This window comes from Aedes albopictus, chromosome 3, assembly GCF_035046485.1.
Source record: "Aedes albopictus strain Foshan chromosome 3, AalbF5, whole genome shotgun sequence".
Taxonomy (NCBI): domain Eukaryota; kingdom Metazoa; phylum Arthropoda; class Insecta; order Diptera; family Culicidae; genus Aedes; species Aedes albopictus.
Genome location: NC_085138.1, coordinates 126,245,919 through 126,316,551, shown reverse-complemented (window position 1 = coordinate 126,316,551; position 70,633 = coordinate 126,245,919). Strand labels below are relative to the sequence as shown.

The following is a 70,633-nucleotide window of genomic DNA, read 5'->3' as shown; positions in this document are numbered from 1 at the left end:
TGGTAAAAATTCTCAAGCTTTTTTTTTAGGATCTCGATTAGAAGTATCATTGGAAATTTCTGCGGCAAATCTATTGAGAAATTGTTAGGCAATTCCTTTGAAAACTTTTTGAATGAACTCTCGGCAATGCTTCAGCAATGACTTTACGAACTTCAGATTCTTATCTCTACGGAAATTTCTTTAAAAATTTTGTCTGCATCCTTTTGCTGTTTTTTTACTATTCATTTGAAAAATCATCTGAGAGAATCGCGCTACAATATTCGTTGGTCAGTCGGTTTTCTCGGTAGGGCGATGGAAGTGCGAGTGAAAAATCCGGGTTCAGAATCGCGCTACAATAATCGTAGATCAGTCGGTTTCCACGGTAGGGCGATGGAAACGCGAGCACGAAATCCGGGATCAGTGGTCATCGTGATCAAATAAATCATAATCGTGATGAAGACCGCGACGTGTATTTCCATATAACTAGTGGATCATATCACCTAACAGAGGTGGCTCCTAGATCCACACCTTACCCTACCCTACTAACCACCATTCCTTCCCGTGACAACTGTGGGGATGCTGTGGATTCCACGGTTTCTAGTAGCAACGGTTGTCGAACTAACATTCCTTCCCTTTCCTGATGACCGTAAGGACGTGGCCAGCGCCGTTATTGACTTTAAATAGCTGAACTCTCGAATTGTGCACATTGAGAATGGTTAGCTAATCCCAAGCTTTCACATTCATTGGCTCTCTGTGCAACTTCGATTGTTCTGGTCAATCACGGAGTAGCAACTACGATGTGTACGGTTATCTTTGCTTTGCTTTGCTTTGCTTTATTCATTTGAAAAATCATCTGATAATTACCTTGGGAATAACTTCAACACTTTTTTTGAAACTTCTTCACCAATTCATATGGAAATTGATTTGTTAATTTATTTGGCATTTTTTTCGGCAATTCCTTTGGAATTTGTTTTGGTAGCTCTTTCGATAATTTTTCGGCAATAGTATTCGAAATTGGTTTTAGTTATTATTTTTGAAGTTTCGATATTCATTGGGCAATTGCTTTGGAAATTTATCAGGAAACTCCTACAGGATTTCAGCAATTTCATTAAAAGTTTCACCGGCAGTCCCTTTGCTAATATGCCTGAAATTTACGTTTGTTTTTATTTCAATAGTTCCTTTAGAAATTCATTCGACAGGTACTTTGAAAATTCCTTAGTCAATTCGTTTCACTGACTCCGGTAATACCTCAGAAAATTCCTTTGGTAATTCCTCTGGATTTTTTTTCATAATTCTTTACGGAATAACGTCTGTTATGCAGCTAGTTTTTGTCTGGTTTTGCAGTTCTATGAGATACACTCTTGCGAATTGAAAAAAAAAATCCAAGAATTTAAAACGGAACGGCCGAAGAAAATCGCAAAGGAATTACCTAAGGAATTTAGAAAAAAAAAATAACCAGAGAAGTTTACAAACAATTTCCTAAGAAAATCACAAAGCAATTTCTAAAAATGTTTTTTTATTTTATTTCTTGAAAAAAAAATCTATTTTTTTTTAAATTTCTAATGAGGAGTTCTTGAATCCTTGAATAAATTATTGGAGGAATTTCTTTAAAATCTTCCAGAAAATCTTGCTGAATTAATTATATAAATACATGAAGAAATCCTTGCATGAAAGATGAAAGATTTGTTATAAAAAAATTATTTGTGAAATACTTGGGGACATCAGTTTAACCCTTCAGGACGCGCGTCGTTGTAAAAAGTACAACAATGCCAAAAAAAACCTCGCTCGTCGTATACAGCGCAAGCACAGTGTATTTTTAGGCTCGAACAGGCGCGCGTCCTGAAAGTTTAAGTAAGAATGAGTGAAATCAATTGAGGAAATTCTAAGAGAATACTTAAATAAATTTTGAGCGAATCTTTGGAGAAATCGTAAGAGCATTTATTGGATGAACTACTAAAGACATCTTTAGAAAAATTCCCGAAGAAAGTTTGGGAGGGATTTCTAGAGGCCTCTTTGACGGAATTTCTTTAAAATTTTGAATGAAGCCCTTGGAAAAATTCCTAAAGCGAGCCCAGGAAAAGTCCCAAGAGTAATCCTCGGTAGAATTCTTGGAGAAATTATTAAATAAATTAAACAAGGAAAGCTTCATCCGATTGATGAAACCCTTGCAGCAGTTTCTAACAAGATCCTTGAAGGAATTCTGAAAGAATGTTTTGATAATTTTGGAAAGTTTTGTTTTGGAGAAATATTTAAGAAATCCTTGGAAAAATTCCCGTAGGAATTCTAAAAGCGATTCCTGAAGAATTCCCTATGGATATCCTCTATGAAATCTTAATCTTGCAATAATCACTTAAAAGATGCTTCTAAGCATTCTTAAAGAATTTCTTATGAGAGTAGCAAAACAGTCTTAGGAGGAATCCTTGGAGTAACATGAGAATTTTGTTTTTATTTGATAAGATAGGGCATCTGTTCCTTTACTATTTAAGCATATACGCTCCAATTTTCATCCGTCTTAAATCAAAGGAATGAAGCGCTTTTTGTCTTGTTTCTTTTTTTGTATTTTTGTTAAAAGTGAGCACGAATGATAACAAAAATTACGTAATCATCGGTTCCGTAATCGCTTTGTTTTCGAATAGAATTTATTTGCGATTGTAGGATTATTAAGGGCATGTTGACCCTAGCCTAGCAGGAATTCTCAGAGATTTAATCATTAATAGCCATTAATAACCTGTGTAGGGATCAGGGGCACGGGAGTTCCGAGGGATTTCCAAGGGATCGGAATTAAGAGGGCGAATCCGGATATAGTGATACGCTTACACTGAGTTTATTGTCAACCGTTCACCAGTACCGTCAGAACAAAAGTGTCCTGTTTATTGTTGGTTGCTAAGTTCTCTCTTTAATCATAGCTTACTCTAATGTTAGTCTCTACAATCTCCCCTTGTTTTTATTGAAATATTGTTACCTCTAATATTCCTTATATTTAAACATCATAGTATTAATTTCTAACATTTATATGGTACATAATCCTTAAAATGTTGTGGTTCTCTTCGTGATCTTTTGCTTGAATTATTATCAACATCTTCAGAATCAGATTGCAATTCCAATTCATCTCCGTCCTCAATAACAGTCACTATTTTCTTTAGGTGAGCAACATTACGCCTATACTCTCTTCCGGTTTCACAAGATTTCACTGTACAGTCTGCTCCATTTTTACGCGTCACTGTGAATTCCTCGTTGATATAGTCAGCATCCAGCTTGTTGTTCTTCTTCATCCTTTTCATCAGAACTTTGTCGCCAACTTCAATCTGACTTTGATTCGCTCTACGCTTCCTATCGCTATATTCTTTTCCTTTTTCCTTTTGTAATCGATCCATATCTCTCACTTCTTCATCACTCAATTGATATAATGGTACCTGCGGCAGCTTACTTCGAATACGTCTTCCAAACATCAATTCAGATGGTGATTTACCAGTCGTGGGATGATTCGTTGCATGATAAACAAGCAAATATTGACTTAATTCCTGCTTCCAGTTCTTTCCTAGTTCTTGAGCAATCCGAAGCCTTTTGAGAATTGTTCTGTTTTGCCGTTCTACTTCTCCATTTTGTTGAGGCCAATATGGTATTGTGTTAACCAATTGAATCCCGTTTTCCAAGCAAAAACTTTTCAATTCGTTACAGTTTTCACTCAGCTGGGGCCCATTATCAGCTCTCAACGAAACTGGAAGCCCGTACCGACCGAAAATAACGCTCAGTTCTTCAATTACAGCTTGAACATTTATCGTTGTCATTTCCTTAACTTCCACGTACCGACTGTAGTAATCCACTACTACAAGTAAGTATTGCCCGTCAGGTAGCGGGCCAAGGAAATCAACTGCAACATCTTGCCAAGGTGCTGAAGGCAACTCCTTTCTTATCATTGGTTCCGGAGCATCAGGTGCAGATACCAAACAGCAACCCCAACATTCTTTTACAAATTTATCAACATCTTGATCAAGTTTCGGCCACCACACATTTGTTCGAAGATGAGTTTTCATCATTCTGCTCCCTGGATGGCCTTCATGCGCCAATGCTAGAACCCTACTTCGAAGCTTCTGTGGAATGATCAGACGGTCCGTTCTGAGCAAAACATCTCCAACTTGGCACAGTTCTTTAGCGATAACTCTGTATGCAATTGGAAGTTCCGCCTCCCGATTTACTTTGATCAAGTCTTGTATATTTCTAATTTCTTCATCCTCCATCGACGCCTGTTTGATTTCATCCCAGCTTAACGCAATCGAGTTGGCTGCAGATGTTACAATTTCTCGGATCAGCAATTCCTCACTGCTATCGAAAGGCTTTGGATCCAGAACTGCCAGTCTGGACAACGCATCAGCTGCATTAGTTTCTCCAGAAATATGCACCACATTGTACTCGAAAGCTTGTAAACGAAGCACCCACCTCTCAATTCTAGCACATGCTTTGGATCTAGGAGTAAACAGGAATTGCAATGCTTTACAGTCTGTTACTAAATCGAACTGTCTTCCCAACAGATACGTTTGAAATCTTTCAACTGCCCAAACAAGTGCTAGTGCTTCCTTCTCTGTCTGGCAATATCTTGATTCAGTATCAGTTAACGATTTTGAGGCATAACTAACAATACGGACTTGTCCTTGGGTATCATATTGGGCAAGGGTAGCTCCTAGACCTACGGGGCTTGCATCGGCCATTACAGCCGTGCGATCTTTCACGTCATAATACCCAAGTTGCCCAACCTGACTCATGATCTTTTTGATTTCCTCAAACGCCTTGGCGTGTTCCGATCTCCACTCAAAAGGTACTCCTTTTTGCGTTAATTTTCGAAGAGGCTCATCAATAGTCGCCAAGTTAGGAATGAACTTGTTCATGTAATTAGCGAGACCCAGGAAACTACGTACTTCAGCTTCATTCTTCGGCTCACGGAAAGAAAGAACAGCGTCAGTCTTAACTTTTGAAGGAAAAATACCATCAGCGGAGACGGTATGACCTAGGAATTCTAGCTCTTTGACCTTGAACATGCACTTATCCCAATTCAGTTCCACATTTCGTTCCTTTAATCGATTTAGAACCTAAACACAGCAAATTGTTCAATTTAATGATAATTCATTATTCAAAATATCAACAAAAATTAGATCAATAAATTAAACTACCTTATCTACACGACGATCATGTTCTTCCTCGGTAGATCCTTCGATAATGACGTCATCTAGATACCAATGCGTTCCCTCGCAGCCAGTGAGAATCTCGTCCATTGTCCGCTGAAACGCGTCCGGAGCAGTCACTAAACCAAACGGTAATCGCTTGAATCTGAACAGCCCGAGACTTGTTATGAAGGTGGTCACATCTCTCGACTCCGGTTCCAACTCTACTTGCAAGAATGCTTCACGGATGTCTAACTTGCTTCCAATCATATCTTTTCCCAAACGAGCCAAATATTCGTCTACTACCGGCATTGGATGGCGTTCCCTCAAAACCGCTTCATTAACTCGACGTAAATCCAAACACAGTCTTACATCACCATTCGCTTTTCCGACAACCACCAGCGGCGATACCCAACTCGTTGGTCCAGTCTTGACTTCAATTATATCTCTTGAAAGTAGTTGTTCCAGCTTAGACTTGACAGCAGATTCTAGCGGAATAGGAACTCTTCTCAGAGGTTGGAAAACAGGTTTGACTTCAGGATCCGTGTGAATTTTGACTTGCACACCAGAGATTTTGGAAAATGGCTTGACTTCCTCCGTTACTTTATTGACATCCAATCCAACCTTGAGTATTCCCAACAGCTTCGAAGTTTCGTCACCCAACAAGCATTGTTGACTACCAGTCACAACGAAAAATTCAGCCTTTACGCATTTTTGGCCTACACGAATATCAGCAACAAATGATCCGGACACATTAAGCAAATTCTCACTTCCGTATGCCTTGAGCTTTCGATCACATCCTTTCGTTGACGAGTATACCTTAATGCCAGCTTCCTTGAACTTGTTCCATGCTTCCGGTGTAACCAAATTACAATCTGCTCCCGAATCCACCAGCATATCCCAACTCACACCACCGATGCAACACGCAATCATATTCGCTTTGTTTCCAGAGTAAAACGCGTAGTATGTTTTTTCCGCTTCCACATTTTCTGCCTGCATTTCCGAATTCATCTCAGTGGATTCCACTAGCCGTATTTTCTTTGACTCCTTCTGTCCGCTTTGATTGAATGCACCTCGTTTCTTTCCTTTCCGACAAACCGTTTCGAAATGGCCACGCATCTTGCAGTTTCTACATTCTTGATTTCGTGCTGGACAGTGAGGTGAGTTGGAAAAATGACCGTGTCTTCCACAGCTGAAACATGCCACACGATCTCGCACATTTGGATTGTGATTACCCGTTGAACTTCTCACAACGTGGTTTATCTTGCCGCCGGAAGTCTGCACATTTGATCCATCAGCCTTGCGTTCTTCAATACGGTAAATCTTCTCTTCGGATGTTGAAAAACTGGAGAGGCCTCTTACTTGTTCTTCCACACTTTCGATCATACAGGGGATGGCCAAAATGTTTGGGATAGGCAACTTTTTTTTCTCTCACAAAAAAGTTCAACATGCTATAACTTTTCATAGAGCGCATCAAAAAATCTCAAATTTTGACAGTTTGTCAATCTATTATGTGTGCATCATTGGTACAAATTTGGGCTCGATTGATTAATATTTCGCAAAGTTAGAACCGTTCGCGTAAAACACTATTTTTCAGACAACTCATTTTTGAGGTGTCATATCTCGGTAACCAGTGAACCGAATTGAATGAAATTTTGAACGTACACTAACAATATGCAAATGCTTCACAAACTATTAAAACATAGGTATTTTTTAAACGTTGGAAAAAGTTATCATGGATTGACACTTTTTGGATTTTTCTCGAAAAAATGTAATTTTTTTACATCAATATCAATAAATTTTAGTGTTGATATCCAAAGATTTTCCACTTCTGTTCTCAAGTTATCTCTAATCAGATATATTAGAGCCTATTTAGATTGAAGGAAGAACGCATTTAGTAATGTTTGTGTGGTATTGTAAATTTGACTTAGTTTCCTTTATATGGGTAAAAATTTCAATCCGGTATAACTTAATTCGCCGTGAGAAAATATTACATTTTATAACGTCGTATTGAGTATCAATATTATTGAATATGTATAGTAGTCCGCGACTCACCTTAGCCTTAGCAACCAATAATTGTTTATAGCCGTTAAATAAATCATTCCACTGTAATACGTTCAACTGAACAGACCGTTTTTCATTATCAAGACAAAAGGTTATGGGCCCAGTCCGTAACAATCCATAACCGGAAAGAAGTAGAAGAGTCAAGATGAATTCGAATAGAGGACGTTCCGGAATTCAAGACGGCGGCAGTATTGGAAGTCGAACTGAAGCAGGAAGCGTTCGAGTTACGACGGGATCCATTGCCATGCCGGCCATCGAAAAATTGAAGGGGCGTGAAAATTATTCGACCTGGGCCTTCGCGATGCGGATGATACTGATCCGTGAAGGCAGCTGGAGTGCCGTGGAACCTGCTGAAGGAGAATTCGTTGCAGCCGATCTCAAGATGCGAGCGCTGGCAACAATTTGCCTCAGCTTGGAAAGCTATAACTATAGCTTAGTTCAGGATGCGGCCGATGCAGCAGAAGCTTGGAAGAAGCTGGCCGAGGTTTTTCAAGACTCTGGCTTGACCCGGAAGATTGGACTTCTGCGCAAACTTACTTCGATCCGGCTCGTGAACTGTTCAAGCGTTGAAGACTACGTGAACGAGCTGATGAGTACCAGCCACAAGCTATCGACGATTGGATTCAAGGTGGATGACTCCTGGCTGGTGGCGCTGTTACTGATGGGACTGCCGGAATATTACGAGCCCATGATCATGGGGTTGGAGGCTTCTGGAGCGAAACTTACGTCGGATGCGGTCAAAGCGAAGATCCTACAAGATGTCAAGATGGAGAGAGGTCCGAAGACATGTAGCGATGACGGGGCTCTCTACACTCGCGGAACGGAGCGAACCACGGTGCGAAGCGCGTATCCGGGTAAGTCAAAAAGGCCAGAGAAGAAGTCGAAGGCAGAGAAGGCGTGTTTCAACTGCGGAAAGCAAGGGCATTTCGCTGCCAAATTTCCAGAGCGCGCCAAGTCAAAACCGAAAGGGCTGTGCAGCATCTTCGCGATAGGAGATGTTAAAAACGACGCGTGGTATTTCGACTCGGGAGCAACGTGCCACATGGCGCGAGCAAATCAAGGATTCACCGATGAGAAGATTCTGGAGCACAACGTAGGAACAGCCAACAACGGTAGCATGAAAGCTGTGGCAAGAGGTACCGTTGGCCTGCGGAGTGAAGATGGCTTGATCAATGTCCACGACGTGTTGAAGATCCCAGACTTAGCAACGAACCTGTTATCGGTGAGTACTATGTGCAAACGAGGCCACACCGTTGTTTTCTCGGCAGATAAGTGCGCAGTTCTAGACGAGGATGGCCAAGTGGTAGTTTCTGGAGTTGAGGAAGGTGGACTATATCGTCTGGTCCAGCCGGAAAGGACGTTTCTGGCCAACGGAATCGAGCTGTGGCATCGCCGGTTGGGTCACCTGAACGAGGCGAGTTTGAAGCAACTGATGAAGTCTTCCGAAGGTGTCGAGTTCCCAAACGAGCGGTTGTCGGATTGCGTGACGTGTTTGGAAGGCAAGCAAGCCCGTCTACCATTTCAGTCAAGTGAAACCAGGGCATCGGAAGTACTGGAGCTGGTGCACTCCGACCTGTGCGGACCGATAGAGGTGCCGTCATTGGGTGGCAGCTGTTATTTTGCTACATTCGTGGATGAAGCGAGCAAGCGTGTCGTCGTGTATTTCCTGCGGACGAAAAACCAGGTGTTTGAAGCGTTCAAATCTTTTCAAGCGAAGGCGGAGCGTCAAACCGGTAAGAAAATCAAGATTCTTCGAACCGACAATGGATTAGAATACGTCAATGAAGAATTCCGCAAGGCTTTGGAGAAAGATGGAATCCGTCATCAGAAGACATATCCGTATACACCAGAGCAAAATGGTACCGCGGAAAGGATGAATCGGACCCTGGTGGAGAAAGCTCGATGTCTATTGAATGAAGCGCATTTGAAGAAAGACTTTTGGGCAGAAGCGGTGTCGACGGCAGCGTACCTGGTGAACCGTTCTCCAACCAGGTCCATCGGAGGAAAAACCCCAGAAGAAATGTGGACTGGAAGGAAGCCAAACTTGAAGCATTTGAGGATTTTCGGATCGAATGTGATGGTCCATGTCCCGAAGGTCAAGCGTAGGAAGTTCGATTCGAAGGCCGTCAAAGGTATATTTGTTGGATACTGTGAAGATACCAAGGGCTACCGTGTGTATGATCTGGACCGAAAGTGTTTCCTGATAAGCAGAGACGTGATTGTGATCAACGAAGGTGTTGACGATAGCACAGCCGCGTGCGTTCAGGAAACTGCTGAAGTCGAATTCATGGAGCTGTTCACAGAAGAAATTGTAATGCCAAGAGACCAAGCAAGAGACTGTCCTGACGAGATCGTAACCAACTCCAACGATGAAGAAGAAGCCAGAAACAACACATTAGAGACGTCCAGTGATGATTTCGAAGATGCTTGCAGCGACGCGCTCCCACCGCAACTAAGAAGACCAGTTGAAGTAAGTCAACAAGGGTTGAGGCGCAGCGGTCGGGAGCGCACTTGTCCAGGCAAGTATAGCGATTACATTAGTTACGGTTCCTTTTCTGGCGATGTTCTTTCCTCTCAGCAATCTCTTCCATCGATTGTCGGTGGTGCTATGGAGGACAACCCCCAAACCTATGACGAGGTCATGCGGCGACCTGATCGGGACCTGTGGATTCAAGCGATGAAGGAAGAAATCGCTTCGTTGGGCAAGAATCGAACATGGACGTTGACCGATCTTCTCGAAGGACGAAAGGCTATTCGTAACAAGTGGGTATTCACGATCAAGCGAGGTTCCGATGGCAGCATACAGCGGTACAAGGCAAGACTGGTGGTCAAAGGCTGCTTACAGAAACCCGGCGTTGATTACGAAGAGGTGTATTCTCCGGTGGTACGATACGCGACGATTCGATACCTCATGGCGTTGGCGGTGAAGTTTGACCTCGATGTGGACCAGATGGACGTGGTAACTGCCTTCTTGCAGAGCGAACTTGGCGATGAGGAACTGTACATGGTTCAACCGGAAGGATTCGATCAGGTGAATGGAAAGGTGTGCAGGCTCCGTAGAGCGCTGTACGGCCTCAAACAGTCAAGCCGAGTATGGAACGAGAAACTGGACGCCGTGTTACGAGGATTTGGACTGCAACGACCGTTGGTAGACACCTGTTTGTATTGGATCATCGATGGAGACAAGATTCTGTTTGTGACGATTTATGTGGATGACCTACTAATTTTTACGAACAATCGCGCTTTGAAGATGAAGCTGAAGCAATACCTGATGGAGAAGTTCGATATGAAGGATCTTGGAGAAGCCACGCACTGCCTGGGAATCCGGATCGCCAGAGATCGGACAGAAGGACGACTTTCGTTGGATCAAGAAGCCTATATTGAGAAGGTAATTCAGCGCTTTGGGATGACGGACGCTAGACCGGTAGCTACCCCGGCCGATTCAAGCATCAAGCTCGAAAAATCAATGGCTCCCAAAACAGCTGAAGAGGCAATGGAGATGCGAAAAGTTCCATTCAAGGAAGCAGTCGGCTGTTTGTCTTTTGTGGCGCAAACTACACGTCCAGACATTGCGTATGCAGTAAATGCCGTAAGCCAATTTTCTGCCAATCCTGGTAGACAGCACTGGGATGCAGTCAAGCGTATCATCCGATATGTGAAAGGGACATCCAAGAAAAAGCTGGTATACACAAAGGACGAAAACGGAGGATTGCAAGGATACAGCGATGCCGATTGGGGAGGAGACCCTGATGATCGAAGATCCACGTCGGGCTACCTGTTTACCATGCAAGGGGCGGCGATATCCTGGAGCGTTAAGAAGCAGCCAACAGTAGCTCTTTCGTCGTGCGAGGCGGAATACATGTCGCTCTCGCGGGCAATACAAGAGGCTATGTGGTGGAGGAACCTGCGATCGGAGTTCACGGAAGTTGAAGCGATGCCCATCTACTGCGATAACCAGTCCGCAATCAGCATCGCAAGGAATGGATCCTACAACCCTAGGATGAAGCACGTGAGCATTCGTTACCATTTTGTTCATGAGTGCCTTGGAGAGAACAACGTGAAGCTGGAGTATATCCCCACGACGGATCAAGCTGCGGACGGATTTACGAAAGCGATGACCATTCAGAGACAAGCTAAACTACGACAATTTGTAGGAATCACGGACTAGGAAGGAGTATTGAATATGTATAGTAGTCCGCGACTCACCTTAGCCTTAGCAACCAATAATTGTTTATAGCCGTTAAATAAATCATTCCACTGTAATACGTTCAACTGAACAGACCGTTTTTCATTATCAAGACAAAAAATATATTGTTAATAAACGTTAAAAAATTCATTCAATTCGGTTCACTGGTTTCCGAGATATGACATTTCAAAAATTAGTTGTCTAGATAATAGTGTTTTACCCGATCGGTTCTAACTTCGCGAAAAATCAATCAATCGAGCCCAAATTTGTACCAATGATGCACATGTAATTGGTTGACAGTCAAATTTTGAGATTTTTTGATGCACTCCATGAAAAGTTACAGCATGTTGAATTTTTTTGTGAGAGAAAAAAAGTTGCCTATCCCAAACATTTTGGCCATCCCCTGTAGCTCCCAAAGCTTCTATCTGCGGAAGCGTTTGATCCTCCTTCAAAATCCGGCTTCGCAACTCATTAGACGTACAACCTTGAGCGATTACGTCTATCAGTGTGATTTCAGTTAAAACCTTCAACATTTAATAAATTAAAATTCACATATGCGTAAATAAATAGAATATGGTACCTTCGCGATATCTGATGAATACTTCTCAAACCCGCATTCAGCTACCTGTTGGCGTAGACGAAGCACGAACTGCGCAAATCGTTCATCCTTCTTTTGCCTCATTTCGCGTAAACGATGTCTTTCAAGAGTATCTTGCCGAACAGGTTTAAAAAAATCATCCAATCTTTCTACCGCAACATCATACCACTGCTTCTCAATCGATACCAAAGGAAACTTCTCCGTGTCTGGTAAATTGGCAAAAACCCGTTGCAATTGCGGGCCGCCAAGATACAGCATTTTAGCTCTCATAATATTCTGTTCTTGAATATTATGAGCTTCAAAATAACACTCAAGTGTGCCCTTCCATGATTTCCATTCTCTAGCCAACCGAGAGCGCTCGATTTGCTCACAACAAAACGGCGGTATAGCTCGAATATCCGTTTCCATCTGTAACATGTAAACACATCATTTTACTATCATCCTTTTCTGATGATTTTGCTTCATCAAATGAATTCAAATAGTTCGTTTGCCGTTACCATAGTAACCTTCAAAACATTTTTTTCTGCTTTTACAAATTTCGCATCCGTTTATAAATAAATTTCTACTTTCCACAAATCAATCATAAACATAATACTACCAAATGTATTCAAAAATCGATAAATCTGATCACCACCATTGAAATCAAAACTCCATTCGATGGATTGAAAATCCGAACGCTACTGACTCAGTAGAAACTCCATTTTCTGGATCCAAGATCCCGCCGCTACCAAAATGGTAGAAACTCCTTTTATGGATCCAAGATCCTATCGCTACCAAAAATGGTAGTATCTCCAAGCTGTGGATCACTCCAATCGCTATCAAATGATAGAAACTCCATATTAGATCCGAGATCAAAACGCTACCCAAAATGGTAGAAACTCCATTTTTCACCAACGAAATTTTGAATTCATTCAATACTAAAATGATCATAAAATATAATAAAATTACCTTCGGCTTTCACCTCGTCGCCAGATTGTAGGGATCAGGGGCACGGGAGTTCCGAGGGATTTCCAAGGGATCGGAATTAAGAGGGCGAATCCGGATATAGTAATACACTTACACTGAGTTTATTGACAACCGTTCACCAGTACCGTCAGAACAAAAGTGTCCTGTTTATTGTTGGTTGCTAAGTTCTCTCTTTAATCATAGCTTACTCTAATGTTAGTCTCTACAACCTGGTAAAAGAAGGTCTCGAAAGAACTTTGAAAAATCACAATAGATTTTTTTAAATAGTGCCCAGAGAAATGTTAGCAAAAATTCCTGTAGGAATCCTTGGAAAATGTCCTTGAGTTGATGAATACAGTAATGTTCCGATTTTATCACGCCCTCCGCGTGTCAGTCCTTCATTTTTCATTAATTTACTGTAAAATTTGAGAGCAAGTGCTTTCCCTCTTCTTGAAGATGAATGTTGAAGGCACGTTTTGCGTCGTTAACAATATTGAAAATGCGTATAGATTTTGTAGAATATTTAAAAGTAGTTTTGAAAAGGGGCATGATAAAATCGGAACAATACTGTATTAAAGAATTCGTTGGAGGAATTCCAGACGGATTTTTCGAAAGAATTTCTGCAAAACTACTACGAAGTTCCTCTGAGAATATTTTTAGAGGAACTTCTGTAGGAATCCTTGGAGATTAAAAAAAAAATATCCAACGGATTCTTTGGGACTTGAAGAACCCTTGCAGATTTTTATCGAAACAAGCGTTCTTTAAGGAATCATTGGAGGAATATCTGAAGAAATCCTTGGAATCCTTGTGAGCATGACGTGATTTTATTGCGTTTCAATTTCTTTGTGTTCTCGGTTAAATTAACTAAACAGTTTTAATTTTCGTGGGTAGAATGACAATTCAATCGATAAAATGACAGTTCACCCCGAACAAAAAAAAATCCCCATGCAAACTTTAAATGGATTTTAAAAATAGTTCCCGGGCACCAAAAATGATGAATTTTTGGATTTCGACTATTTTTTGGACGGAGATTCCGGTTATGAAATAATCGGGATACCTGCAGGGCTGTTACAACAGTCGCGGATTTCGCGGTTTTCGCGAAAATCGCGATTTTCGCGGATTTGTCGCGGATTTATGTGCAACGTCGCGAATTTCGCGGATCCTTGAAATTTGGTCGCGGTTTTCGCGTATTTGTCTGATTTAAGTCGCGCATTTCACGGATGCCTATCTGTATGGCAGTTGTAATTTACTTCAAAACCATTTTTAATTTCTCGTAAACTTATTTCCATCGAAGCTTCTGTCAAACGTTATCTTTTGCAGCTTCAAAGTAGTTTCTGTTTTAGGAAACTTTTCAAAACTACAAAATATATTGAAAGTCGCAAATTTATGCAAATTTCTCCAACAAGTCAAAAGTTTTTGAAATGGAATGACACCAGATATCACGAACGTTTGCGAAGCAAAGGTCAACCGATCTTATATCTTCGTAAGAAAAACCATATGAAAAGATCAATGGTGTCTCTACAATTTCTCTAGATTCTGATGGTATTTCCCAAATTGGTTGAAATTCTCTGCTGAGCAAGGGGTAGTCACTCTACACAGTGTGCCTTGAGCACACCGGGCACACCAGTGGCACCGGTTGGCACAGGTTCACTATAAATAACAGATTCACTATAAAAGGAGGACTTTTCGTTCGTAGCAATCGTGGATTTTTTTGCTCACTGTCATTTCAACGGAATGTTGAAACCTGGTTGAAACAATACTTCCAGTGGAACTTTTGTTAACTATTACAAAATTCTATTTTAACAAATCGTGTTTGTTTCAGAATGATGCTTAATAGCTGTGTGGTTTTTAATGGAGAGTATGTGAACGTAATATAATGTGGATGTGTTTTTTTGCAAGGAGCAATAAATACATTTTTCCATGAGCCCTACCAAGAATGTCTCAATAAGTATTCATCAACAATTGCCGGTGGCCTTGGAATCTTCAACACCGTTTATTAGAAATCCGAATTTTGCTGCGAACTCTTAAGAACTTTTAGGAACCTGTCCATTCTCAATTCTTTCTATTTTTCCCAGGGAACTCATACCTATGTACCCATTTATAATTTCTTTCAAGATTTATTTGAAAACCCCCAACTTGTTCTTTCCTGTAAGTTTCATCAAAAGCCCCTTCCAAAGTTTATAGGAGCTTCTTCCGAGAACTTCCTCCAGAAAACTACAATATTTTCCCAGCATACCCGTGTCATCAAATTTAATGACAATTCCTCCATCAGGCATAACAACCGAAATTCCTTTTAGAGATAAACCTGCCTCGGGCTGAAAATGTTTCTAATAAAGATACCTAACCTAACCAAAATTCCTCCAGATTTTTCCACTAATTCCACTTATTAATCGTGCTGAAAAAAATATTTTTTGCAACTTGTTACATAAATTACTATTCATTCCGGGATTCAGCATTGAATACAGTAAAACCTCCATGAGTCGATATTGAAGGGACCATCGACTCATGGAAATATCGAGTAGTGGAATAGAAATCCTTTGGAAAGCATTTTGGATGGACCATCATAGTAACCCAGAAATTATTTTTCACTATGGAAAAAAATACCTCCATGAGTCGATATCGAGTCAAGGAACATCGACTCATGGAGGTTCGACTGTATTTGTTTCCAAAACTCGTATTTTTTAATGTTGGATGAATCTAATCAACAAATTATTTCTAAAACTCACCTTTCATTTTTTGTTCACTTCGATAAGCGTACCTAGTAGTTAATAAAATAAGAAAACTCTGATGGTCTGCTTCAAAGGTTATCACAATTTTGAAATTATATTTTCTCCTGTGACTAAAATAGCTTGGCTCATAATACCCTTTTTGTAGAAAATAGTTCTTCTTGTCCAGCATCGTCGTTATTTATATCTCGTTAATCAAGGTTGCCCTTATTCCCAACGTTGCCCTTATTCAAACTATGAAGTTTTTTAAGAATAAGATCACTGGAATACAAAGACGGCCGCCCTGCAGTTTACTTGAATCTGCCTCACAAAATGAAATTAATCTGAAAATGAAACTCGTCGATTGTACATATTATTTTTCTTATAATTTGGACTAATGAAACCAAATCATTGTGCTTCCTGTTTCTAGAGCAAAGTATGATTGTTCCTTGGCCCTGAGCCTTTCGGCGGGATCTTCTTCGATTTTTGCTGCTCTGTAAAATGCAACCGAGTGAATTTATGGTCACTCGAATCACTCCCCCCTAAAAGCCAATTCGGGAAATCTCAATACGTTTCTGTAATAACACAAACAAAGGTTGATGAAAAGTGTGGCCCTAATTTTTGAAAACTTCATAGGATCTACGAAACTATTCTTAAAAACATGTCATTATTCAGTACAAAATCTTGTTCGATATGAAATTTAAATATTTATGTTCCTGTCGCGGATTTGTTTCTCGAGTCGCGGATTTTATTTCCAAAGTCGCGAATTTCGCGGATGATATTTTGGAAATTTTGTAACAGCCCTGTACCTGTTTGGGGCTCCGCAGTGCCTCAAACGGGGAATTTCTTTCCTCAGAAAGAAACACGGGGATTGTACTTTTAACACTAAAAGCACTTTATTCACTTCCAACTTTGCGTTGTTGAAGCCACGCAAACGCTTTTACATTTCTACTTCACGTTGTCGAAGCCACGCGAACGCTTGTACACTTCGATTACACTTCACTACTTCTTGACCGTTTGCCGGGTCAAATCAAACTGTTTCCTCGTTCGGTGGTGGTGCTCTCCTTTTATAGCACTCCGGAAGGCATCCAGAATGTTCCACAATATTCCCGGTATGAAACATTCCGGAACATTCCATCAATCTGGCTACACTGCCAGATGGAAGTCACTCACGGTCACTCACTCGCAGCATGGGCACCGCGTTGACGCGCGCTCGCTCGCAGCTGTCATTATCAATCATCATCGTCATCATCGTTAGTGGTGAGTGGCCCCGCGCTGGACTCGCTGTCGCCGCCGTGTTTACGTTTGTGGGAGCTTGAGTGACACTGTTCTATCTCGTAGGGGAATGTGGGGCACATTTTCCACCGGAGCGCTCGATGGGCGCGAACAATACCCCTACAGAACCCGATTCCGATTTTATTTTTTCGGAAGAATATGTGATTCCAAAAAAATCTTTGGAGAATTTTTTGTAGTATTTTTTTCTGAAATCTTCTAAATGAATCCTCAGAGATATTATTGATAGAAACCCTGGTGGACTTCCTGAACAAATGTTTTGAGAAATATTCGATGAAGCCTTTGCAAGAATCTTTTGAAGTACTTTGAAGTATTTTTGAAAACATCCTCGGAGACAAAACTGTAAGAACTCCTGAAGGAGTGCTTATAGAAATACTGAATGACATCCTTGCATTAACGTTCAAATTGTTCTTCAAGAAAGATTTTTTTTTTTAAGAAAACGGTAAAGCAATCTTTGAAGGAATTTCTTAAAGATTACTTGGTACAATTCCCAAATAATTTGTTTAAAAAATTCGACATTATTCTTAGAAAAAATCTTGCGTTCATTGATGGATTTCATTGGTTTTTTCATCGTTTTGTACAAAATACAACAGTTCGATCAGTAAATTTCATGGGGGTCCACGAATTTTGTTCCGCACTGGGCCCCCAAATTCCTAGCTACGCCACTGGCAGATCGTCCTCCACTTGTTCGGCCCACCTAGCTCGCTGTGCACCACGTCTTCTTGTACCGGTCGGATGACTCTCGAGAACCATTTTAGTCGGGTTGCTATCCGACATCCTGATGACGTGACCCGCCCACCGTAGCCTCCCGATTTTCGCGGTATGGACGATGGTTGGTTCTCTCAGCAGCTGATGCAGCTCGTGGTTCATTCGCCTTCTCCAAGTCCCGTCTTAGATGGTACGCAACACCTTCCGTTCGAAAACTCCAAGGGCGCAGTGCTTGAAATTGAGTGAATATGAATGGTACGATCAGTCATCAGCGCCAACCATCCCTACGAACGAACACGCACAGGGAGCAAAGAGAAACCGAACCAACTGCGACCACTATTCCTCATCGGTCGGTTGGCTGGTGAAGCATATTGACTGGTAACGATTATTTCTCACTTGCTGCGGTGAGGCTGAAGATGCGTAAATGATTCAGTGGATTTATGTTTTGCTCAAAACTTGTAAAAACAATCAATTTGTCCATAAGAGAATGATGGACGTGACTATTATAATCGATTTAATCCGAGTTTATGTCATTTGCACTGTCATAACGAGATAAAAATCAAGTATATTCATTGCCGTATACACCGGCGAAGAGAGAGATTCAGAGAGCCGCACGGCGCTGAATCGTCGTTCCTCACTCTCACTCATATTTTTTTATTGCTCCCGCTCCCACTTGCTTCAGAAGCATGTTAGCCCATGAAGGCATATTGCTACCGCTTTGGGTTGAAAAGCGCCGGTCAAAGAAGAGCAAATTTTGATTCGTCTGAGGTAAAACGCTTCAATTTTCAAGCGCTGCAAGGGCGCGTTGGTCCTATGCACGTAGGGTCCATGTTTCGTGCCCATAGAGGACGACCGGTGTAATCAGCGTTTTGTAGATGGTTAACTTCGTGTTACGGCGAACTTTATTCGATCGTAGAGTTCTGCGGAGTCCAAAGTAAGAACGATTTCCTGCCACAATGTGCCTCTGAATTTCTCTGCTGGTGTCGTTGTCAGCGGTCACCAGTGAGCCCAAGTACACGAATTCTTCAACCGCCTCGATTTCATCACCGTCGATATGAATTCGGGGTGGCGGGCGCGGTGATTCCTCCCTGGAGCCCTTTGCCATCATGTACTTTGTCTTCGACACATTAATGACTAATCCGATTCGCCTGGCTTCACTCTTTAGTCGGATGTACGTTTCCGCCATCGTCTCAAATTTACGAGCAATAATATCAATATCATCGGCGAAACCAAGCAGCTGAACGGACTTCGTGAAAATCGTCCCACTCGTGTTTATTCTCGCTCTTCTTATTACACCCTCCAAAGCAATGTTGAACAGCAAGCACGAAAGACCATCACCTTGCCGTAGCCCTCTGCGAGATTCGATGGGACTCGAGAGTGTCCCTGATACTCGAACTACGCACATCACTCGATCCATCGTCGCCTTAATCAACCGTATCAGTTTATCCGGGAATCCGTATTCGTGCATAATCTGCCATAGCTGTTCTCGATCGATTGTATCATACGCCGATTTGAAATCGATGAACAAGTGATGTGTGGGCACGTTGTATTCGCGGCATTTCTGCAACACCTGGCGGATGGCGAACATCTGGTCCGTTGTAGCGCGTTCACCCATAAATCCAGCCTGATATTGCCCCACGAACTCTCTTGCAGTCGGTGATAGACGGCGGCATAAAATTTGAGAGAGTATCTTGTAGGCAGCGCTCAGTAGTGTGATCGCACGGTAGTTCCCGCAATCCAACTTGTCGCCCTTTTTGTAGATGGGACACACGATACCTTCCATCCATTCCTCCGGTAATACTTCCTCCTCCCAAATCTTGGTAATGACCCAGTGTAGTGCTCTCACCAGTGCTTCTCCACCGTATTTTAGAAGCTCGCTTGGTAGTTGATCTGCTCCAGCGGCTTTGTTGTTTTTAAACCGGCCAACCTCCTCCTCAATCTCTTGAAGGTCAGGGGCCGAAAGTCTTTCGATCTGTTACCACGCCACCTTCGGTATTTGCAACGTCGCCATTGAAGTGCTCATCGTAATGCTGCCGCCACCTCTCGACCACCTCACGCTCGCTCGTGAGAATATTCCCGTGATTATCTCGACACATGTCGGCTTGTGGCACAAAGCCTCTGCGCGAGCGGTTCAGCTTCTCGTAGAACTTTCGTGTGTCCTTAGCGCGGTACAGCTCTTCCATCGCTTCGCGATCTCGTTCTTCCTGCTGGCGCTTCTTCATCCGGAAGACTGAGTTCTGCCTGTTCCGCGCCTGTTTGTAACGTGCCTCATTCGCTCTCGTATGGTGTTGCAGCATTCTCGCCCATGCTGCATTCTTCTCGTTTTTCAACTGTTCACATTCGCCGTCGTACCAGTCGTTTCTGTGATTCGGAGTCGCGAAGCCTTGTGCTGTAGCCGAGGTACTACCTATGGCGGATCGGATGTCCCTCCAGCCATCTTCAAGTGTAGCTGCGCCAAGCTGCTCTTCCGTTGGTAGGGCCACTGCTAACTGCTGCGCGTAGTCTTGAGCCACTTCTACGTTACGAAGTTGCTCGATGTTGAGCCGCGGCGTTCGACTTCGACGCGTGGTGATAACTGTCGAATGTTTTGAGCGCATGCATACAGCGACTAGGTAGTGATCCGAATCTATATTCGCACATCGCACTGCGGTATGTGCGGACGTTGGTTATATCCGAGAAGAATTTACCGTCGATTAGAACGTGGTCGATTTGGTTTTCTGTTTGATGGTCGGGTGATCTCCAGGTGGCTTTGTGGATATCTTTGCGGGGGAAGAAGGTGCTTCGGACTACCATACCACGGAAGGCTGAAAAGTTTACGCATCGCTAGCCGTTATCATTCGATACAGCGTGCAAGCTGTTTCGCCCGATTACCGGTCTGTACATTTCCTCCCTTCCTACCTGCGCGTTCATGTCGCCGACAACGATTTTCACGTCACGCGGTGAGCAACCACCGTATGTTTGCTCTAACTGCGCGAAGAACGCTTCTTTCTCGTCATCAGTTCTCCCTTCGTGTGGGCAGTGGACGTTGATGATGCTGTAGTTGAAGAAACGGCCCTTAACTCTCAACATGCACATCCTTGCGTTGTTCGGCTGCCACCCGATCACACGTTGTCGCATCTTGCCCAACACTATAAATCCTGTTCCCAGTTCATTGGTGGTGCCACAGCTTTGGTAGAATGTAGCCGCTCGATGCCCGCTGTTCCACACTTTCTGTCCAGTCCAACAAAGTTCCTGCAACGCCACGATGTCGAAGTTGCGGGGATGTAGTTCGTCGTAGATTATCCTGTCACATCCTGCGAAAGCTAGTGACTTGCAATTCCATGTTCCAAGTTTCCAATCGTAGTCCTTATTTTGTCACGTGGGTCTTTGCCGATTGTATCGAGTCGTATTTTCGCCTATGTTATTCGCAATGGGGGATTTTTACGGGTGGCTTATTGGGCCTACGCCAACACTCCTGTCTCGCCGGAGGGCCATCGTGCCAGTTCTGTTTAACGTCCCAACCAACACTAGGACGACCACGCTGATGGGGCTACCACCTTGGATCTATCTGGGCGTGGTGCAGCGTTTCTTACTCAGCCGCTGGATGCCAGAACAGACGCTGTTTGAGCCGCACCTCCTTGGTGAACAGACGCTCGGATCGTACCTCCTCAATCTAGCTGAAGTCAGAAGGACTACAGTGCCCAGGCTGCACTACCAGCTAAGCACACAACTCTTAGCTGGCGGTCTTTGTCATCGCTTGACCCGTGGAAGCATGAGGTAGGAACTTGTGAGGACCAGAGCTATATTGGACGCTCTCCTTATCGACTCACCGTTTTGCAGCCCACTAATCAGTAGTCTGTAAGATTGTTTAACTACACTCTCGTAAATAGGTTTTTTTTGTAATTGCGTTGCGTTTTCCTCTACTTTTCACTCGCGGTTGTAACGTTGAAACGGCCTACTTTTCTTCACTAAAACAAAAGTGTCGAAAAGTACTACTTTTCGGCACTTTTAAGAGTGCTGAAAAGTAGCACTTTTCGGCACCTTTGCCAGAACCCACTTTTCGATAACTTTCGAGGCTATTATAGACACAGCTGCTACTTCTAAATCCTCTAATGAGCTCGTATCTGAATCAGGACTATCCAGATTCAGATTAAGACTGCAGATCAGGCGTAGAAGCAGCAGCTGAAGCTACTTTTGCTCTTGCCCATGGTGCGGTTGCGGTACGACGATGACGGGAGTTTGCAAATTTCTGACACCTACCCTATCATAGCGTACCTCCTGATCAAACAAAAGCACCACGCTGACGCGCATGAATGCTGCCACGTGGTTCGTCTTAATACATGTACGTGTAGCAATATTATACCAAGAATTATACTGGATGGGTATTTTTTGTAATTACAAAAAACTTTGTATGCAACTCGTTGCAAAACTCGATTTTTTCAACACTCGTCGTATTTATCCAACTCGGCAAGCCTCGTTGGATAAATGTACGACTCGTGCTGAAAAAATCATCATTTTGCAACTTGTTGCACAAATAACTATTTTGATTTTATTACAAATATTTTACGTAGCATCTGCTTCAAAAAACAGACAAAATTCCTAGCAAAAATTCCAACATGTGCAAATCTGACAATCATCCAACAGAGAATTGCCCAACGGCGTCGACACCTACTCCACGCTGCTGCTCGGCACGTCTTGCCGGGGCGATGGTCCACAGAAGAAAGAGGACGAGTTGATACTCTGCGTTCGTACGTCAGTGGAGCTCGTGTTGGAAATGAACACTCACTGGCTGAATGAACCTTAATCGACAACGAACCGAGGGGTATATATTATTATATACCCTAACGGATAATAGGGTATCCCACATCCCACTCCTTCTCTAAAAAAAAAATCAAGATGCGCATGAAGTTAGCGAAATAGCTGCCACTCAGACATTAGCTTCACATAAGATAAAATGTCTGCACGTATCCTTTGACATAAATCGATCTTGTTACATAAGGCAATCTAGCGTTCATCACCCTTCTCTCTCAAGCAGACACAAAAAGATAGGATTTTTTTTGCTGAATATTTTCATACGGAAACGTTTCCGTATGAAAACCAACCTATCCTCCTCGGGAGCGAAACAGAGAAAGGTGATCAAGCGTCAGATAGCCTTATACCTACATGCCGCATAGATAAAACATCTGTCAAACACCTGAACTCCTCGGAGCATCGAATACCATCGCTCATGCACCGCTCTTAAACCAGCAATTTACTGTGTTTAATCACCGTCAGCTTATGAGCACCTACTTCACAAAATCGGCTCTTTATGCATTCTAATATTAAGAAAAAAACCAGACTAACAAAATTGATAGACTTCCAAAAACAAATTTTCAAAGTGCACTGTTAAAAACTAAGCAAGGCACTGTTCCAAGAAAGACTTCGGCAATGCCACACCTACATGTGTACATGTCAGTAATGTCCACTGGATAATCGGTTATTATTAACCCAATTGAATTTCAATTTCAGCTCTGTGGGTTGTGGGAGTACTCAACAATAGCCAAATATGTATATATTTACTGAACAATTACTCCAATGAAAATCTCAACATAACTCGACTACTTTTGCCGGTTACAAATTTGATATATTGCTTGTTTGTCAAATTCGAGTGGATTAGTTATAAACTTGTGTTTGATGCAAATACAAGTTCCACTATGGCATTATAATTTTTCTAAGAATCTTTTAATGTGAATTATTACCTATTGTGGCATGTAATTAACTCTTTTATATCTTTAAATCTCCTTACTTCAATTTTTAAGGTAAGGCTTATTTTAGTTATCGAACAATATTGATAACGTTAACGTATGGGTGGTCTCGATCTGTAAATTTACAGAATGTTGCAAATGTCATCTATCCCCGAGGACCATGCCAATGCATTGCATTCATTTTCATAACTGCGGTGAGTCTTTCTTCCCAAATCCGAAAATTCTCCGTGTCACACAGATGGTGTTCTAGTTTCGAAATAATAATTCATAAATGAATTATGTCACAAAACTAAACATTACGCTTCTTCAAACTTTTCAAATTCTCTCTCCCAGAGATCGCATAATCACTATCATCGTTATTATTCGTCATACTTCCTCAAACCACAAAAGCCATGTTGAAACAAACTCACTCTTCTCACCCTTCATCGTTAGATTCTCATAAAGAACTGTCCTGATGCTCGCCTTATTTTCGCTCCTATTTGACGCTTATTCACTACCGCAGCAATCTAGTGAGCGCTCGTCTAAACACAGGGCGATCTGCATTGGTCATCTATTGTTCATAACCATGGCACTCAATGTTTGAAGCATTGCGTCTATATATCTATATACAAATCTACAAGATGCTACCTGATTCTTCCGACAAACATGAGTGACCCAGTTGGTACCAAATGCAAACAATCGACGCAAATGCAGGCTGCTCACAATGGAAACAACCTTGCCAAAAAATAACTTTAGTTAATGACTATCGACAAAACATATTGTTTGTGAAATGGGATTCCATATTCCAACTCATTGAAACTTAGCATACCCTCAGAATCATCGAACATCACAAAATCACGTTGATTTTCGAGACAACTACATGCGTACTTTTTTGACTCGATACTGGTTATAAAGCTAGGCGGTTGTCAGCAGCTTGTTGTTCTCAATTGACAACCATTCTCGTCTTCTGCCAAAACTACTGCGTACATCAAGATACGAAACCATAAAAAAATGCTTTCGGCTCCGTATGCTCTCGGGCGCATGAGCCTTTTAAGTAAAGAATAGGGGGAAAAAGATACGAAACTATAACCAATAATGGCAATATTCGTTCCACTATTGATCGTCCAAAACGCCAACATGGGGTAAAATGGTCCAACCTGATATTGTAGGTCCTAAATGTGAATTCATCACTACTGTAGGTTAACGGTGCCAAAATATGTTTGCATAAATGATCCTTCTAGAAAACCAGGCAATCAATGGCTAGTTTCGCACTGCGCCAGTTGTACTGTCAAACTACGTTGAATTTATAGTGTATTTACAACCCTGACTGGAACTATAGCTGAACACGTCACACCTTCATTACTTCTACTTAGAAATCACTAGTGCTTGACATAGCTTATCTCCTTCTCTTCAATTACGAATGCTTACATTAAATTTCTAGATATTAAGAACGTTTGATTTGACCACTTACTGGGGCGGTCCATAAATACACATTGTTTAGGATTATGGCACGTAAAACCATTCCGGTTGGTTGCTTGCAGTTCTACTTTTCTTTACTCCATTGAACGTCCAGAGTCGCAGAATATGGAGAATGCGTTTTCTAAGCGTTCTTCAGAAAGCAAACTCTCCCTGTCTCAGCTCCTGACTCTCAAGTAACACATATCAAAATATCACTCACTCAACCCTAATGCGACGTATGCACTTTAAACGGAATCGCTCAAGTAATTTTCGTTCAGTGCATTATTTTCCCGTGACCGGAATGGTCAAGAAATTTAGCACAGCAAGCCCCATTTGATTTGACGTTTCGTTTCAGCTCCATACTAGGATCCAGAATAAAGCGACACTTTCATATTTTTTTGAGCGATTCTTAGCCTGTATTAAAGAAAAGACACGGACACGCTCAATGCTTCCAGTGAGCTATTCGCTCTTTGGAGGAAGCACGACACTAAACTTTTTCCAGTGGCACAACCGTAAACTTTTCCTGACAGCTGCGGCGGGAATCGAACCCGCGCTCCTTAGCACGATGCGACTAAGTGCTTGGTGCCACTAGCCGCACGACCACGAAGCCACGCATCGAAATATTCCAAGAAATTTCCTGCGATCTGCGTACTACCCATAACCGGTTGGCTAGTTTTTTTTAACAAAGACAATTGCTTCTATCAGCAAACCCTCGCCAGCAACAGACAATGCTCCGAACTCCTCCATCGCAAGCCGTCAGAACGCACCTGTTTGCCTACTACTTCAAATGTCTATACTCCACAGAGCATCCTTCAAATCCTTCCGATGAGATATCGGTCAATCACAAATGCTGAAAAAAAAAACCTACATTATAGGGTCATAACTTGTCAAACCTATGTTCATTCTACAACATTCACATTCCACAACACGTCCCGTGTTGTAAGTACAATGTTTCATACCAGGTTTCTCACTACCTTGGTGTTTCAACGAGCGCTCCATCTCATGGACGCAACCATCACGGAGCGTCCCGATCCGTGACTGGTTACTATGATCCGGGAATTTCACCGAGCGTCCCGCTTCGTGAACAATCCTAAAACCTCCACAGAGAATCCCTCTCCACGGCAGATTCGTATTCTCAGCACTCCACCGAGTGTCCCATCTCGTGGATGAATAAAAGAACTTCCATCGAGCATCCCGACTCATGCCATGTTCCCCTAATCCAACTCTCTTCACTTAAGGCTCAAGCATTCGTCATCATTTTTCGGAAAATAAAAAGCAGTTTTCTCGCTGTAAATCGAAACATCGACCATGTAAACATATTCACTGCATTCTATTCCTCATGTGGAGTACAGTGAATATATTTTCATAGCAAAGACTTTTGTTTTGAACGAAAAAACTGCTTTCGAATGTTTGATGATGACGATGATTTCAATGACGAATTGTTCAACGTTAACGTCCCGTTTCGTGAAAGTTTGTAGCGTTTTTACAGCTTACTCAGCGGCCCAATTTTTCAAAGCGTCAAAGCAGCTATCATGCGTTCCATCACGAAACGAACGAAAAATGAAATCAAGGCACATTCCTGGAACCGCACACTGCCCGTCAAAAGCTTCCCGATTGTCACAGTCGGACGGCACAAATAAACGCTGCAAAGTTGACTATTTCCTCCGCATCAAGAGTGCAATCCATAACTTCTGGGATTATTCCACGTTAACTCGAACCGTGATAGCATAATAAACATCAAATCAGCTGCGGTACGGACAGCATGCACAAAAACACTTTTCCACTGCCATGCAACAGCTCCTTCCCTCACCGTTCTCGCCAAATAACAATCACTCACTCGCGCTTCGTGGAAAAAACGAGAACATTTTGTTTCCATTTCTGTTCCACTTTTTTTCACTACACCCGCGACCCGTTGAGCAATTCTCAAGATGTTTTGATTTTTAGTTCTTTTTTTTTGCTATTTAGATGCTAATTAGCAACCTGGCAGGAACGCCATTGTGCAAATCTGACAATCATCCAACAGAGAATTGCCCAACGGCGTCGACACCTACTCCACGCTGCTGCTCGGCACGTCTTGCCGGGGCGATGGTCCACAGAAGAAAGAGGACGAGTTGATACTCTGCGTTCGTACGTCAGTGGAGCTCGTGTTGGAAATGAACACTCACTGGCTGAATGAACCTTAATCGACAACGAACCGAGGGGTATATATTATTATATACCCTAACGGATAATAGGGTATCCCACACAACAGTCGTCTTATTTCATATACCGTCAGTGTACCAGTAGCCGCTCATGACCCAATAGCCGCTCACTGTTGCAAAAATCAAGTTTTCACGCATAAATACCCCCTTTTCGTCGCTGATATTCTTGGACAATATAAATTAAATGAGAGCAAAGCCGTTTTATGCAATATTTACCAAATAACATAAATTTTAAAAACAAAACAGTAGAATTTTTTGAGCGGCTATTGGATCCAAAAAATCTGTAGGAAATTTTATGTGTTCCAATAACCGCTCACGCAAAAAAATACGTGAAAATTGTAAAAACTGTCGATTTTAGTACACAGTGTATTCAATCACTATTATACACTCCCGCTGAACAGGAAAAAATAATTGTAAAAACAAAAGAGTTGCAAAAATAATTCACTTTTCCGCAAAAGCCTATTTAAAAGATGGCATACATTTGTCCGTGAGCGGAATTAGGACCACTTTGGTCTCACACAAATTGTAATAAAATCATACTTTTATGAAAAGTTATACATAAGTCTTGTTTTGTATCTGATTGTACTTAGATTAAACTAACTTAAAATGCAAAAACATTACAAATTGGCTTACCAGTCATTTAACAGATTATGTTTTTCTGCAAAACTGGCCTTAGATGAGCGGAATCTGGTACCCTGATGGTATTTTTAATAATAATGATTAAGTTAGAATACGGTCGATAAATCAGAATCTGATATAAAAAGTTTGGCTCAAAAAGAAAAGTGTTCTATCCAATACTGCCCCAACTCGCAATATCACTCCGCCACCCGATAGGAACTGACTGTAACTGACTCAAAGCCAATACAAATATCTGTCAAAATTTCTACAGGCTGTTTTCATTACATGGTGGTTAGGCCGTCCCTTATTTTGCAAAAATTGGAAATGTTATAAGTTCGTTAGTGGAAAATGATCGTTTTAGCTAAGAAATGATCGTGTCAAAATTTGAAGTCCGTATCTCAAGGCTAAGTAGTCCCTCAAGGGGCCTAAAGTTGTCAAAAATTGTATGGGACCAAAATAACGTGAAATTTTTTTCGACAAAAAAAATACGCTATTCTACTAAAACCGGTGATTTAAGGACCCTAAAGGGCCAAAAATGTGCTTAGATTTGCTACTCGTTTTTGAGTTATTGAACAAAATAGGATAAGTTTTCTTTCGGAATCTAAAAAAATTGTCAAAAATGCTTATTTTTAAGTTGTTTTTTGTCAATATCTTAGAAACGAGTACAGATATCGCAAATCTATGCACATTTTTGGTTCTTTAGGGTCCTAAAATCACCGGTTTTAAGGAGAATATATGACGAAGCCACACCTCGAATTTTCAAGACCACAAATCTGAAGAACTGAATGTCGGTTGGCGCTGAAAAGTTGATCGATTGGTCACCACCAGCGGGTAATCAATCGATCAACTTCTCAGTTCAAACCGACATTCGGTTCTTCAGATTTGTGCTCTAGAAAATTCGAGATGTGGCTTCGTCATATATTCACCTTAATGGAATAGCGTATTTGTTTTGTCGAAACAAATTTTATGTGTTTTTTGGTCCCATACAATTTTTGACAACTTAGGCTCCTTGAGGGACCACTTAGCCTTGAGATACGGCCTTCAAATTTTGACACGATCATTTTTTAGCTAAAACGATCATTTTCCACTAACGAACTTATAACATTTCTAAATTTTGCAAAATAAGGGACGGCCTAATGGTGGTGCTATTTTTATTTCGCTCATTTTTTCATGATTTTTTCGGCCTAAATGTAAATGATCCACAATAATTTGATCGCTATCAACTGTAAAGTTGCGAAATAGATTATACTATCACTCTAAACCAAAGATAGCATAATTGATATGCACATTCCAAAAATATGGTAAAAAACAGGGTGGTGCTATTCTTGTTTCGCTCAGTGTAGCGGCACGATATAGCATTGATTTCATACTAGAGGTGTGCGCCGCCGCGCCACGCCGGCGCCGCCGCCGATTTTTGGTTCACGCCGCCGCCGCCGATTATTTTTCGGCGCGCCGCCGCTTACGCCGCCGAACTCCAATTTTTCACGCCGATCTCAAAAACGTATAGAAACAATATATTATTTCTTGATTTATTTCATTGCAATATTTCAAGCAATTCATTGGAGTCATCTGCATACATAGCATTTGTAAGGTCGTTTTCAAAGGTAGTCCATTTTTATGGTCCAAATTTATAACAGTTCTAAAGATTTGGAACGCGAAAAATAGATCAAATTTCGCTCAGTTCCACAGGTAGTTGTTTTAAATTCTAAACTTCTCAACGATGTTTTGAAAGTGAAAAGTTTGTCCTTTGAATTAAATCGAGTTCACAAAGATACCGGAGGTTCCTGAAGATAACTGATGGCTGTAGAAAGAATCTACGGATTCCGAAGATTGAAGAAAGTGCTAGTGATTCTTAAAAACATGTTTTTGTTGTGTTCATCTCCAGCTGAAATTTCTTCAGCAACTCTTTTGAGGATTCTTTCAGCAGTTTCGCCAGGAATTCCGCTAGGAGTTCCTCCGGGAACTCTAGAAGGTTCTTCTGGAATTCCTAGAGTTTCCTCCGAGACATCCTCTAGGAGTTTCTCCGGGCATTGCTACAGAAGTTTCACTTTAACTTTTATAGTTCTTCTTCTAGAAATTCCTTTAGAAATTACTCCGGGTATTCTTTTAGGAGATCCTCCGGCAATTCCTCTAAAAGTTCTTCCTGGGAATTCCTTTAGAAGTACGGCACTTCCTCAAGGAGCATCTCCGGGGATTCCTCCTCGAGTTCTTCAACGAGTTCATCCGGGAATTCTATAACGAATTTCTACGGGAATTTCTATAAGAGTTCATAGAAATTGCACTGGAAATACCAGAAGTTTACTCCGGTAATTCCTCTAGAAGTTCTTCCGGGAATTCTTCTGGAAGTTCTTCCGGCAATTTCTGCAGAAATTGCTACATGCTCCATGCTACATGCTACATGTAGCAGTTGCTCCTAGAATTCTTCCAGAAGTTTCTCCGGAATGTTCTAGAATTTCTCTAGGATTCCCACTAAGATTTCTTCCAGAAATTCTTCCAGACGTTTCTCCGGAATGTACCAGAAGTTCCTGTGGGAATTTCCTTCAGGAATTCCTTCGGGGATTCCTTACCGATTTTTTTCCTGGAATTACACTAAGAGTTTCACCGTGACTGTCTCTAAAAGTTCTTCCGGGAATTCATCTGGGAGTACTTCTGGGAATTCGATCATCTTCGGGAACACCTTTACGAGTTTCACCGGGAAGAAGTTCCCCAGGCAAGTTCACTACAAGTTGCTCTATAAGTTTTATCTAGAAGTTGCACTGGGTATGCCGGAGTTTTCTCCGAGAAATCCTCGGAAGTTCCTCTAGAAGTTCTTCCGGAAATTCCTGTAAAGTTCCTTCAGCAATTCCTTTAGGAGTTCCTCCGGGAATTCCTCTTAGGAGTTGCTTTAAGATAGCTTCCGGGAATACATCCAGAAGTTTCCCCAAACGCTCCTCTAGGAGTTCTCCCAGCAGTTTCTCTAAAAATATATCGGGAAATTTCTCTAGAAGTTCTTCCAGGAATCCTTTTATAAGTTCATCCGGGAATTCCTCTACGAGTACTTCCGGAAATTTCTTCATGAATTCCTAGGAATTTATCTAGGAGTTCCATCGAGAATTTCTCTGCAGCTTCTCTCAGAAACCTGCTCTATGAGTTCCTCAGGGAATTTCTCTTTGAATTTCTTCGGGAATTCCTCAAGAACCCCTTCCGGGAATTCTTTTAAGAGTTCGTACGGGAATTCATCTAGGAATACTCCTGGTAGTTTCTCTACGAGTTCTTCCTTGAATTCCTGTCTGAATTTCTTCGGCTATTTCCCTAGGAGTACCTCCGAAAATTCCTTCGAAAGCTCCCACGCAATTTATTTACTAGTTGCTCTAAAAGTATGTCTGGGAGTTGCAAAAGGAATGACCAGAGTTTCCACCGAAAATCCTCTATGAGCTCCTCCGGTAATTCCTCTAAGAATTCCTCCGGCAATTTCTTTAAGAGTTCTTCTAAGGTTTGTTTCCGGAAATCTTCCAGGAGTTCCTCCAAACGTTACTTTAAGATGTTTTTTGGAAATCCGTTTAGAAGGTTTATTCGGGAATTCTTCTAGGTGTACCTACGGGAATGTATGTACGAGTTCCTCCGAGAATTCTTTTAAGAGTTTATTCGGAAAATCCTCTAGAAGTTCCACCGGAAATTTCTTTATGAGGCCATTCTGGATTAATTTTTGCGCAGCTAATAGATGATCCACCATAACAACTACATATTTCAATAAAGTAAAAAAAAACATGTGAAAATAAAAAATATATAACAAAACCGTAACTATATCTTCAACATGATGAGTTACCTAAAAATAAAACACTGATATTCAATAATGGAAATAGCAAAAAAATAAAAAAAAATATGGCCACGCCGTTTCACGCCGCCGCCGCCGCCGCCGAAAATGCATTCGGCGTCACGCCGATCACGCCGCCGCCGCCGGCCAAAAAATTGCAAAACGCCGCCGCCGACCGATTTCAAATCGGCGCACACCTCTATTTCATACTCAGCTGCTGGATGCCAGAACAGCCGCTGTTTGAGTTAGACTCCTTGGTGAACAGACGCTCGAAACGTACCTGAAGTCAGAAGGACAGCAATGCTCAGGCTGCACTACCGTTTATCATCGAAGGATGAGGAAATAGTGAGGTAGAGCTATGTGAGACGCTCCTTACAGGTTGCTTATTTACGTAAAAAGATACATGTGCCGAAATTTCAACACTTTGAAATACACGGAGATAGCTATCTCATAGAAAGAATATGATAAATTAAATGAACAAAACACAGGTTGTAGGCGGTGAATATAATTTATGAATACAACATTTGAAATGCCAGATTGTTTATTCAGAAAAAGATGTAATCTACAATTCTGTGAACCTGTGGAAGCTTCACTCCTGAGCTTGTAAACTTTCCACAGCCATCCGCAAAGCACCTTCTCTCGTTTTGTTGCCACCGATAAATCCCGTTTGATGGCAGAATGAGGCTCCTTCTATTCCTGACACTGTCTCCAGCTCCTTGTCACGCACTCCACGCCACGGAGCAGCCAAGAATTTCCTGCACACGAAGCTGGCAGGTTGCAGTGGTACGCAAATCACGCGCCAGTCATTCTCCTTGTTGAAGTATATCACGTACTTGGGAACCCCGACGACGACGTACTGTTCTTCCAGCTCGTACAAGTGCTCCTTCCACGGACAGAAATGCTCCAATTCCAAAATTTCGCCGGAAGCGTGCACTTCCATTCGTTTCTTAACAGCATTCTCGACTAACTCCCGCGCCGGCCACCATCTCAAGGCGTAGTACAGAACCTTGTCGATGAACTCCTGTCCAACATAGTCCTTGGCCTTTTCGAATCGTTTCATGGCATCCGTCTCGTCTCCAGAATCTTCGTTCCAGGCCGGATTGAAGTGACTCACGCGGGCACTCAGGTGCGTGTTGATGGTGTACTTAGGCTCCCCATCGAACATCGGCACGCCGTTATCGATGGCATCGATTTCCGCTATCAGTGTGTCGTACAGTTTACGGTACACTCCCCGGACCATTTCGTCGTTGGCATTTTCGATTCCGTTCGCCTTCAGGATCTGGCGGATTACATCTTCTCCGAAGTAGGTGTAAATCAAACCAGCTGAACTCAATCTGTAGGGAAAAACAAATTTGAAATACCATTTGATGAGACTCCCCTTCCCAATACTTACCGAATTTCCCGTTTGACTTTGATTTCCGGTCGCAGCGAATTGAGCGTATCGTTGAAACTTGCCTGATGGTGATCGAACCGATTGTTCTCACGATCGAACACCGCTCCAACGTCCACCACGATGTCGCACTGTTCGAGTAGCGTTCCGTTCCTGGTCCTGGTGACGGTGGCATTCGCGTACTTGGGCAGTTGTTGGAGCATAAAACAGGCCAGCACTTCGTCACAGTGAAATATGCCGTCGTGCGTGCCGATCGTCAGCTGACGGGTTCCGTAGTCCTCCTTGAAGCGTTTCGTTTCCTGGGCATCGGTGGACATTCTTGAGATTATCGTGAGATGGCCGTTTAGATTTGGAAGGCTAGATTTGCTTATGGGACGCGTTGTTTGCACTAAACTGCGGGAAACCGGTAATTTTCCGATGCTAACAGGAGGTAGCGGTGCAAGCCCGGGAACTAATTTTGACAGCTGTCGAAGCATTTTGGTCGCGTGCGTGCAAGCGAAAACAAAGCAAACGCAGAACAACACATGGGTACGAGGGGTACTCGAATGCCATCAGTCCTCGTTATTATTTTGTTACAAATTTTGTTAAATAATAATGTTTGTATTATGGCGCCAGCACCAAACCGAATAGCGACGTTTTGACTAGCGACACTTTTCGACTAGCGACACTTTTTTTCAGTACCGGGTGGGGTGCGCTGTGTGCGTTCAATGATGCACTATCATATACGCCACTTCCGACGAGACTTCCGATGTATGTTGTAAACAACTCAAAATTAGCAAAAATATTTTTCTCAAAAAAAGTTTTTGATTTCCAATTGAATTCATAATATATATTTATTTCTGGTGTTCGATTTGATTAAGTCCTATCAACATAGGAATCACAACAAACATACGACCTATAGAGTACTGCATAAAATTCTCTCCTTCTCTTTCACTCTTACAGAAATTTTGTAAACAACAAGGCCACCAAACTTCAAAATCCCAAACAAAATCAAAACAGTGCAGTGCCCTATTCAAATCGAACGCCAGATTTATAGTAGCTATTGTCAGATTTCCTGAAACGTAAACACCGCGCGGTCGTTGAAATGTTTCAAAAAGGGGCTTTGCACAAAAGTTCACGCGGTCTATCGTTTTCGAAAGGAACAGCCGCACCGTAGGAAACGCCGCAATGTTATTTCCCATAAGGATGAAGTAAACAGGGAGTGAAAACCGCGGCTGTACCTTTCGGAAGCGATAGGCCGCGTGCACTTCTGTGCAAATCCCTCAATATTGTCGCGCTTATCTTAGATTCTCAACAAGCTGCGTTCGAAACGCGCAGCATCAGATCGCGCCAGACCGCGCCCGTATGATTTACACACGGTGTGCACCTTGGCTAAAACTGTTTTTGCAGCCGCCGGGTGGGAGCTGTCATGGATAATCAGCCGCCGTATACAAATCAAATGGGACACAATCTTTTCGCGATAAAAGACGGCTGGTTGAGATCGTCAGCATCTGAGTGATTAGGGTGGGATGCACAATACAATGTGCAAAGCTTTTAGCGAACCATTTTATTACAATAATACACTTTATGGTAGCTGGTACACTGTATGGTGCAGGAATCAGGGTGGCCACCGAACCGGGAAAAACGGGAAAACCGGGAAAAAGACGGGAATTCGAAACGACCGGGAAAAAAGCGGGAAAAAGCCGGGAATTTGGAATGATTACCGGGAAAATTGTTGTTAAGAGTAACTTGATGTGCATATTTGAATGTTTAGACCTCATCGAAAATCTGCAAAATCAAAGCCAAGCCAAAATACTCCTGGGATACTTCTACGAAATCCCAAGGAATTCGCCTGTGCAATCACTTATAATTTTCTTAAAACAGAACTTGGGATTCTTCAAGAAGTTTCTTCTAGAATTCCTTTAGGTTTTTGTACCACTTGATTGTCTCTTGGAATTCGATGAGATTTTTACGAGGAAAGAGTTTCTTGCATCTGAGATCCCGAATAAAATGGTATCATACAACAGTTTTACAGTGTATCATTTTCTTATTATTTATGTTATCGTAAACTGGATTATTTATCGATGATACAACATATGATATTAATGATAGTACCTATCATTTTGGGAGTTTTTATGATAGACCGAATGGGTTGTTAAGTATCGTTACCATTCAAAAACGCTATATTTCTCGAACAAAAATTTTGTGGAATTTTAGATGTTATAATCACTTTATCATTAACTTTATGATACGACGAATAATAAAAACAAAACGGAAATATTTCACCACATCTGTTTTACCGACCCGAAAAAATGTACACCCCTGCGGGCATTTGTCGGGCACTGTCAAATTTTCTCACGATTAACTGAATCGTTGTTTACTTTCTTCGTGTTTTTTATTCGTTGGAACGGGAATCGAACAGTATCAGATTGCCGTGGCCAACCAAAGTTGTTTCCGTAAGTTCACCGTGTTTATCCACTACACCATGTGGCACCTGTGCTCGCGGTTCATTGAAATTTGATGGTGTTGTGAAGGTAACTAAGCAGTAAACGAGGAGAACCGAGGGGAAGAATTATAGTCTCTGCTTTGAAGACAGAAGCTCCAGTGGAAAAATCCTCTGAAAAGGGAACCTTTGGAGATTCCGGCTTTGCATATGATCCGGTAAGTTCGCAGTAATTAGCCGAAACTATAGCTGCTGGCATGGAAACAGCAACCGTCAAGGGCAGCAGTTTTTAGTGACAACGCGTTCTCTGGTAGAGCCTAAAATTGTCTGCACTACTGGTGTGTTTATCGTGCTAATAAATGCTGCATTTTGTTCCCCACCTCTCCTGAAGCTCCGCCCGTGGTCGGTTGTGGTCTATGCACAGACGAATTTATCTTCGTTTGTAGTCTAGGTGGTGGTAAACGTGGTAGATGAAAAGTGTTGAACCCATTTTTGTACCAAAAATGCCAAACAACGCCATGGAAAATCGAACAACAGTAGAAACTAGTGTGGTAATCTCTTATTTAAATCATTAATAATACTAAATATAGTGAAAAATGTTAAAAGCATTATTTTTGTCGCTGCACTTTTGGTAAATCCTATTTTTTTAAATGATTTAATTATTATTCAACGTATCAGTATTATACGTACAATGATACTTAAACAATTCTGAATTGTTGAAATTTTTCAACTCCTATTATTATATCATAAAACAATTACTACTTGTATAGTTATTATTGCTCCAATGGACATTGTATAATATGAACGATGCCATGAATAGTATTTTTCTATTCGGGATTTTTTCAAAAGTTTCTTTTTGGATTAACCCCTGTCCTTTCTTAAATTTATTCTAGTTTTTTTTCAGGGAATCTTTCCGAAATTTCATCAGGACTATTAAGATTCCTGATGAAATTTCGGAAAGATTCCCTAAAAAAAACTAGAATAAATTTAAGAAAGGACAGGGGTTAATCCAAAAAGAAACTTTTGAAAAAATCTCAGATGCAAGAAACTCTTTCCTCGTAAAAATCTCATCGAATTCCAAGAGACAATCAAGTGGTACAAGAAAATAAAATAAGAAAATCATAACCACTAAACTGGGTTTTAATCAAGACAACCTATTGCAATTTATTCAAGAGTTCCTTTTAAGATTCATCAAGATTTTCGTTCCGCAATTGTAATGAGTTGCCAAAATCTTCAAAATTTTTTAGCTTTTTTTTAGAAATCAATCGGGAGTTCTTTCTGGGATTCTTTACAGAGTTTCTTCTGGTATTTCTCCAGGATATCATTCTGTTACTCATCCAACTCCACGAGTTCTTGGCACGGTTTCTGCAGGAGTGCCTTCTGAAACTTTGATTTTGAAAACTTCCAAGAGATTTTGCTGAATTTTATCTTTATTTTATATTTGCTTTTGGAATTTCTCCAGTGTTTCTTACTGCGTTTCCTTCAAGAGTTCTTCTTGGGTATCCTCCAGGAGTTTGTTCGAAAAAAACCTCCAGGAGTTGCTTATGAAAGTTGCTTTTACAGTTGCTTTTGGGCATCCTTCAGAAGCTCCCTCTGCATATCACCCAGGAGTTCCTTCTGGATGATCTCCCAAAATTTCTTACAAAAATTTTACGATAGCTATTTCTGGAAATACTCTAGAATCCTGAAAATCAAACTACTGCGGGAGTTTTTTAATCGAGATCTCTTCCAAGAGTTCCTCGGGAAACCTTCTAGACATGTGGGCGATTCTTTTGGGAATCCTTCAGGAGTTCCAGGAGAAATCCCTAGATGGAATTCATGATACCAGACCAAAAGTTCTATTCCCTAATTGCCAACAGACTAAAATCCTAAATTCCCTAAAGGAACCTCTTCCAGAATAGATCCATTAACCCTCGTGCGATCGCTCTGTTGTGTTTTGTACAACACGTTGAAAAAATCTCGCTGAACACAAATTCAGTATTAGCATGGTGCTTGCGGTGGTGGACAACCGCGCTAGTTACGGCCGGTTAAGGAACCTAGAGGAATCCACAAAAGATATACAAGGTGGAATCGCTAACAGAAGTTACTGAAGAAATCCAAGATAGTATTTTTGGAATAATCGAAAGATGAAATCTCGGACAAAACTTTGTAAGAATCTTCAGATGTAAGTTTTTGGGGGAATACTCAGTTGGACATCCTGAAGGAATCCCCGGAAACAACACCAATGATGTTGCGTTAGGGCACCTACGCTAATAAATAAAATAAAAAAAAAATGGTCCGATTGTCCTCCATGTCCCGGATAATCGAGTGCGACCTTTGCTGATTTTATAAGCACATCTTACCTATTATAGATCTGTCATAGTTAGCTACCACTTCTACACTTGTTTTTTTTTTAATTACAAGAAAATAAGTAATATAATGAGTGGGGGAAAACTTGAACTAAGTATGCACTATTTGGAGCTGAATGAAAATATGTTGTAAGTAATTGTGTAGCATATGCCTTTTATGTCATCATTGGTAGTTACTTCCATTTTTTTCATAGATGCATTACGTCAAGAATAATAATAAACTATAAATATCTAGTACATAGTATTCACAAGATTGCAAGTGCATTTTTACATGATACTTATCATCCATATGATACGAAAATTGAGCGATACCTACTAAAGAAATGTGCATTTTAAAAACCGGGAAAATGTCAGAAATTGTACCGGGAAAACCGGGAAAAAGACGGGAATTTCAAAACTGATATTTAGTGGCCACCCCGAGGGCCACCCTGAGGAATGGATTTCACCATACACCGTTTTTATCCGGGTGGGCTTGGGATCGCAACAAAAATGATCGATTATTGCTTTTTTCACTAAAAATTTTCCTTGCTTCGCTGAGCAACATGACGTTTCCTTCCAGCGAAGGCTTACGCGATACAGGAAATCACTGAATTTCACACTAACACCCCTAATAGAAAAATATGATACAACGTGCTTAACAACCCTTTCGGGCTATCATCTTGATCATACAGTGAATGATACAATCATTCACTCTATCAGCAGTGTATCATACATTTTTATTAGGGACAGCAGAAAATCTGTCAACAAGGCCTCAATCGAAGACGGCTAATAACAAGACAGACATCTATCCTCTTGCTCCTAATACTCTGGCAATGACAAGCACACTAGCGCCACGAACGACTTCAGGGAATAACATCATAAATAAGTGTGCGTGCGATGCTACACCAGCCGTGTACGAATATGCATGTACACGCACACAATTATGTTTTAATGTTCCCGTGAATCGTTGAGGGCGTTTCGACCATGTCGCCTGCGACAGAGTGCGAGCTGGCTGTCTTGTTATTAGCCGTCTTCGCCTCAATACACATGCATTTTCAGCGAAAAGCTCTATTTGCGTGTCAACAATCCATTCCCATGACTAACGGGTGATCGCCGTCAAATATCAGGATTGCCAACTGCCCGGCGACTGCTGTCAGCTCTCTTTGTCGCCGAATCTGGCGCTGGGTCTTCGGCGCGGAAACCCAAAGGTGGGAATAAAATTTTGGGGTTTGCGCGCAATATTACTTTGAGGCCAATTACTATTCGCAGACCCCTTGTGCGTTGTACTAAAACTTTTTTGTTTGTCGTTTTGTTTTGCTCCGTTTCATGAACGTGATCGGCTCATGAACGTGCTGTCAAAACAATCGTGTAGCTACTGGCGGATATGAGGCACTGTACCTCAAGCCATAAACGGAAAAACCCAACAACAACAACAACAAAACAATCGTGCCCATCTGCGGCGTGAACCCAAAATCTTTAAAAAATGGCTCTTACGAGTGTCGTAAAATCCGGATTTTTTCGAGTAAACACTCTTCTTTTCAATAATTTGAGAACATTCAGTGTAACACCTGTTAGCCATCTTAAGGAAAGTAAGTAGCTTTAAACTACACAATCGAGATCAGCTTCTTAACAGCCGAATTCCCACAGTCAAGGAAGCCACCCAGAAGGATGCGCTGGTCATCAGTGCGGAATACGTCGCCTCGCCGCGAGCCAATCAGCTGCTGCAGCAGGTGGCGGAAACCAAGTGCGGCAGCGGGCAGCAGTTCTGTCCCCAGTGCACCCTGGGGCTGGACATCAAGCACACGGATGTGCTGATCCTAAGCCAGTATCTGCGAAGCGACGGATGCATTCTGCCACGCCGGATAACCGGGTTATGTAAGCGCCAGCAGCGACGAATTAGTTCGCTGGTGATCATGGCGCAGAAGGCAGGTCTGATGCCGAATATTGGTCCGTCGTGGAGTAAGAAAGATCCCAAGAAGCGCTACCAGTGGAAGAAGTATAACAAATATTTCGATGAAAATACTATTAAATGTTAGAAAGCTGGTTGTTGGAATAAAATAGTATTTTGAGTTGGAAATCGCTTTTCTTGTAATTATCTTGTAAACATTGTAATCTTTGCCATTTCATTAAAGCAAACAATCCCCAAGGCTTTCTCTTCAGATTATTATAAGAATTCTTCCAGGAGCTAATTTATATTATCTCTCGAAGTTTGCTAGATTTCATTTTGGAGTTTTATGTGATTAGGTATTCAAGAATTCTTGAACAAATTATTTTTTTATATCTTTTCTGCCGTTGACAGGTTTATCTCTTTTGTCGTTGTACACAAATTTTTAATTTGTCTGGAGCGTAGACTTTGCCAAGACCGTTCTCCCTCAGACATCGAACATCAATCTACATATTTTAATGTTAGATTATGTATATTGTGCGTTCCATTAATCCTCGAGCAGTCGCGTCTTTGACTACATCCAGCGACGCCGCGCTCACGCTGTGTATCACATGCGTGCATTTTTCATGGTGCGTATACTCAGTACACGACGCGACTGCTCCCGGGTTAATTTGGAAGTGCTCATAGAAAACAGGCCAATTGACCGTCCCATTTAGAACATTATGCCGAGAGAAGAACCCTCTAACTGTAGGATTTACGTATAAACAAAAATAATTGTTCAATTTTATTTCTGGAACGATTTTACAAAATTTCTAACCCGATGAGTTTTGGAATCGATTAGAGCCTGCTCCAGCACCTGTATCAAGTGCACCAAACTAGTCGGATCGGTTTGCAGCAGGACTTCCTTCCGAGTGCTCAGCTGGCTTGTCTCGGCATCGCCCTGATCAGGCTGCAGTTTCTCCTTATGCTCGTTGACCACTTCGCTGTCCAGGTGCAACTTCATGGCTATGATCGGTGTGGCTTGTTTGATCATCGCTCGGGAGGCCACCTTTGCTTCCAGGCGCCACTCTAGGTCTCGGAAGTGCAGCTCACTGTCGGTGGAATGTTTAAGGATGTTTTCCACCAGATTCCGCTTGCTGCTCACAAACTGCCACAGGATGGCTATTTGGCCATCGGTATACTGGAGAGTACGAAGCGTTTGAAACTCCTCCTCGGTGATGTGCAACTTGGTGGAATCGATCAGTAGACAGACCAGTGCTTCGACGCAAGTTTTAATGGTTTCAAAGGTTGTCTCTAGCTTTTCTGCAATGATAGATCCGGGGTTACCAAATGGGGATCAGTGTTTTATATATCGTTTAAATACTTACTAGCTGCGACAGAGCATTTTTTCTCGTTAATGCCATTACTGACATATTCGATGGCCAATTTGCAGAACTCGATAAGGACTGCGGGGAAAGGAAAACTGGACTTGGTGTCATCAATTTTAGAAAACAGAAATATGTGCTTACCCTCTTCTGACTGATCTAAGACAAACTTCAGATGCTTGTCCTGTTCCTGCTTAATTAGATGAGCCATTTATTCCCATTACCGATGAAAATACTTATCAAAAACTAAAACCCGCTGTGATACTACTTTCACAGACAAGCAGACGTAACACTTCGAATATTTTTCGATTCAAATCATAGTCACGGAAACATATTCGCCCAATGCTAAAAGGACTAAGTTTGGCCGACCACCAACTAGGTGGCGGTAGTGAGCAAACGTCAAACTCGAACAAAAACTATGCGAGCGCCACGGTTGGGCAGTTGGCCAACTATCAAATTTTGATAAAGACCGTTAAATCGGTGTACGATGAGAATTATCAGAGTGTTACGTCTGTTTGTCTGTGTTACTTTTTTATGCAATTCTTGGTACGGTACCTACAATAATATTATGATGATTGATAAAAGACAGTAATCAATGATTGTATGGCTTGATAGAAGTAACAATCGTGTTTGGCATAAACCCACTTCGCATAAGCTCGATTTAGTACAATTTCGAAACAGATCGTCGCTCAATGCCCTTTTGAAGGTATGTTTATCTGTAACCCAGAGAAAATAGGTAGAGAAGCGAAGAGTGTGAAGCCAAAAAAAACCTTATCGAACCGTCAAACTGGTATCCTATCGAACAAAATCAACAAACCTTGACGATTGGCGCATAATTCATTATAAGTATTGCGATCATTCGAAACATTTTTTTACCAATATTTTTAAATATCAAGGATATTACTGTAAATAACATTGATTCCTTAAATTGACGAAAATTGATCCTTTTTGGTATACATTTTAGATGATTTCTTGTTAATAAATCAACAGCATAAATCATTTCCTACACGCTAACCCTCAGTTACCCAGATTGGTGTCAAAGCGACCCAGACTGAGCAAAACTGCAGTTACTCTAAACTGAGTAAAGGCACCTTTACTCAAATCTGGGTTACCGATGTTGGTGGCAAAATCTGGGTAAACGATACCCAGCTCCTCCGGGGCCTTGATTTTGTTAATTTATTTCCAATTTAGATTTTGATTAAAAAGCTCTCCGTTGCTACGTGCTGTTCACTTACCTGATGCTGGAAAACAGTTCCCCGGAATAATTCCACTGTTTTCCCGTCATTTATCGGCATATTTTTCGCGAAAACATTCATAGTTTCCAGCGTTCTCCTGACCGCTGCCATATTCTCAAACCGAAAAGTGACAAAGTGCCGATTACCCAGATCTTTACCCAAATTCAGCGAATCTGGGTTTTCGGGTTACCCGGATTCTGACAACTGCTAACAACATGAAAATCCGGGTCGAATCGACCCAGTCGATGGGTAGTTTCAGGTTAGCGTGTAATGCAGTACACGTGTGCCGACAACACCCCTCGGTGCAGCGACGCCGCCTGCAAAGAAGCAGACACTTTTCAGCAGGCCGCACTGGACCAACACGTCAAACGTGACAGCAGGCTACACGCTAACCCTCAGTTACCCAGATTGGTGTCAAAGCGACCCAGACTGAGCAAAACTGCAGTTACTCTAAACTGAGTAAAGGCACCTTTACTCAAATCTGGGTTACCGATGTTGGTGGCAAAATCTGGGTAAACGATACCCAGCTCCTCCGGGGCCTTGATTTTGTTAATTTATTTCCAATTTAGATTTTGATTAAAAAGCTCTCCGTTGCTACGTGCTGTTCACTTACCTGATGCTGGAAAACAGTTCCCCGGAATAATTCCACTGTTTTCCCGTCATTTATCGGCATATTTTTCGCGAAAACATTCATAGTTTCCAGCGTTCTCCTGACCGCTGCCATATTCTCAAACCGAAAAGTGACAAAGTGCCGATTACCCAGATCTTTACCCAAATTCAGCGAATCTGGGTTTTCGGGTTACCCGGATTCTGACAACTGCTAACAACATGAAAATCCGGGTCGAATCGACCCAGTCGATGGGTAGTTTCAGGTTAGCGTGTAGATAAAGTGTCAAAGGACCAATACTAGGGAATGTTAGTCTGCAAGTCATCATAACGCTGTTTTGCTCCCTACGAGACATCGTGAATTTCTAAGAGTTAATGAAAATTTATTTTGCCTATTACTATTACTATAAAACCGTTTACTAAATCTTGAATTCGAGCCTACATCGTGTGCTTCGAATCAATACTAATCGTAAATATGAGGAACTTAAGTCTGTACGCTTAGTAACTTGATTCAAATATGTATTTTTTTAGAAGTAAACATACCCACGAACGCTACCGATACGATTCCTCATAAATCAATAGTACGTTCACTAAAATCGTAAGTTGGCCATATATTTGTAAATTAGTATAGTTCGCATTAATAAAACTGAATTTTTAGCTTGAAGCTTACACCACCACAAAGTGTGTCTGCTGTCCAGAATTAGTGACGTAACCCGTACCAACAAAATCTTCAAGGATTTTAAATCACACGGGGGTTACAATGGAGGAACATCGGAAGCCCGGCGGATACAGCTGTAAGTCCTGTACGAGGCCAGATACTGACGACGAGAAGTGGGTTGCTTGCGACCGCTGTAAGCTCTGGGAGCACTTCGAATGTGCGGGAGTGAGCGAATCCGTGAAGAACCGCCGTTATTTGTGCAAGGAGTGCGAACTAACGGTTGCAGCCCCCACCGCATCGACATCTCGCAGTCTGAGGCCACCACCATCGGAAGGTAGGTCACTACGGTCGTCAACGGCCAAATCTGGTCTGAAGCCAGTCAATAAAGTAACCACCTTAGCGTCGAAGTTCTCTCGGAGCGCAAATAGCACGACTTCGAGTACTCGAGCTGCCCGTCTGGAAGCCCAAATGAAGTTGGTCGAGGAGGAGCAAGTGTTGAAGGAGCAGGAGCTGGAAGCCCAGGAAGCGATGAGAAGGAAAGAAATGGAGGAAGAAGAACGCCGTCTAGAAGAAAGAAAAGCGCTGTTGGAAGAAGAAGCTCGGTTGCGGCAGCGAAAGCTGCAAGAAGAAAAAGAGTACCAAAAGAGGCAGCAGGTGATCAGGATGGAATCGTTGGAGAAAAGGAACACTATCGCACGGCAGTTGAGTGCATGTAGCAGCAAGAGTGAGTCCATTCCGGACTCGGAGCAACAGATAGCCCTCTGGTTGCAACAATGTTCTCCCGAACCCTTCGAGGATCGAATTAGCTCGCTGCAGATTGACGCCGGAGAGGGGGCAGAGCAGCTCGTACAAGACCAACCACCATCGACTGCAGGCCAACGTCCATCGTATCAACGACCTAGAGCTAACCAGGATTGCCAGGAACCATTGCCGTCCGAACGTGACAACATCGAAACTCAGCAAGATAACCATGATGTTTTTCGATCCCGCTTCAACGGTCCGACCCAGCCACCACTACAAGATGGTCGTACATCAGTATCACGAGCAGATCACGCTCGGTTTCGAGATGCAAACATGCCCTATCAACAAAATCCAGGATCGCGGCAAGCGTTTCAGCCGGAGGGGGCAGCGTTCCATGGGGCACTTTCTCCCAGCCAATTAGCAGCCAGGCAGGTGATGGGGAAAGAACTGCCGAACTTCACTGGCAACCCCGAAGATTGGCCAATCTTCATTTGTAGTTTTGAACAATCTACATCAGCATGTGGGTACAGCGATGCCGAAAACCTCATGCGCCTACAGCGATGCCTAAAAGGACAGGCGTATGAATCGGTGCGGAGCAGACTACTCCTCCCCTCGAGTGTCCCACAAGTGATTAACACGCTTCGTACACTCTACGGCAGACCAGAGCTACTCATACGAACGCTTATCGAGAAGGTACGCTGTGCGGCAGCGCCTAGACACGACCGTCTGGAATCGGTAGTAGAATTCGGGCTAGTGGTCCAAAATCTTGTGGACCACCTGAAGGCGGCGAAGCAGTACACCCACTTATCCAACCCGGTATTGATGCAGGAACTTGTGGAGAAGCTCCCCGGTTCGCTAAAACTGGATTGGGCAGTATACCGGAGCAGACAGCCGTATGCGACTTTAGCAACGTTTGGGGACTTCATGACGGGACTACTGGATGCGGCAAGTCAAGTAACCTACGAACTGCCGAACGCAACCCGCAACTTCAAAGGTGAACAACGACGCACCAAAGAAAAGGGGCACATAAACGCTCATTCGGCAACACCAGCTTCATCCTTGGAGACGTCGAGCTCATCACCGAAGTTAAAAAGGGCAGGTAAGACATGCGCAGCATGTGAGCGAGAGGGACATCGTGTGGCAGAATGTCGTCAATTCAAATCATTGGGTCACGACGAACGGTGGAAAGTTGTTCAAGGAAAAGGATTGTGCAGCACGTGTTTGAATAGTCACGGAAAGTGGCCGTGTAGGACTTGGCAAGGATGTGATATTGCTGGCTGCCGCGAAAAACACCATACACTACTCCATCCTTCTACCCTCCACCCTTCCCTGAACGTCTCCGTCAGTAATATCACACAAAATAGTGGGTCTTCACCCATGTTTCGAGTTCTCCCAGTGGTATTGCATGCGGGGGAGCGGAAAGAAGTTTTGTTTGCGTTCATCGACGAAGGATCATCGACTACTCTTTTGGAAAAAACAGTCGCTGATCGGTTGGGTGTATCTGGACCAGTCGAACCACTAACTTTGCAGTGGACGGGTAAGGTAACACGAGAAGAACGGATGTCTCAACGTCTACAACTGAAAATTTCTGGTGAGGGTAGTTCTAGCCTCTATAAGTTATGCGAGGTGCGAACGGTCGGCTGTCTGGTGTTACCTACGCAATCGATGAAGTACAACGAACTCTGCGATCGATATCCTCATTTGCGTGGACTTCCACTGAAAGATTACGAGCTAATCCAACCGAAGCTGTTGATTGGATTGGACAACCTTCACCTCGCTGTTCCCCTAAAGGTGCGAGAAGGTGGTACTAAGGATCCGATAGCTGCGAAGTGTCGACTTGGTTGGAGTGTGTACGGATACTTGATGGGTTCATCAACATCACGCGCTGTGGTTCACTTCCATGTTGCCGCACCTGTCGATAGCGATCGGCAACTGAACGACCAACTTCGCGACTACTTTGCTCTGGAGGACGCCGGTGTCACCGAACGGAAAGAAGTACTGGAGTCAGATGAAGAAAGACGGGCAAGGACAATACTGCAACTAACGACAAGGCGTACGCACCGTGGATTCGAGACCGGGCTACTTTGGCGAGATGATGACCCGGTATTCCCGGATAGTTACTCAATGGCAGTTCGTCGTTTGAAGGCGCTAGAAAAAAAAACTGGCAAAGGACACACTGTTACAAGAGCGGGTGTGTGAACAAATCTCTGAATATCTGTGGAAAGGGTACGCTCACAAAGCAACCGAGTTGGAGTTGAACAACATAGATCGGAAACGAATGTGGTTTTTGCCATTAGGAGTTGTCGTTCATCCCAGGAAACCGAATAAGATACGGCTGGTGTGGGATGCAGCAGCTATGGTGGAAGGCGTATCTTTCAACTCAAAACTACTAAAAGGGCCCGACCTACTGACTCCCCTCCCTTCCGTTCTTTGCCGTTTTCGCCAGTTCCCCGTGGCAATATGTGGTGACATTAAAGAGATGTTTCACCAGATCTCTATTCGTGAGCAAGATCGTCCGGCACAGTGCTTCCTTTGGAGAGACAATCCGACAAACCCTGTGCAGGTCTACATTATGAACGTCGCCACCTTCGGTGCAACCTGCTCACCTGCATCTGCACAATACGTTAAAAACTTGAATGCAGAGGAATACAACGAAGAATATCCCCGAGCAGTCACCGCGATCGTTGAAAACCATTATGTCGATGACTATTTGGACAGTTTTATGACCACCGAAGAAGCTGCAACTGTAGCACAGCAGGTGACATTGGTTCACTCGCTGGGAGGATTTGAAATATGCCGTTTTCGCTCCAACTCCACTGACTTCCTCCGCAAAATAGGTGAACCGACTGCTGGCGAACCGAAAAACTTGATGCTGGAAAGCGGTGCCACTAGAGAGTCCGTACTTGGGATGTCTTGGGACCCCATAAACGATTGCTTTTCCTATTCGTTCAATTTGCGGGACGATATACGTTCAGTAATAGATGAAGCACACATTCCTACAAAAAGGGAAGTCCTGAAAGTCGTAATGAGCCTTTTTGACCCACTAGGACTCGTTTCTCACTTTCTCGTCCATGGAAAAGCAATTATTCAGGGAACTTGGGCTGCTGGAACTGGATGGGACGAGCCTATCAATGCAGACCTCAATCAAAAATGGCGCCAATGGGTAACACTCTTCCCGAAGCTCAACGAACTGAACATTCCCCGGTGCTACTTCGTGCCATTTCCGCCCAACATCGACGATCTACAAGTTCACACTTTCGTTGATGCTAGCGATATAGCTTATTCTTGCGCGGTATATTTTCGGCTAGTGCATGAAGATCACGTTCAAACAGCACTGGTGGGAGCTAAAAGTAAGGTTGCCCCTTTGAAAACATTGTCCACTCCTCGGCTAGAGTTGAAGGCTGCAGTTCTGGGAGTAAGATTTGCAGCAGCAATTCTCGAATACCATTCGCTTCCGGTATCCAAACGATTCTTCTGGAGCGACTCCACTACTGTGCTTGCATGGATCCGGTCCGATCATCGAAGGTTCCACAAGTTTGTATCAGTTCGGATAGGCGAAATCCTTACTTTGAGCGAGCCACAGGAATGGAAATGGGTTCAATCCAAACTAAACGTTTCCGACGATGCAACGAAGTGGAAAAACGGACCTAATCTAGATTCGAATAGCTGCTGGTTCAAGGGTCCTGAATTTCTACGCCTGGACGAAATGGCATGGCCAATGCAACGATCCACAACCACAACCCTTGAGGAACTTCGACGTGTCCAAGCTCACTGGAACAATGAACCGGCGGTGGATTACTCCAGATTCAGCAGCTGGACAAGACTTCAACGTACGATGGCGTACGTCATACGCTTCATAGATAGATTGCGTCGAAGAAATGTCGCGCGGAACTTCAAACGAGAAATACTCACTCGAGAAGAACTATCAAAAGCGGAAATTCTGCTGTGGAAAGTAGTACAACAGGAAACCTTCGCAGTGGAACGATCGGTATTGGCAAAGACACGGGGGGATCCAGATGCAAAACACTCTGCTGTTTCAAAATCGAGCTCACTTTACAAAGTTTGGCCGTATATGGATCGTCAAGGAGTCCTGCGAATGCGAGGCCGCATAGGTGCGGCGAGTTATTTGCCGTTTCAAGCAAGATATCCAGTAATACTCCCCAAGAAACATCCAGTAACTACTTTGATCGTAGGGCGGTTTCATCGTCTTTATCGTCACTCAAATCGAGAGACGGTCGTTAATGAGTTGCGACAGTATTTTGAAATAGCAAACCTGAGATCACTTGTGCTAAGGGTGGCCAAAGACTGCGCATGGTGTCGCATCAACAAGGCTTTTCCAAAACCACCGGTAATGGCACCTCTTCCCAAGGAAAGATTGGATCCATTTGTAAGACCCTTTACATACGTTGGCTTGGACTACTTTGGACCCGTTTTTGTCAAGGTGGGCAGAAGTCAGGCAAAACGGTGGATCGCTCTCTTCACATGCTTATCAATCCGAGCCGTGCATATGGAGGTCGTGCACAGTTTATCAACCGAATCGTGTGTCATGGCAATCCGAAGATTCGTATCACGCCGTGGTTCGCCTGCTGTGTTCTACTCTGATAATGGTACTTGCTTCCAAAGTGCCAACAAGCAACTGTTGGAGGAAATTGCTGCTGGAAACGAAGAGCTTGCATCTACTTTCACGAACGCTACAACCGAATGGAAGTTTATTCCGCCCGCTACTCCGCACATGGGTGGTGTGTGGGAGCGTTTAGTGAGATCGGTAAAAACAGCAGTTGGCTTGGCACTGGAACATCCCCGCAAGCCCAACGATGAAACGCTAGAGACTATAATCTATGAAGCCGAAGCATTAGTGAACTCCAGACCGCTCACATATATCACCCTGGAATCAGCAGACCAAGAGTCACTTACGCCCAACCATTTCCTTTTGGGTAGTTCTACAGGAAACAAAATCGGACCAAAAGATGTACCTGAATACGCTACTCTCCGTAGCAGCTGGAAGATGGCCCAACATATCGTTGGAGAATTTTGGAAAAGGTGGATAAAGGAGTATTTGCCAGTAATAACACGCCGAAGCAAGTGGTTCGAGGAAACCAAGGACATAGTTGAAGGAGACCTGGTTCTTATTGTGAATGGATCTGGACGAGCTCAATGGACTAGAGGACGAGTGGAAAAAGTACTTGTAGGCAGCGATGGAAGAGTTCGTCAAGCGATAGTACGAACGGCGAATGGAACTCTGCGGCGGCCTGTAACGAAGTTAGCGGTGTTAGACGTCGAGAAAGAGCGTGAACCTACGAGACTTCAGGAACATCCAGGACATCACCTAGGTTCACGGGCGGGGGTATGTGCCGACAACACCCCTCGGTGCAGCGACGCCGCCTGCAAAGAAGCAGACACTTTTCAGCAGGCCGCACTGGACCAACACGTCAAACGTGACAGCAGGCTAGATAAAGTGTCAAAGGACCAATACTAGGGAATGTTAGTCTGCAAGTCATCATAACGCTGTTTTGCTCCCTACGAGACATCGTGAATTTCTAAGAGTTAATGAAAATTTATTTTGCCTATTACTATTACTATAAAACCGTTTACTAAATCTTGAATTCGAGCCTACATCGTGTGCTTCGAATCAATACTAATCGTAAATATGAGGAACTTAAGTCTGTAAGCTTAGTAATTGAATCAAGTTATGTATTTTTTTAGAAGTAAACATACCCACGAACGCTACCGATACGATTCCTCATAAATCAATAGTACGTTCACTAAAATCGTAAGTTGGCCATATATTTGTAAATTAGTATAGTTTGCATTAATAAAACTGAATTTTTAGCTTGAAGCTTACACCACCACAAAGTGTGTCTGCTGTCCAGAATTAGTGTCGTAACCCGTACCAACAACACGAGAAAGACACTACCCTCGATAGGTGGATTAATCTGTTTTTCGGTAGTTGCCAACATCCGAGTTACGAAATCAAAACAGAAAAAGTGTTGCCGTTCAGACGGCTGTTCACTCTTCGCTTCTCTACCTATTTTCTCTGCTGTAACCATTTATTGTCCCATATTTATTAATAATTAGGGAGCAACCATAAATTACGTCACGCTTTAAGGAGGGAGGGAGGGGGGTCCGCAAAGTGCGACGACACATTGGCATTGCTATGAGCCCAATTTACGAAACGTCAACTTAGTTTTTCATACGATTTACTATGGGAAAAAAAACCCCTTGAACCCCAAAAATAAGTCGATGAATGATTTATGTAGAAAACTTTACGAGGAATCAGACCTCCGAAGACCGCAAACCGATGCGACGTTCGTGGAAAAATTATCGTTATTCCTTACACGCTAAACAGCGTTGACATGCCATTTGGTTTTCAGTCAATAACTTTTTCCACATGTCTTAGATCACTTTGCGGAATTCGTAGGGTTGGTTTCTCGTAAAATTTCCAACAGAAATCAATCATTGATTTATTTTTAAGGGTAAGGAGCATTCTGTGGCGATTTTTCTTTGAAAAATGTTTTTCTCCATAGTAAATTGTTTGAAAACTTAAAAAGGCTGGCGCTTAGTTTCTCCGATCGAGCTGAATTTTTTTACAGTTGATATGGGGCCAAAATGGAACTCAAAAAGTGTACAGAAGTAAAATGTCTTTTTGTGTCCCACGCTAAATCAGGCCAAACATTTCAATAGGTCCTATCTGCATTTGAGAGGCTCTCTTTGTTCACTTTCTCTTTCAATTATTGCAATGTAATGGTACACTTTTCAACTATTTTTGCAGTACAAATCAAAAGACGATTGTTTTGACCATCGTTCAATGCAAGGAGACAATCATAATACAAATAAACAGCTGAGATATTAACGAAAGAGAGGGAAACCAAAGAGAGCCTCTCTTCTGCAGATTGAACCTTTAGACATGTTTGGCCTGAAATATGGATTGCAAACCTAATTAATTTTATTTTGGACAATTTCATATACCAATCAAGGTAAATCCCTTTTAGTACATCATCGAAGGCTGCACAGCCATCATCAATGATCACCAAAATGTTTTGATTTTGTGTTGCTGTCAGACAAAGCGACTTGCACATTTTTGTTTTTTCTCTGCACACCGGCTGCGCTGGACTAAAGCAAATTCTTCAGCTCACGGTAAACTGTTGGAAAAATGAGTCTTAATTTCGGAGAAATTGTGGAACCATCCACCCGTGCTTTCTGGGATGACTACGATGAAGGGGACGAAGATCTGGCCCCGCTACAACCGTAAGTTTTCATGATTGTGTTCCTCTCCGCTTCCTTGAACATTTTCATCATTGTTATTTCAGCCTCGAATGGGAATGGCTGAACGAGGATAACGTTGAGCAAAAGTTGGACAACATCAAACGACTGCTTATACTCGAAGGACCGGGCATTTCCGGTTTCGCCGGGACCGCCGTGCTGAAAGGAAGATCTCCCATTTGCCAGCTCAACAGTGGAACGGTCAGTATTTACTACGACGCAGAAAAGGGTTCGTTGGTGTGCGTGTCGGAGGAAAAGGATCTGAACGCGTTCGGAAGGATAACCGAGAAGCTGGCCAAATGGTTGGAAGTGGCCGACGAGGTGGTGGCAGTTTCGTTCCAACCTTCGGTGATGCACAAGGGAACATCCGGCAGCGATGCAGAAGAGGTGTGCTTCATTCGAAGCATCAACGGGCAGTTGAGTCAGATTCCAAAACTGGACGCTCCGAACGTTGTGACGGGATTGGCTGGTGGGGCTTTGAGCTACCGGAAATTCAAGGATCAAACGGCATCGGTTTACGTGTGCTATCTGGACTCGTGCGTGTTGGATTCAATTTCGGCCAAACCGATCCTTCGATTGCTGAAAGCATTGTCCGTGGAGTGTGACGATTCCTACCAGCTTAAGTTTAAGACCAGCTCTAACTTGTACTTGTGAATAAAGATATGTATGTTCTGTAATTCAATCAAAACGTGACCCTTTCCTCTCGAAAACTCCGAGTGATTGCAGGTCCTTCTCGAGCATGGTCTTTGTCTCAGTCTTCGTAAAGAACCACCGACCTTATGAGCGTCCTACTTACATGATACATTTGTTGCGGGGTGAATCTTTTTGACTTTGTTTAGATGCGTTCACCATCAGTTCGACTTTGTTGCTTCATGTTTCAGGCGAGTGTATATACAGTTCTTCTACCAAATGTTCTAGCAATAATATCGATGTTATCCGCAAAGCAGACAAATTGGCAGGATTTTGTAAAAATTATGCACATGCTGTTGAGCTCGGCTTGTCGTTTAACTCTCGAGCGATCGCGCTGTTGTATTTTGTACAACACATTGAAAAAATCACGCTTTTTGTACTCAGCATTAGCGCGGTACTGGTGGGGGTAGCCAACCGCGCAACTACCGGAAGTTTAACATCTTCCAGGACGATAGTGAACAACAGCACGAAATAACACCTTATCGTATAGTCCCCGACGAGATTCGTACGAAATAAACAGGTCGCACGGAAGCCATACGCATTGTCACCGTTCATTCTCGCTTTTATCAGTCTAGTGAGCTTCCCGGAGAAGCCGTCCTCGTCCATGATCGTCATAGCGCGGTCGATACTGACGTACGCCGCATTAAAGTCGATGAACTGGTTGGTAATGCGTTGGGAGTTCGCAGCATTTATGAAAGATTTGCCGCACGGTGAAAATCTGGTCTATTGTCGAGCGACCGCCAGCTTGTCATCTTTCTTGTAGATGGAGAAAAGTCTCCTTCCTTCCACTCTTCCGGTGGCTTTTTGGTCTCCCAAATCCGGACTAGTAGCCGGTGTATGCAGGTCGCCAACTTTTCCGGGCATATCTTGATGAGCTCCGCTTCGATACCATCTTTTACTGCTGCTTTATTGTTCTTGAGCTACTGCGTAGCATTCTTAACTTCCCGCAATGCAAGAATTGGTTCGTTGATGTTCTCTGCCGTACTGTGTAGCGGTCATAAAGCGATTTGGAGTTTACTTTCTACTTCTGTCCAGTTTTCAAACCTGTGGCTTATCCGAAGCCTCCTAGGACCACTAGTCGTGTTCTACAATGCCCGACTAGATACTGATCGAAGAGGTCAGCATCCAAATACACAGTGTGCAGGAAGAAATTACGAATTCCGAAAGTCTATCGTATTCCACTAATTTGACCTTATCCAGGGCCCCGGGCCCCCACAAAATTTCACTTCACGAAAAATAAAATGAATCAAGAAAAAAGTAGGGTTTGGGTACTAGTAGTGGACCCCCTAAGCCATCGACATTTACTTCTGCGGGTTTTTAGCTATGTTACGTCAATGGATTGTTCCAAGGTGAAATTTTATGACAAGTTTTATGTTCCCAAGATCGTCAAACATACAACAATAATAAATTATTCCAGTGAAATACGCATTTGAAAATATGCATCGATGTTGCCTATAATGGACCCCACCGGGGTCCACTATAGGAATGTTTACACATATCTCGGCGCCTATAGTGGACCCCCCATTTGATTTCCATGTTATCTGTCACGCTGCCGACGGAGCCTATAGTGGACCCTCCTGAATGTGCCCTATAGTGGACCCTTTTGAGTGTTTACATTCATTAAGTAGTTAAAATAATCGATTTTTGTGATCACTTGGCAATTTGTTTGTCAGGAACTGCTGTGGAACAATGTAATTGATGTTCCCCCGGTGGGAGTTGCCTCGAATCAGTTGATTTGGGCATTCATATTTGGGTTTTTGTGTAGGGGGTCCACTATAGGCGCAGGGTCCACTACTAGCACACAAGAAGAAAATCGAGCTTGAATTTAGGGCAGATTATTTTGAAGAGTTTTAGTCCGAATTTCTTGAGTTGAGAGATTTGCTAACTGAAATGAGGATGATTCCATGGCGAACTCCTGATAAAATGCTTAGATTCATTTAGAAAATTGCAGAAGAAATTTGTAAAGAAATTGACTAAAAATTTGTCCGGGTTTTCCGCTAAAGGTTTTCAAGCAATTTAATAGCATATTCTATTAGAAATGAAGTTAGAAATTTCATCAAAAGTTCCATGGATTCCCGCTAGTTTTTTTTTCAACATGCCCTACTATAATTTCCTTTTCGATTTGAGAGCTTTGTGGACAATTATTTTTGGGAGGTCACCAGGAACTCCCCTAGCAGTCGTGTTAGAACAAGTTTTTGTTCAGTGTTCAGTTCATTCTTTATGCTGATCAACTTTCATTACAGAATTATCTTGAGATTTCGCAAAACGACAGCGCAATCGTTAGGAATGTGCTACAAATTTTACTAGAAACTTCTCGAAAATGATAGCTATAAATTGTATTCGCAATTTCTCTATGAACTTTGGCACAACACTGTGGCCCCGGGCCCCCACATTTTTGAATCCGGTCCTGCCTGACGGTCTCCGTTAACCATATTCGTGTGATTTATGTTATACCAGTTGAAAGTTAGGTAGCGTTGAACGCTCGGGTAGCGTGGAACCTGCGACTCCGCGACTTATGCGGCCGATCCTTCTCCCGGTCGATACGTGCTGTGGAACACGCTCCTGGGCCCATAACCTGTTGGAGCTAGTCCACCATGGCCACGCAGGCCATAGCGAGGCTAGCTCCGTCGATGCCTGTTTCTTAATTACAATGATAAAGGAACGGGCAACGACGGAGCTAGCCTCGCTATGGCCTGCGTGGCCATGGTGGACTAGCTCCAACAATGCCTGGTTTACATGGTGCAAGCGACTTCATTCAAGTCAATGGAAAGTGCCCAATTGAATGCGAATTGAACGTGTAAACACTATAGATAGTAGAGTAAACATAGATCCGCGGACACCGCTGACTAAAATGTTTCAAGCGTGAAAGTAGTAATTTTCAAGAGTGCGACGGTTGAATATGACGTCATGCGCTCCATTGATGTTATCCAAATCGTGACGTCATGCTCGTTTGGATACAGATTTTGACAGTTCGTTTGGATACAACGGATTCATCAACTCGGATCTATGTTTACTCTACTATCTATAGTAAACACCGCCATTCATCTCACTTGATCAACTGACTTGACTTGAACAATAGTTGAACATGTTTAACTTTTCATTCAACTCAAACGAATTCATCTCACTTGCCTCGTCTAAACCCGCGATTCATTTGAGTTGAATTCAAGTCATCTGTAAAGCGAGATGAGTTCAATTCAGTATGCTTGGGAAGATTCAAAAAATACGTCCATCATTTTTTGGGATTTCTAGACCCCCCTCCCCCCTCTGTCACGCTATTTACCTATACCTAATACACGTACTGTCACACTTTTCTAGGACACCCCCCCCCCCTCCCCCAAATGTTGGATGTAATTTTTGAACGTTCCCTTACGTGCCGCACGAGTTGAACATTGTAAACACTTGGTTCAATAGGGTCCTAAAATGAAAAATATTTCCCCGGTTTTGCTGCATGACACGAAAGAGCATGCTTTTCTGATCTCAATGGTAATTTTGCCGAACTTAAACAATAACAGAATAGTTAATAAACTTGAAAATAAAATAATGATGAGCAGGTCTTGTTTGACATTCGAGGTCAACCTTGACGTAACGAAAGTGAAACGGCGGGTTGCAAAAGACACCACATTGGCTCACTTTTGACAATAAATGTTCCTGTTTGACATACACGGTAAACAAAATTTACACAAAATTTGGTGCTAAACAAGGAGTGTTGCAAGAATTATTAAAATTTTTGAAAATATATTTTATGGGCTTTACCTAATAGGAATACTTAAAAAATGAGTAAACATGTCGTTTTAATCAATGCCTGATCGAATTATGCAGAAATTGAGATAGGCCTTTAGGAGCCTATTGAGATGAATTCAAGAGCATGCAAGTGGACACTCAAGTCATTTGCTTAGTCTAAAAACGTCATTTCCATTGGATTGGACATGTTTGAGAAGTTTGCAAGTCAGATGCTCGTTTGAATTGAACAATCTAAACCAGGCATTGAAGAAATTGCTTTCGCCTTGGCTTTCGCAATTGAATTGTCTATTACAACTGATGCAATCATTTCTGCCGCTTCCTTGGTCGTCCATGACTGACGTGCTCCTCATATCATACTAACAGCAACAGGTGCTTTCACCGTTCGATCACCTCATTTGCTTCGCGGCACAATGCCGTTGCGGGATGTGTTGAGCTTCTGGTAGGGTAATTGATCCGATCATGGAGGAGTTAAGCACTGGGTTCATGCTTAAACCACAATTGTATCGCCCCAAGCAAACTTTTTACATGGATTGAATTGGGTTCTTTAGGGGTATCCAGATTATTGCATAATCGGAATCTCCGTCCAAAAAATAGTCGAAATCCAAAATTTCATCATTTTTGGTGCCCGGGAACTATTTTTAAAATGCATTTAAAGTTTGTATGGGGAAAATTTTTTGTTCGGGGCGAACTGTCACTTTATCGATTGAACTGTCATTCTATCTACAAAAATTAAAACTGTTTTGTTTATAAACCATCAAAACAAAGGAATTGGAACGCAATAAAATCACCTCATACTCAGAAAAATGAGCTCTTTCGATTAGGCTAAAGAAAATGGCAATATTTAATTCACTAAACAACCCAATTGAAAATAATAAAATCCATCCTTAATCTACGGGAAAATAACGAAATATTGCCACTTTTATGTTGTTATGAGCATTTTATTCGTTTTTATCTGAAAGAACATTGTGTTCCTAATGTTGCGGTATTTGTTCCTATTGTTGCGGTATCCCATTGAAATCATATGGGATACCGCAACATTAGGAACACTACCGCAACAATAGGAACACAGCAGCAAACACATTAAGGAAAATATTTTTTTAAATAGGTTTTTGGGCAAATCTTAAGCAAACAAATGGTGCAATCTTATAATTTAAGCACTATACATATATTAAAAATACCTTTTGATAACATTTCAGTCGAAAAAGTGCTCAATTGCCATTACCGCAACATTAGGTACTACCACAACGATGGGAACAATTACCCTAGAACTTCCATGTTTCTTGAGAACGACACAGCAGTTCCATTTCCTCGCGTTCTGCTTTTCCAAACGGCTGGCAACGTTTTTTGTCCCGAAAGAGACGGCTCTACTGTTTCCGCTTTAGTTTGCATCAGTCCACATGCTTCCGGGTTTCATATTATGTACAGTATTACCGTTAACCGGGGTCAAATTGATCAGCGGGGTGATTGTAATTCCATACTACGAACCAGTGTTGAAAATTTCATTTCGTCATATCTAAATTCAATCGCCTACAGCTAATTTGAGAAGCTGAACCTGAGAATATGGTATATGAAAAACTTGTGCGGCTGAACCAGTTCTGCTAGAAAGTCACGGAAAAAACGATATTTTTCGAATATTTAAGGTAAATGTTACGGACCACCTTTGAAAAATGCTAAATGATATTCATCGTGAATATCATTTGGCATTTTTCAAAGGTAGTCCGTGACATTTACCTTAAATATTCGAAAAATAGCGGTTTTCCGTGACTTTCTAGCAGAACTGGTATAGCTGCACAAGTCTTCCATATACCATATTCTCAGGTTCAGCTTCTCAACCCTCTACTTCCCATGGTTGCTCTAGAGCACCATCGATTTTCGACGAACTCGAGACAAACGGAATTAGATGAATATGATGCAATAGTTTATAGAATATGATTGTAAGCTGCTTAGGTAAATCAAACTGCCAACTACTTGTTTCAATAGTGCAACTATTGATAAACAATCAAAAAACTATTGATTTACAACTAAAAACTTTTTCATTGATTTCGAATAATTTGGCCATTTTGCAATAACTTTTGTTCAAGCACTTTTTTCGGTTCACGCTTTCTTGGCATAGAAATAGTTGTTCAAAGTCGTGGGAAGGAAAGGGTTAAATGAGCTGTAGGTGATTGAATTTAGATATGACGAAATGAATTTTTCAACACTGCTACGAACTCTTAGGCGTCGTAATGATCTTAAACTGTTTACGTCATCTGGTTCGTAGATGTCAGAGATGAGTGTAGACTTTTTGACGTAGGACTACGTCTCTCTTTTCTATATCGGGTGTCATTCTAAATTTTCAGAAATCGGCCGCGTTACGTTTGAAGTGGAGATTTTGAGCGTAATAACTCAGCCATTTCTCGTTGAATTTTCAAAATTTTGGCTCTAATCGATTGGAAATCTTTACACCAATTATGTCCAATATTAACATTTGCTGATTTTCAATAGCAAACTATTGAAAAATTGGGAAAAGTAAACCCATGTTTATTCCAGCCAATCACGACCGAGCACATTTTGGATGCTCCCGTCGAATATAAAAGCTACTGCTTCTTCGCATCTTCCATCATTTGTCTTTGTCGTCTCGAGGTGAACGCATCGAACGAGAGCTGCCCACTTTCTTCGTTTGCGTTTTCGTCATTCTTCTTTGACGGCCGTGTCGGCTCGGTGGCGGTGGTTTTCGGCAAGGGTGCTGTTGCCGAACGCGGCAGACCAAGGAAGTGTTTGAACATCGGATTGATCGACGGTGGTGGCAGAGGCAGCAGCAAAATCCGGAATCGCACCCACGGCAGCAAGCGGTGGGCCAATTTTCGACGGCTTCCAGCAAACAGTACGGAGAAATCCAACACGCATTGCGTGGCATGATGAATTGATTTCAGTTTGTTCCTAAAACCGTCCATAATTCAAACGGTTCTCTTCATGACCATCGAAAATGCTTCCTATAGAGTTAATTGGATAAATTTCCTCCATCGACCGAGAAAGTGTAGTGAAAACAAATAGTGAAAGATTGAATTCTTAGTGGTGGTTCAGCAACAGTGAAGGCGATCACTAATCTCATCCACGGCAGCAAGCGGCGGGCCAATTTTCGACGACGTTCAGCATTAAGCACGGGGAAATCTAACACGCATTGCGTGGCATGATAAATTCATGTCAATTTTCTGTCTGAAATCGTCCAATATTCAAACGGTTCTTTTCAGGACCATAGAAAATTATTCCTCAAGAGTTGTGTATCAGATAATTATTTCATTCCATCGCTCGGTAGAAGTGTAGTGCAACCGAAAAGTGAAAAATGGTATGCTTGGTGGCCCCGCAACAATAGTGATGCCGACCACTAATGATTCCACCAGGAATTTAGCAACGCTTTATCCTGTCCAGACAATTTTTCGTGAAACATTGCTCAATTTAACCATTTTTCGAATTAAAATAGTCTAAATTTTGATTACTTTATTCGTTAAATGAAAATTTTCTAATTTCTCGGTTGATTAACCGTTTCAAGCGTCTGGTGCATGCGGGGCGGGACATGCAATCGAAATAAACTGGAAAGCCAGCCGAGTGGGAGGAGCTTCATCTGCTAATCTTGGAACATAAAAGCTGTTCCCTCTGATTTCTTTCGTCATTTTCGTTGGATCAGTCAGGCAGGATGGATGTCACCTCCACAGCTGAGCAGTGGCACTTCAACTCTCGGCTATCGTGCGGATAGCACCAGAAATCTCATCCATGGCAGAAAGCGGCGTACCAGTTTTTTGGTGGCATCCTGTATTTAGCATTGCGTGACATGATGTTTTCATGATTGATTGATTGATTTATCTTTATTTGAGAGACTTTCAGCCCTTGGCTGGTTCGTCTCTATGATGTTTTCATGCCATTTCGTTCCTAAAATCGTCAAATAATCAAACGGTCCTTTACAGGACCACCGAAAATAATTCCTCAAGAGTTGTAAATCAGATAATTTCATTCCATCAATCGAGAAAAGTGTGGTTCAATCGAAAAATGAAAGATTGAATTCCGGCCACTAATCGTTCCACCCAGAATTTAGCAACGCATTGTCCTATCAGAAACATTTTTCGTGAAAAATTGGGGAGCGTCCAGAAATTACGTCACATTTAAAGGGGGGAGGTCAGCAAAGTGTGACGACCCATATAAAAATTTCAGAGGTCCCATACACTCAGGAAAATTGCCTCATACTTAATGGCAAATATCCATGTGCCAAACCACATCCAAAGTATATGCAACCAATACCCGATTACCCAGGCCGAGACCCAGGCAAATTAGCACATGAATACATAGTATGTGCTCTAAATTGTATGAGTCGCTGCTGTATGGTGCCTCATCAAAAGTATGAGTCGCACTAATGGAAAACATTTGTTAACCCCCATTGCAAAAATCCATGTCGCGGACACATAGAAGGAATGAAGATTTTTTTCCCAGTGTACAAAAAGTGTGACATGGGAGGAGTTGAAAATGACTCATTTTTGTGTGCCGTAATTTAAGGACGATCCCTTGTTTAATTCTAGCATTTTTCGAATTAAAATGATCTAAATCTTTTTATATTTTGGTTACTTTATTTGTTAAATGAAACTTTCTCTCATTTCTTGATTGAAAATCGTTTGAAGCGTTCGAAGCATGCGGGGCGGGTCATACAATCGAAATGAACTGGAAAGCCAGGTGAATGGAAGGAGCTTCATCTGCTAATCAAGGGGCATAAAAGCTGTTCCCTCTGATTTCTTTCGTCATTTTCATTGGATCAGTCAGGGAGGGTGGAGGTCGATATCACGTCCACGGCTGCGCAGCAGCACGTCAACTGCGGCGAGTGATAGCACCAGGAATCTCATTCACTTATCGCGGTTGCGGTGGGCCCGGCAATGGCAGTTACCTCCGCAGCTGGGTAGCTGCGCACCAACCCAGCGACGACTCTCGACTATCTATCTGATAGAACCAGGAATCTCATTCTCGGTAGGCGGCGGCAGTTTTCGATGGCTTCCCGCATTCAGTGCGGATAATTTTCAATTGTCTTTCTAAAACCAACCGTTATTTGAACGGACCTTTTCAGGACCAGAGAAAGTTATTCCTTAAGAGTTATAAATCTTATAATTTTCGGATATATTCCATCGATCGTTAAAAGTGTAGTGCATTCGAAAAGTGAATGGTTGAATGCTTGGTGGCTCAGCAACAGCAAAATCGATCACTAATCTTTCTACGCGAAATTTAGCAGCGCATTATTGTGCGACGATTTCCAAATTGGACTCGACCGTTCGGAACGGTCGTTGAAAGAGAATAGTCGTTCCAATAGTCGGTGGGAAAATTGACATATCAATCTGTCAAACTGACTTGTCATGAATAACGAAACTGACAGCTGATCATCTGATCTCAGTTTGTTTACTGCTTTTCATTCTCATCCGACTGTGGTTTCCTAAAGATTTCTGTAAAAACCTACTTGCAAACTTGTTCATTAAGTTCTACGGTTAATAAATAAGTATGAATGTTATTCTGGAAAATGTTGAGCACAGAAAGGCAAGTACGAACACGAAGTACCACTGCCTCTACGGGTACTTCTTCCTGGGTCTATCGCGAAGCCAACTAGCTGTTATTTTTCGCAAAGCTAAGACGACAGTATCGGCATGGATTCAAGCCTACCAAGCTGATCACACTCTATCGACAGTTCAACGAGCGAAGGTTTTCCGGAAATTTGACGAACATAAGCGAAATTGGATTGTTGAGTTGTACAGGAAGTATCCCATACTATACCTCGATGAAGCCCGCCAGAGATTTATGAACCATTTTGGAGTAACCATCAGTGCCTCTTCAGTATGCAACATTTTGCACGCGTACGGAATGTCGTGGAAGGCTTTGGAACGCCGAGCATTTCAAATTCGCCAGGATGATATATTACGCTACACTAACGAGCTCTCCTGCTTCGTCTGGAGTTTTGACCAATAAGTTTTTCTTGATGAAGTTGCCTTTGCAAATCGAGAAATGCTGCGCAGTCGAGGTTATGGAATAAAAGGTAAAAGTTTAGTATATCGGGGGGAATTCAGAAGGAAACCTCGAGTGTCCAGCCTTTGCTTCCTGGGAGAAACAGGAATTATAGAGGCATTCGAGAATATCTTATTCGGACAATTGTTCCTGGAACATTGTTTCATTCTAATATTTATCGAATTAAAATGATCTTAACTATTCAATACTTCAATTAGTTTATCCGTTCGATTAGAAATTGTCTCAAAGAACGGTTGATTAGTCGTTTGAAGCGTCTGACACAATGTGGGCGGGTCATGCAAACGGAATAAACTGGAAAGCACGCCGAATGGGAGGGGCTTCATCTGCTAATCTAGGAACATAAAAGCTGTTTCCTCTGTTATCTTTCATCATTTTCCATGGATCAGTCAAGGAGAGTGGAGATGTCACCTTCCAGCTAGGCAGCTGCAAGCAAACTCAGCGATGACTCGCGGCTATCGTGGTGGCAGCACCAGAAATCTCATCCACGACAGCAAACGGCCGCATTCAGTATGGGTAAAATCGCATTGCGTGATGAATTCATGCAATTGTCTTGCCAAAATCTTCCGTTTTATAAACGGTCTTTTCCAGGATCAGCGAAAATGATTCCTCAAGAGTTATGATTCGGATAATCAAAAGCGACAGACTGAAAGCTTGGTAGTTCAGCATTAGTGAAGTCGGCCACTAATATGTTCTTCCTGGATGAAAACAACATTATTGTCGAGAAAGAGTTTCACGTTAAACTTTAGTTGAAAAGATCTATCTAACGCCGTTCAATTATCTAATAATTTTATCCGCTCGATGAAAATTCTCTCGTAGAACAGTAATTTGACCATTTCTCTTCAAAACGAAATAACTCTTGAACTAGTCAACATCTTTCCAAGTAACCGAACCAGCTGAATAACAGCTTCTTGAGCTAAAGTTAGCTTAAGAGTGATTTGTTTTACTCTTATACAGCAAAAATGTTTGTTGGGTTATGAATGCGTTCAGCGAAAGCGATCACACAACAACTTTACTCAACATATCAGTCCACCATTTGTATTATCATAACAACAAACATTGTACAGCTTCCGCTCGATAACTGGGCTTTGTCGACAATCCAGTAAGCGAGCGCCGCTCGATAACTCGACTGAGCTTCCGGAGCCGGAGGCTATTGTTATATTTTGTTTTGTTTACCGATTTGTAAAATGTGAGGTTATATTTCGCTTATTTTTGACAGATAACTGCTTTTTAACTCGACTTTGCCCCAGTTATCGAGTGCCCAGTTAAAAAGCAGTCCAGTTAAAGAGCAGTCAGTTATCGAGCGGATGCTGTACCTATAATGGAAATATAAAAGTCGGAATCTCGTTCCAGCTTTTGTCCTACGTCAACATTGCGGTTATGTCTCAGACATTAGCTACTCCTAGTTTTTTTTAGAAATAAAAAGTTAGTTTTGCCTTATTTTTTTAGTAATTTACAATGTAGGGTGACGATGGGTATTATCGGCAGGTTTGTTCTCTTCGTCATGCGGGGTTTTTGTGGGCCGAATTGTCTGAAATTGGGGCATATAACTCAACATGGTTGAGAAGGATTTGAGGCCAACTCTGAGACCTACAGATTTAAAAAAAAAACATGACGAAGAGAACAAAACTGCCGAGAATACGTAAGTTCCCCTATTTCTCATTTAGCTGAAATCATTGCTACTAAACAATAGATTGCTATAATAGGATTTCTCTGTTTTAACATTTTTGTGGAGCCTTGGTTGGGAAATTGTGCAGCTATTCTGAACATGAAATAATAAAAAAAAGTTCATTTTTTGATAAAATAGCCATTTATTGTGATGTAAATCACTTATTTCAAACAAAATTGCCTACCTATAGGAGTTTAATGGGAAATTTTAAAATTTTATTTTGCATTTTAAGTATTAAAATCACTAGTTATAAGATTTCAAACGCTTTATTCGGTTTTAGAAGAGCAAAACTAAGCGAAGAAGGAAATCGCTTTCCAACCGATGCTTAATTGATCAATTTCGCCCCAAAGTGGCATTTCCATTTTTTTTTGGTTTTTGGAGTTATTTAACTTAACGTTTATTTCTTGAACAAAATTCTAACACATGGTTCCATGGAGATCCACTGGGTACTGATTTTACATAAATTCTTTTGGCAATATTTAAATTGCCACTGATTTTATGCGCAAAAGTTGTTTTAAAGTGACCAATTTGACCACGGATTACGGTACGACCACTCTTCATCGAACCATTTGGTCAGTCGACCCCGTAACACGTATCCGATGGTGCTCTCGGCTGCGTTGTTGATGGCTGCTTCTACAGTACTCCAGCAGTTCTCTACAGAGGCCACACCCAGCTCAGCCTTGTCTGGTAACGCTGCTTGGAGATTCTGCGCGTATACTGAGACGACATTCGGTTGCGATCCACCGGAAATGTCAGGCTCTGCGAGCCAGTCATGAAACCAACAAGCAGCGAAAGGAAAACTAGAAAAAAAAAATACGATCCAGATCCTACGGCAACGATCCAGACGACAGGAGAGGACTCGCGATTCGAAACTCGATTCGGGGAACAGCAGATCTCTCAATTTCATTGGGAGCACCCACATACTGAAGGACAGCAGATTCGGCATCGTAGTGGAAGGCGGAGAGGCGTTTGACAGGATCTGTGAAGCGAATGTTTACAGGCACCACAGCTGCGACAATACACGCGAGAACGAAAGAACGTACAGGTTGATGATCAAGAGCCGATTCTTTAGTGCAGCACTCAGCAAAAATTCGACGAGAATTGAAAAAAAAATAACATCTAGCTACGGGATGTGATAAACATAGCTGACCCATTTTACCAAGAATCAAGTGCTGGGTTGTTCTCAAAATCCTATCGGTTTATTTTCTTGCAAGCGTAATACCTATTTCCTCCCTGGACAAAGGTTCAACAATTAAACAATATGTCTTAGTCGGTTCAGATCTGGATTACCAGCGAGGAAGCAGGCTGATCGCCTGCACGCACAGTGCACGGCGCATATGAACCACGTTTGCTTTGTAAGTCCCCTCCTCCCCTCCTCCCAGGAACTACTCAGTCAGTCCATCACACATGCTAGTACGGACTGTGATTTGTGTAGGTACGGTTCGAGAGAGGGATAGAGAGAGGTGTAAAATTTAGTTTGATGAATTCCCGGCTCTGATTCCGTAGGTGCGCCTAAGCCATGTAGATGAATGTGTTGATATCGTCGTCGTCCCGTCGCATGTACTTGTGCTCTATTAGCCACTCGAGCTGTTCCTTGATCATCTTCTTCGACGGTAGGAACATGTTTTTGAGGATATCCACCAGTTCGGCCTGAAACGGAAGAGGAGGGAGATTTATAGAGTACTCTAATCCATGACTTAAAACGTCTTGTTTCTTTTCCGGAAAGTTCAGGTGCTTACCTGCAGGGCAGCGTTACTCAATCGTTTTCGCATCTTCATGATCTTGATGATGGCCTCTTGGGTGCGCAGTATTCGCAGCTGCACAATGGACTGATTGTCCTCCTGTTGGGATCGTTCGGTACTGAGTTGTAGCCGCCCGACCAGATTGACCTTGCCCCGTCGCTGTGGTTTACCATTCTTTATCAGGGCAAATTCTTGATTCACCCAAAATAGAGTGTTTTCGGTAAAATCTTTCGGATTTGCCACCACCGGGTCATACGAAAGTAGCTGCCGCTTAAGCTTCGGGAAGGCAACCAAAGACCACAGCGTTCGGCGCAGCTCCGGATCGGGGAGTTCCGTTGCCAGGCGCAGGTTTTCGTAGGACACTTTGTCGTTCGGGCGCTGGTTCCAGGCAAATAGCACCGCCATCTGAAACGTGGTTACGTCCAGATCGAACCGGCCGGAATTGTTGGCAAAGGTAATGGTACCGTTGCTCATGTGATGGTACCACAGCAGCTTTCGACCGGAATGTTTCTTCTTGTAGAATTCCTCCACCTCGGGGATGTAGTCTTCGAGTTCGAGCGGTAAACTAACAGACACTCGCTCGGAACCTCGCGCCCAGGCCCCGGCGTTCAGGATCTTGATATTGATGGCATCATGTCGTGTCGTTTGCGACCGGAATTGTGTGTTCAAATCTTCACTAACCTGAAAGTGTAAAAAAAATGTAGGTATGATAGTGTTCTTTATTGGAAATCAACTGAAAACTATTGAGTTACTAACGGTAAAACCCTAAGGGTCTGCCCATTTATGACGTAAGAGGAAACCTTTGGTTCTCGGTCACCACATGTCGTTACCTTCTATATCCTCTTACCTTTATATCCTGGAACATCCTAGCTAGCTTATTGACGTAGTCAGCCGGCATACCGACCTCCCGCAGCCATTCCACCATGTCCTCTTCCTTTTCGCTATCAGCACTGGAATCGAGGATCAGTCTGCGACAAAGAAGAAAAGCAAAATTACACTTTCAGAACACATTTCAATCCCAGTCACCCACCTTCTAGTCAGATGCGCCTTGTGGTAGCGCATGAAGACATCCTTATTGCTTACGTATTTGAGCACCAGCAGTACGTCCTTCAGGCGAGATTCGATTTCCTCCGTGGTGAGCCGCTTGCTGAAAGGCGTCCGCCTCAGCAGCATATCACAGTAGTTGGCCAGCAGCTCCGGACACTTGGACTCCGGAGTGGCCGACTTAATACCGCGCGCCATGGCCGTGGCCGACGTTGGCAGTTCCAGCTTGAACACCGTGATGTCGTTGACCACCGTTTTGAAGGCTTTATCGCGAGCCGTCAGAAACCGAGGATCGTCATTGAAGGCTTCCTTCACCAGGTTGCTAAACCGACGGAACAGCTCCAGCAGTCTTTCCACGTACTTTTCGGAATCCTGGGTTATAACGTCAGCCGCGGCCACCATGTCCGCCAAGCCGGCCTGCACAATGTGATTCTCCAAGTCTCGAAGCATAGGATCCACGCCACCTGCCACTCTGTCCAGAAGACGGAACATCAACTGCAATCGATCGGTTTCACGACCCTCTATCAACGGAGGACATTCCGCCAGCAGAGTTGGCAAGTGATCTCCGATAAGCACCGTGACACAGCATTGTGCCAGAGCGGTTATGCTGCCCGGTTCCAAGTATCGCTCGGCTCGGGCTTCCTCCTCTCGCAGCTTGGCATCGGCATATTCCATGAAGCTCTTGACTCCATCTGCCTGTAGCTGTTCGCTGGCCTTCAAACGGTAGAACGCAGACGTCGCTTGTAGATAAGCGGCTTCAAAGTTCTCCCGATATATCTCCAACTTGTCTTCGGTGTTGGAACATAGATTCACGTAGCTTTCGCGGACACCGATCACTAGCTGAGAATCGAATGCTTCCCCGTTCCGCTCGGCATGCACCAGCTTCATGGCCGAGTCCTGCAGGCGGTGTTTGATGTTCATGAAAATGCTCTGGTTCCACAGATCCAGCATCAGCTTCCGCACGATGCTGTCGTCCGAGTGATTTGACTTTTTTGAGGAACTGCTACTCGAGTTGTGTCCGGATGACTGACTTTTACCCTGAAACAAAAAAGGAAACAATTTTACATTCTTTTCTTTCAAACATTCAGTTCCGCACTGACCTGCAAGGCATTTTCCAGCTGCCAAAACGGCAACGGCAGATAGCTGCTCTGGGTGAAAAATTTTCTCCACTCCACGATGTACGCTTTGAGCAGTGCTTGCTCCTCGCGTTGGGCCAGCACTCGGCTTTGGGCCTGTTTGATGAACGTGACGATGTCCTCCTGTAGGCAGTCGTGTATTTTCGAGGGACCTTTGTCATCCCAGAGGCACACCAGGTGCACTGCGTAGAACAGCTCTTGCCATTCGGAGTGTGTGACTGGTTCTTGCTTCAGCAGTTTCAGCACGATCGGGCGCATTTGAGGCCATTTCTCCTCGAACGACGTCTGGTTGTTCTGGAAGAGTGGAATTTTCCTGTTTAGTGGACATTAGAATTGATTTTGGGACCATGAAGAACCTTGGCACTGCTCATGAATTGTAACGCCCTATAAGTCTTGGGCTTAACAGCAACGAAAAACAAGCTGAAACGCCAATTGATTGCTGGTTTATAATTTAATTAGTGTAGTAGGGGTAGACGGAGCATAATGAGCACCCTGCAATTTCACTGTAAATTTCCGAATATTCAACACAAATTTTTTGATTAAAAAATTCATACCTATACTGCTGTATACAGCATAGTTGTCGCATATTTTATGGGAATCCTTATGAATATGGGACAACTATGCTGCACACGGCAGTATATATTATTGCCGTCTGGTAACTCATCAACTGTAGAACTCCGCAATTTACTCAGACTGTCATGGGTAGCTCATTATGCGCAGCCTACCCATAGGAGTGTGAAAGCTTCCTTCTTAAAGAAAGAGTAAACTTGTGTGGTAAGTATACTGCCCCCATTCGCATAACAGTCCCATGTTTGCTGGGTTTCCTATTCACATGGGACTGTTGTGCGAAAGGGGGCAATATAGTATGTAATGTATGCATATGGGGAACATAAATTAATGGATGTGACTGAAACTTGCATCTGCATCTACTTAAAGAATGTGCTAAACTTCCCAGATTGCGATTGTGATGGCCATAATCATGAAACATGCTTCAACGCTGATCTAGATGCGTTTATTCAGTTATTCTAAATAACAGAATGTTCTATCTAAATCTTTGCAACGGGCTTGGTGGTCTAGTGGCTACATCTTCTGATTTGTATGCAGAAGGTCATGGGTTCAATCCCTGGCCCGTCCCTTTCCACCTATTTTGTATCTTTCTCTCTTCTTTCTCTCTCTCTTTTCTCTACAAATACAACTCATGTATATTCATTTGTTCATAGCCATCACGCAAGAAAAATAGTCGAAAAGTTTTTCATTCTACGTTAGCTAAATAGAGTCCATAAGATTAAATTTTGAATTATTATCCCAGGTATTGTACCGAATGGATATACTAAGACTTAAACAAAACAATTTGGCATTACGTTTGTCGTAAATTTTGGACAAAATTTACCACAATAGGGATACAAGCATGTTTTAGAAGTGAGAATGGTATGAATGAACTCAGAACAGGATAAGATGCAGCCATGCTTATTTAACACAACAAATCTCATTAGAAAAAAGCAAATGGACATTTTTATTTGATTTACGGTTTATTTTGTACAAAATAAAATGGCTTCGTACTTCACCAATACAGAGTCTCATATTTTTTCTTGTCATAGTTGCTACTAGCAATGGTGAGGACATGAACCTAATTTGTTTCAACTTAAAACCATTACTCGTTGAAATGAGACGACATACCGATGAAATGGCGTGCGTGCCAGCTGAAATGCACTTAAGACACATGAGCGATCAGCAGAGAAGGATAAAGGACAGTTAGTTCCAAAACATATATTGTATTTGGTCAGTGTTAGATAGCCTTTCAATAAATAAATTTACTTTGAAAATCCTAATTACAGATGTGAAATGAATTCAATTTGATTTTGTATGAGAACTTATTGGACACGGTGTAAATAAAAAATCTCTTAGCATACACGGAAACAATCCAAACGTCGTTGTTACGCACTTAAAATACAGGCATACACGGATTTGCATATTTTCAGATAATCAAGCGGCTTTGAATGCTCTAAAAATCATTCACATGTGTGGGAAAATGTGGAGCTGATTTGTACTGGGTACCCGACCACGTGGAATAGAAGTTAATGAGAAAACTGATACACTTGCCAGAGAAGGCTCAGAAGTTAAATTCATAGGCCCAGAACCTTTCTGTGGTGGCTCCAAATGTGGAATGCAAATGGAAATAAAACGATGGGAGGATCGAATGATATGATCAAACTGGATTGCAACGAAAACTTCAAGACAATCCAAACTGTTCATAACTCCGAATGAAAAAAATCCCGCATAGTTGTGAATAGTAAGCGTATACAGTATACAGAAAAACTGTTAAAAAAATCTCTTAGCATAGCTATTGCGCTGCCCGACAAGATATCATTTAAAAAACATTAATCGATGTCAAACTGATATCTTTCGATTCTGTAACTATGCAACTGAGACTTCTCATCATTTGTTATGTGACTGTCCAGCATTATTTGTGCGTAGAAGACAATATTACAACAAGGGTATTCTAAATTCTTTTGAAATTTGGTTGAAAAATTTCAATTTGATGATTGATTTTATCCTGAAAATCATCCCAGATTGGGGTACTTCGCATAATAGGAGGCAATCAGTGAAGTACTAGATTGAAAGTAGTGAGCTGGATTTTAGTATGGTGAGATGATCAATTCTCCATTTCTGCAATGAAATGGTGCAAACAGCGTGGGTTATATGATTTATTGACTAATTTGATGCTGTTTGAGCAAAAGTTTGGATAACTGTGTTGTTGAAGTTGCAAAAAAAATAATACAACAACACAGTTACCCAAACTTTTGCTCAAACAGCATAAAATTAGCCAAAAAATCATATAACCCACGCTGTTTGCACCTTTTCATTGCAGGAATGGAGAATTGATCATCTCACCATACAAAAATCCAGCTCACTACTTTCAATCTATTACTTCACTGATTACATCCTATTAGCAAACGACGTCAAGCCTAAATGGTGACTCGTCGTCCTGAACACATGTGAAACTTAACAGGGATATACCACAATACATCAAAATAATGGTCGCAGTGGCTTAAATCCCAAAAAAGACGTCCCAAATAAAATAGTGTCTGCTTCTATTGTATGTGTATATCCACAGCTATTAACATAGAGCTTTACTGCCCCTTTTGGCATGTCAGTCCCATGTTGTTTCTAATGCGAATCATATTTTTGTCTCTCACGGGCCCATTCAAAATAAATTTGATATTTTTCTCGCCTCATTTCACAGTTCAATGTGCCACGAAAAGTTTATGCACCACATGAAAACACTTTTTGGA

At 42.4% G+C, this 70,633-nt stretch overlaps 8 protein-coding genes across 8 annotated transcripts; 4 read left to right on the top strand and 4 right to left on the bottom strand.

Annotated features, from left to right (window-relative positions):
* Positions 1–5,135: 5,135 nt before the first annotated feature.
* Positions 5,136–6,254, bottom strand: LOC134290351 (uncharacterized protein K02A2.6-like). Its single transcript, XM_062857472.1, has one exon. It carries the CDS (start codon positions 6,252–6,254, stop codon positions 5,136–5,138), a length of 1,119 nt encoding a protein of 372 aa, XP_062713456.1.
* Positions 6,255–31,929: 25,675 nt separating this feature from the next.
* LOC109432405 (MYG1 protein) lies at positions 31,930–33,292 on the bottom strand. Its single transcript, XM_019708751.3, has 2 exons — positions 32,800–33,292; positions 31,930–32,740 (listed from the first exon to the last, which is right to left on the bottom strand). Exons 1-2 carry the CDS (start codon positions 33,270–33,272, stop codon positions 31,996–31,998), a joined length of 1,218 nt encoding a protein of 405 aa, XP_019564296.3. The 5' UTR covers positions 33,273–33,292; the 3' UTR covers positions 31,930–31,995.
* A 5,660-nt stretch (positions 33,293–38,952) lies between these two features.
* Positions 38,953–39,622, top strand: LOC109400371 (large ribosomal subunit protein mL66). Its single transcript, XM_019672875.3, has 2 exons — positions 38,953–39,134; positions 39,193–39,622. The coding sequence occupies exons 1-2, from the start codon at positions 39,029–39,031 to the stop codon at positions 39,579–39,581; spliced, it is 495 nt and encodes a 164-aa protein (XP_019528420.2). The 5' UTR covers positions 38,953–39,028; the 3' UTR covers positions 39,582–39,622.
* A 556-nt stretch (positions 39,623–40,178) lies between these two features.
* LOC109400372 (COMM domain-containing protein 2) lies at positions 40,179–41,345 on the bottom strand. Its single transcript, XM_062842924.1, has 3 exons — positions 40,939–41,345; positions 40,798–40,875; positions 40,179–40,732 (listed from the first exon to the last, which is right to left on the bottom strand). Exons 1-3 carry the CDS (start codon positions 41,003–41,005, stop codon positions 40,215–40,217), a joined length of 663 nt encoding a protein of 220 aa, XP_062698908.1. The 5' UTR covers positions 41,006–41,345; the 3' UTR covers positions 40,179–40,214.
* Positions 41,346–42,414: 1,069 nt separating this feature from the next.
* Positions 42,415–46,234, top strand: LOC134289825 (uncharacterized). The gene is made up of 3 exons (XM_062856405.1): positions 42,415–43,104; positions 43,167–43,233; positions 43,294–46,234. Exon 3 carries the CDS (start codon positions 43,396–43,398, stop codon positions 46,231–46,233), a length of 2,838 nt encoding a protein of 945 aa, XP_062712389.1. The 5' UTR covers positions 42,415–43,104; positions 43,167–43,233; positions 43,294–43,395; the 3' UTR covers position 46,234.
* On the top strand, positions 46,234–50,955 carry LOC134289824 (uncharacterized). The gene is made up of 2 exons (XM_062856404.1): positions 46,234–49,675; positions 49,738–50,955. Exon 1 carries the CDS (start codon positions 46,313–46,315, stop codon positions 49,508–49,510), a length of 3,198 nt encoding a protein of 1,065 aa, XP_062712388.1. The 5' UTR covers positions 46,234–46,312; the 3' UTR covers positions 49,511–49,675; positions 49,738–50,955.
* A 134-nt stretch (positions 50,956–51,089) lies between these two features.
* LOC109400374 (uncharacterized) lies at positions 51,090–51,971 on the top strand. The gene is made up of 2 exons (XM_019672879.3): positions 51,090–51,279; positions 51,342–51,971. The coding sequence occupies exons 1-2, from the start codon at positions 51,185–51,187 to the stop codon at positions 51,946–51,948; spliced, it is 702 nt and encodes a 233-aa protein (XP_019528424.2). The 5' UTR covers positions 51,090–51,184; the 3' UTR covers positions 51,949–51,971.
* Positions 51,972–64,591: 12,620 nt separating this feature from the next.
* Positions 64,592–67,786, bottom strand: LOC109400366 (cullin-5). The gene is made up of 6 exons (XM_062842735.1): positions 67,697–67,786; positions 67,305–67,634; positions 66,191–67,242; positions 66,008–66,128; positions 65,158–65,841; positions 64,592–65,068 (listed from the first exon to the last, which is right to left on the bottom strand). The coding sequence occupies exons 1-6, from the start codon at positions 67,709–67,711 to the stop codon at positions 64,931–64,933; spliced, it is 2,340 nt and encodes a 779-aa protein (XP_062698719.1). The 5' UTR covers positions 67,712–67,786; the 3' UTR covers positions 64,592–64,930.
* Between the last annotated feature and the right edge of the window lie 2,847 nt (positions 67,787–70,633).

Coding starts and splice junctions, on each gene's coding strand:
- LOC109432405 (XM_019708751.3), bottom strand. CDS start 33,272: ATGCTTCGACAGCTGTCAAAATTAGTTCCCGGGCTTGCACCGCTACCT. Junction 32,741..32,799: donor AAAGTCAAACGGGAAATTCG/GTAAGTATTGGG, acceptor TTTTCCCTACAG/ATTGAGTTCAGCTGGTTTGA.
- LOC109400366 (XM_062842735.1), bottom strand. Junction 66,129..66,190: donor AAGGCGCATCTGACTAGAAG/GTGGGTGACTGG, acceptor TCTTTGTCGCAG/ACTGATCCTCGATTCCAGTG. Junction 65,069..65,157: donor TGAGTAACGCTGCCCTGCAG/GTAAGCACCTGA, acceptor CTTCCGTTTCAG/GCCGAACTGGTGGATATCCT.
- LOC109400374 (XM_019672879.3), top strand. CDS start 51,185: ATGAGTCTTAATTTCGGAGAAATTGTGGAACCATCCACCCGTGCTTTC. Junction 51,280..51,341: donor GATCTGGCCCCGCTACAACC/GTAAGTTTTCAT, acceptor TTGTTATTTCAG/CCTCGAATGGGAATGGCTGA.
- LOC109400371 (XM_019672875.3), top strand. CDS start 39,029: ATGGCTCTTACGAGTGTCGTAAAATCCGGATTTTTTCGAGTAAACACT. Junction 39,135..39,192: donor TGTTAGCCATCTTAAGGAAA/GTAAGTAGCTTT, acceptor GAATTCCCACAG/TCAAGGAAGCCACCCAGAAG.
- LOC134289824 (XM_062856404.1), top strand. CDS start 46,313: ATGTGGTTTTTGCCATTAGGAGTTGTCGTTCATCCCAGGAAACCGAAT.
- LOC134289825 (XM_062856405.1), top strand. CDS start 43,396: ATGGAGGAACATCGGAAGCCCGGCGGATACAGCTGTAAGTCCTGTACG.
- LOC109400372 (XM_062842924.1), bottom strand. CDS start 41,005: ATGGCTCATCTAATTAAGCAGGAACAGGACAAGCATCTGAAGTTTGTC. Junction 40,876..40,938: donor CTTAGATCAGTCAGAAGAGG/GTAAGCACATAT, acceptor CTTTCCCCGCAG/TCCTTATCGAGTTCTGCAAA. Junction 40,733..40,797: donor AAAATGCTCTGTCGCAGCTA/GTAAGTATTTAA, acceptor CTATCATTGCAG/AAAAGCTAGAGACAACCTTT.
- LOC134290351 (XM_062857472.1), bottom strand. CDS start 6,254: ATGCGTGGCCATTTCGAAACGGTTTGTCGGAAAGGAAAGAAACGAGGT.